At 40.4% G+C, this 72,089-nt stretch overlaps 2 protein-coding genes across 2 annotated transcripts; one reads left to right on the plus strand and one right to left on the minus strand.

The window, feature by feature from the left end:
* The first annotated feature begins 13,620 nt into the window (after positions 1–13,620).
* Positions 13,621–57,525, plus strand: GALNT5 (polypeptide N-acetylgalactosaminyltransferase 5). The gene is made up of 10 exons (XM_036254705.1): positions 13,621–15,576; positions 30,451–30,617; positions 32,889–33,008; positions 41,712–41,847; positions 42,431–42,550; positions 43,887–44,004; positions 44,923–45,246; positions 49,752–49,832; positions 53,179–53,340; positions 57,326–57,525. The coding sequence occupies exons 1-10, from the start codon at positions 14,117–14,119 to the stop codon at positions 57,464–57,466; spliced, it is 2,829 nt and encodes a 942-aa protein (XP_036110598.1). The 5' UTR covers positions 13,621–14,116; the 3' UTR covers positions 57,467–57,525.
* Positions 57,526–65,827: 8,302 nt separating this feature from the next.
* On the minus strand, positions 65,828–71,748 carry ERMN (ermin). Its single transcript, XM_036254437.1, has 3 exons — positions 71,242–71,748; positions 70,494–70,586; positions 65,828–67,430 (listed from the first exon to the last, which is right to left on the minus strand). The coding sequence occupies exons 1-3, from the start codon at positions 71,480–71,482 to the stop codon at positions 66,937–66,939; spliced, it is 828 nt and encodes a 275-aa protein (XP_036110330.1). The 5' UTR covers positions 71,483–71,748; the 3' UTR covers positions 65,828–66,936.
* Between the last annotated feature and the right edge of the window lie 341 nt (positions 71,749–72,089).

A 72,089-nucleotide genomic window follows, 5' to 3' on the forward strand; every position in this document is an offset into this window, starting at 1 on the left:
CTCTGGGAACAAATTGGGGGACTTGAAAGCTATATTTACATTTCTTAGCTCAACCAGGAGTGGACATTTGCATACTCCTGCCTTCTGTGCGCCCAGCCTTGAAAAGTTACTGCATGCTCAGCTCCCAAGAGCGAGGAACACCTTAGGCACTGCGCTATGTGATCATGTAAAGGAACCCAGATCCTGTGAAAACTGCCAGCCTGACATTCGTCCGAACCCATTTTTCTTTTCCTCTTTTAGTTTCATTTCCAATTACTTATTGCTTCCACCATTTCTCAGTTTGTCATTTGTCTGTTTCCTATCCTATTTTCAGAGAGCAGAAATAAAAATCATTCTTTGATATTAAGGAAAATGTCCAAAGGGCCCTGAGTTCAAATCTCTTTCATTTCTCACATTGTGATTTGAGTTTCACAGTTCAGTACTTCGGCAAGCCTCAAATGGAAGGGTGAGGTCCAGGTTATGATAACATAATTGGATCCGAAGTCATTGTCATCATTTCATCCCACAGGAAGCTGTTTTGATCTTTCTCCTGGGGGCAGACACGGAGTAGGTGGTGGTGGGAGAGCTGAGCAGCATCGCGCTCTTGTTGAAAGGCTTTCATTTCATCCCACTTCTTCACAGCCCGGGAGAGGTGCCCTCAAGTGCCCCCCAGAGCTCCTGCTGTCTGCCCCGCCCACAACACTTCTACTCCCTTTGCCGAAATGGAGATCACAGTCAGGCAGGTTTCCGGGTAGGACAGATGAGAAAATGAAGGGGATTCAGGACCGGTTCTGAGGGCATCATTGGTGTAGCACCCGGGGCAGCACCGAGGTGGCTCTCGTTGGGCAGGCGGAGCTCCTTGGGGCCAGGACAGAGGGCTGGGCACCAACCACGCATTTCACTTCACCTGATCATTTCGCTCTGGCCAACCCTAAAGACACTCATCTAGGCCTTTATTTTTTTTAAACCCAAGCTTTGCATATGAATTATTGAAACTTTTAAGTGAGTGATGCAGACTGCAGCTGAAGGTTAATTCAGTTTCTGCCCAAAGAGACAGATAAAGGATTTTTATATGATTAGTGATAGATTTTCAAAGGATAAAGCCCCTGGCATGCCTGTGGTCATTTAAGAATACCAGCCCCCCTCCTCCCCCTCACACACACACACACACACACACACACGAACAAAAGAAAATCCTAGTATCTACTTCCTACTCTAATCTGTAGAAGTTCCATGGATGCTTCAAGATCCAACCATACCACTTTCTTCAAGAAGTTTTCCATGGCATCTGACGCCCCACCAAGCTGGTCAGAAGTCATCACTCCATATCCGCTTCCCATCACCCTTTGATACTCTTCCTCCTGGAAGCTGTGGGCCGTCCAGACCCCACTCTCCTATCATGGCTCAAGTGTTTTCCCCAAGACGAAGATGTCGGTTTAAATGGCAGCAGGACCCTCAAAGCTCTCTGACCATCCTTACTCTTGTTCTGAGTTAAAAGCATTTCTTTCTCTTCATAACAACTGATTCCAACCTTCACCAAGTACATTGCTCCCCTTGCCACCCACCCCATCTCCTCACTGTGTGCCTTGTGCGTACTCAGACCGTCGGGAGCCATCAGGCACCAGCTCCCTGGCCCTCCCTCCCTTCCATCTCTGCTCATCCTTATCTGCCCCGGAACAGGTACAATTTCAAAATGAAACGAGCTCCTAGTCATTTCTAAATGAACGAAATAATCCACTTCTGTTCTTAAACCAGGTTCCTGTCTCTTCTGGGACCTCACTGTAATCTGATAAAGTCTTTTTCACTCTTCATCTTCAATCTTAGCACCTCTATGCCTTAGTCTCCAAAAACATGTAGGTTTTCACCATTCTCGAATAAATGGTAAACAACTTATCTCTTTTATGTGTCTGCTTTTAAGAAAAATATACAATAGGGTACTTATTTATAAGAGAATTTTACTTATTAAAAAGTATTCATTTATCAGAAAACTTTGCTATAAAACAGTGTTTGGGAGAGGCTCTCTGGGGTAGTGCATGCATCTTATCAAGGGGATGTTGTCTTCCAGGAGGCAAAACTTGCTTCTTGGAAGGAGGCAAACTCTAAAATAGTACAATGGTTTCTGGTCCTCCAAAGCTCAACTCTGCTTGACAAAATAGTAGTTCTTAGTATTTAATTTCTTTCTCCTTATACATGTACATATAATTTCTCCTTAGAGAGAGTTTTAATTTAATTTTTCTCCCAGGAAGTGGGATCTGATGATGAAAAGAGATTGTGAAACACGGGTGTAGTTGATCCCGACTACCTGGCGCACAGCCTGGACACAACACCATCTGATTCGTTGTGTGACCTTTGGCAAGTCACATAACTTCACTGTGCCTTTGTTTTCTTACCTATAAAATGGGAATATTCATACCCACTTCACAAAGGTGGTTTTAAGAAATGACTCCTTGGGGTAATATACATAATGCTACAAATGACAGCACACTCTTTCGACTAATACAGTCATATCTACAATAAAACAACTGTGGAACCTGGCCCCTGTCTACTCTCCAAATGCCCCTCCCAGCCCTCTCCTTCTCACTCACGTACTCCAGCTACATTCCCGTTCCTCCCAGTCCGTGCAGTGCTGGGCTTGTTTCCAGTCTCGGGGCTGGGCCCTGTGTGCGTATCCGTCTGGAATCTCTTGCAGATTTCCCCATGGCTCACTCCTTCCCTGATTTAGGTTTCTGCTCGTATGGTTCCTCGTTGAAGAGGCTTCCCTGATTGTATCCCCACCCCAACCCCATCCCTCGAATTCTCTTTTAGCATGCATCACTACCTAAAATGACGCTTTCTGCCTGTTTAGCAAGTTATGTGTCCTCCACCAAAGTGTGAACTGCAGGAGGATGGAAACGTCTCTGGTTTAATCACTATTGTATTCTCTACCTTGAATATTATGTAAGTAATATTGGCTGAGTGCTGGGCTCTAAGGCTAAAATGAGCAAAATAAATGTAGTCTTTGCCTTCATGGAAACTAAAATCTAGTGAAGAGTCTGACAGTAAATAAGGAAACACACAATTAGTGTACTTGGTAAACATAACCAAAATTCTTTTTATGTATTTATTTATTTTCCCTTTTTTTTTGACACTATTACAGATATCCCCGTTCCCCGCCCCGACTTTGCCAGCCTTCATCCAGCCCCTCAGCCCCCTTCCTTCTGGCCAAAATTCTTTAAAAAAATAATTATATCCCTACTATTCAGTTTCTCACTCTTTTTATCCTCACTACCCTTTTTAAATTACTCATTCAACACCAGATACGAAGATTAATGCAAAATGGATCTGTGACCTAATTTAAGTGCTAAAATCATAAAATTATTTTACAACTCAACAACAAAAAGACAACCTAATTTTTAAAATAGCCAAAGAATTGGAATGGACATTTCTTCAAAGAAGATATGCAAATGACCAATAACCACATGAAAAGGTGTTCAACATCATTAGTCATTACAGAAATTCGATTCAAACCACAACGAGATACCATTTTACACCCACAGGATGGCTATAATAAAAACTTTTTAAATGAAAAAAAAAAAGAAAATCAGACCAGCAGTTGGTTGTGTGGAGTCCAGGTAGAGGGAGGGTAGACTGAAAAGCCCATAAGGAAACCTTGGTGATTGAAGGGGTTGTTCTGCACCTTGATTGTCAGTGGTTTCCCAGATGTATACATGTGTCAAAATGTATCAAAATATGTCATTTGAAGGGATGTATTTTATTTTTCATCAATTATACTTCAATAAGGTTTTTGGAAAATAAAATAAAAAATAACAATTGTTGGCAAGTATGTGGGCATACTGGAACCATCCTATATCACTAGTAGGAATGGAAAATGCTTCAGTCTCTGTGGAAGAAAATTTAGCAGTTTCTGAAAAGTTAAACAGGATTACCACATGAGCCAGCAATTTCACTCCTAAATATATACCTAAAAGAATTAAAAACAGCTACTCATTCAAATATATGTATATGCATATTCATAGTATCCTTATTCCCAATAGCCAAACCGTGGAAACATCCCAAATGTCCATCAACAGATAAGTAAATAAGCAAATTGTGGTATAAATATACAATGGAGTATTATTCAGCCATAAAAAGGAATGAAGTACTAATACATGCTATAAAATTGATGAATCTTGAAAACATTATGCTCTGTGAAAGAAGTTTGACTCAAAATTTCACATATTGCACGATTTTTAAAAATGTAAATATACAAAAGAAGTAAATTCATAGCGACAGAAAGCAGATTGGGTTGCCAGGCTCTGGGAAAAGGGCAGGTTGAGGACTGACTGTAGAGCAAGTACGGGAGTTCTTTTGGAGTGAGAAAAAGCTTGGAAACTAGTTAGAGGTGGTGATTGTACAATATTGTGAATGTATTAAAGGGCACTGAATTGTTCACTTTAAAGTAGCTAATTTTACGTTCTATAAATTGTACCTTAGTAAAAAAAAAAATTATTTAAATGCCATCAGTAAACTCTTACCTGGAAAATCTAAAAAACTGCTTTTAGAATGTATTTCCCTTAACTTCTTAGAAATATATGATCCTGTTGAACATTCATTCTCTCCTCCCTGGGATTTTATGACATTATTCTTTACCAGTCTTTCTGCTTTCTCTAACTCTTCTTTCCAGTCTTTTTCTTATTATTCACTTCTTCTACCTTCTTTGTACCCATTTCCCAGCTTTTTTTTATTTATTTATTTTTATTTTTTGTCTCTATGCAGTGTCTGAGTAACCTTATGCATGCAGCATCAAGTATATGCTTACAATTCCACAAAGGCCTTGAATGCTGGGTTCTTTCCTAAAGTCCAAGCCAATTTTTTTAAAGGATATCTCTAATCAGATATCTCACTGGAAACTCAAACTCAAGATGACCACAATTAAAATCACCATCATCTTCCACAAATATTTCTCTTCCAGGTTCTTCATCCTCAGCAAAAGCCAGTGTTTCTCAAAATGTGATCCCAGACAGTCACCATTAGCCACATTTGGGAACATTATGAGTGCAAATTCTGGGATTCCACTTCAGACTTAATCAGAAACAATTGGGGTGAGGGGCATGGCAGTCCTCTGGGTTATTCCAGTGCATGCTACAGTTGGAAAACCAATGGATAAAATTATTCACCCAGTCACCCAAGCAGAAATCTTCAGTTCATTCTGGACTTCCTGAGTTTGTCCTATATTCCCTGTCTTACTCACTGAGAAATTCTGATTGTCACCAAACCCTTCTAAGCACTGAGCTCACCCCACAGAACCCCATCTGCTCTCACCCTCCCCATACTTCTAAAGCACTTCCCGTCATTCTTGGAAGTTGTCCCTGGCACAACCACCACCTTGGAGTCCCCTCCTTCAGGATGACCCACAAATACTATATTTTACAAAGATTTTGCTCAAAAAAGACTGTAATTGAAGTCTATAATCTTTTGTTATAGATGTTATACAACTTAATTTTAATCTAGGTGCAGTGTTACAGTTGAGCTCTAAGTTTGCAATTGGCTTCTACTAAATGTGTTACATTGAATCAATGGGTACTTTGTGCCCAGGATGAAGAGTCAGCAGTGCACTCAGCTGGATCCACATAAGGAAGGACACCAACACCTACTCTCCAGACAACCGGAAGCAACATGACATGACCTACACCAGAGATCCTGCACTGCCCTTGCTGAGACCCTCTGACAGCACTGCAGTTCCTTCTTAGGATCAGAGAGCCAGGGACCCTTTCTTGGGGACTTCAAGGATAATAAGGGCTCCATCCATCTTTTTCCTACTTGTGGTAAAAAAAAAAAAAAAACTATAACACTGAACTTGTCTTCTTATCCCAGAATTATCTTGATTCTTTCCTTAGCCGAAAGAAAGAAAAGAAAGAAAGAAAGAAAGAAAGAAAGAAAGAAAGAAAGAAAGAAAGAAAGAAAGAAAGAAAGAAAGAACTTTATTGAGGGATAATAGACAAAGAGTAAACTGCATGTTTTAAAGGCATACAATCTGATAAATTTTGACATTATGTTTAGATCTATGACACCATCACCAAGACCAAGATAATAGACATATTTATCATCCCTAAAAGTTTTTTGCCCCGCTAAATGATAAAAACAAGTACATTTAACAATAGGCAAAATGTCTGAGTAGACCCTTCCTAAAAAAACATATGAAGAGCCCTGGCCGGTTTGGCTCAGCGGTTGGAGCGTCGGCCTGCGGTCCTGAGAGACCCGGGTTCGGTTCCCGCTAAGGGCACGTACCTCGGTTGCAGTTTGTCCCCGGCCCTGGTCAGTTGTGCGGGTGGCAACCACTCGGTGTGTCCCTTCACATCGATGTTTCTCTCTCTCTGTTCCTCTCTCTCTCTCCCACTCTACCTGAACAAAAAATGGAAAAACGTCCTCAGGTGAGGATAAAAAAAAAAAACATATGAAGAGAGCCAATAAGCACATGAAAATTTGCTCAAAAGCACAGTCATTAGGGAAATACAAGTTTAAAACCACAAATACACACCACTATATACCCACAAGAATGACAAAAATTTAAAAAGCCAAGGGTTGGTGAAGATATGGAGCAACTGGAATGCTCATGCACCATTGGTGGGAAAATGAAAAGGTACAAATGCATAGGAAACCATGTGGCAGTTTCTTACAAGTTAAACATAGAGAGGGGTATATTGCATTTGTATTTTATCTATATTTTAATCATCTATGTCTTTAATAAGGCCCATTCTTTTAGTAGGAAATGATCTTGCTTTCAGTCTTCCCTCTGGATCTAGAACAATAACTCAGACTGAGATAACGCCTACAATTAAAATTTAGGTTTTATTCCATATCTATTAGAATGATTGAAAAAAGGGCAACAAATAGGTAGCATTCATCCTAATTGGTCTCCCAGCCTGAAACTTTCCTACTACCAATATAGACTCCACATGGCCATTGGCTGTCTATCCAAAAGCACGAGGGTATCACACTCCAACCGCAAAAATCTCCCATGGCTTCTATTCCTAGAAATATAAAAGTTCTAAATTCTAACTTGACCTATGGTCCTATTACAACCCAGGCCTAGCTAACAATTTATACCTCAGCCTAGGCCCAGCCAACAATCTGTACCTCCTTGCTTGACAATCCACTGTAAAATCGAGTGATATCAAACTAATTGCAATTTTTTATCCATGTCGTGCTCATGCTTCCTCCCTCAGTGCTTTGAACCTGCTCTTCCCTCCGTTAAACTGCTCTTCCAGAATTCCTCCTCCCCATCTATAAGGTAGATTCACACTCACTCATCCCAGCCTAATAAATTAGTTTCTTGATTCAATCCTCCCATTTTATGATTAATATATTTGCCTCTGCCACTGAACCAATAAGCAAGCCTAAAAGTATGGTTCTTGATCCACAGTCAGTATCAACTGACACTCAAGTTAAAAATCTAGATTCCCGGGCCCTATATCAAACCTCAGAATCTCTAAAGGTACAGTGTGTGAATCTATATTTTAATAATTTCTCCCCATGAGATTTTTTATGCACACCAAAAAAATTGAAAACAACTATACTAAACCATGAGCGTTAGCTTCTCTGCTCTCCTAGAGTCCCGTACATGATTGGTATGCAATAAATATTTGTTCACCATATACATGATTCATTTCAAATCCAACATGTTTAAATCTAAACTCTTTTCTCCCAAACTATTTTTCTGTCTAAGTCAGTGAAGCACTTATCAAAGTCTCGGTGAATTATTTTTTTTATCCCCAAATTTATTTATTTGTTTTTTTAAGTGTATGTGTGTGTGTGTGTGTGTGTGTGTGTGTACATACACACATATTTATTTATTTATTCTTAAAGATAGAAATATCCCCTAATTTATTATAAATAGTCTGTTAATTGAGTAATTGTGTTACAAGTTTTGGGCTCATAGACAGCTTGTCCTTTAGGGACCTTCTCATTTTCTTCCATTTGATAACTAGTACAGCTCTTTATCCAAAGAAGATACTCAAGTAATGTTTTACTTCTAACTTTATTATATTTCTTCCTAATCAAAATAAAATATTTTTAAAAATTAATACTGGCTAGGGATCTATAAAGCACAAATGTTGGATTGGTTCCACTTTTTACGTATCAGTAAAAACTGAAGTCTAAGCACAGTTTATTATCTTTCAAAGGTAGAAGCCTTGCTTTCTTTCTTTAAAATCAGGCTTAACTGATTGCAATTTACCACCCCTAATATAAGGAACCCTTTTTAAGGACAAATGTCTAAGGGAAGATCAGAACAGTCCTCATTCTCTGGGCCTTAGGGACTGAGGCTATTTCTTAACCAGCTTCCAAAACGTATAAAATAAAGAGACACACACCTATGTTTATATGGCTGTCAGGGTTATAGCCATGATTCTTCACTGGAAGAACTAGTTAAAATGGAATAAGATTCTCATTGGAATTTTAATGCCACCCATGGATTTTGCAATAACTCCAGCCTTTAAGTTATAATTTCAATGTTCTTGTTCACAGGACAGAGTAATCCTGTTGAGCACAATTTAACTTTTTCTCAAAAAAATATTTTTTAAGGGGAAAAAAATGACCACATTAAAATATGAAAGCAAAATGATAGGTAAATATTTACTGAGTTTTCCAATTCAAATTTTCTCATCCCATATTGTCTTTAACTGGAATCCCCAAATTTAAATCAAAATACAAATTCAGTGATGCATGTATAGATTATCATGATTCTCTTTAAAATAAATGTTTAATTATGTTTTTCCTTTACATCTTTTATAATTAGGGTTATCATAAAAGCCAGTGTGGCTCAGTGGTTGAGCATCGACCCATGCACCAAGTGGTTACCGGTTCAATTCCCGGTCAGGACACATACCCAAGTTGTGGGCCAAATCCCCAGTGAGGAGCATGCAAAAGGAGGCCAATCGATGTTCTCTTTCATCAATGTGTGTGTGTGTGTCTCTCTCTCTCACTTCCTCTCTCTCTAAAATCAATAGAGGAAAAAAAATATTTTTTAATAAAAAATAAAATAGCCCTGGCTGGTTTTGCTCAGCGGTTAGAGCGTCCGCCTGCGGACCAGAGAGTCCCGGGTTTGGTTCCCACTAAGGGCATGCATCTCGGTTGCAGTTTGTCCCCACCCTGGTTGAGGTTGTGTGGGTGGCAATCACTTAATGTGTTTCTCTCACATTGATGTTTTTCTCTCTCTCCTTCCCCCATCTCTCCCTCCCACTCTATCTGAAGATAGATGCAAAAATGTCCTCAGGTGAGGATAAAGAAAAAAATAAAAAATAAAATAAAAGACAATAGTCATTCGTTACTTAGACTATACTACATAGTCAAGAGACACTCAAATACCCTTCGAGAGTAACTTCTAAGGCAAAGTCAGAGAACTGGAAGTGATATTTCTAAGATTCTATATTTCCACTGGGGAAATTCGAAAATAGAAATACAAACATGTTGCCCTGGCCAGTTTGGCTCAGCGGTTGGAGCTTTGGCCTATGGACCAGAGAGTCTCGGGTTCGGTTCTCGTTAGGGGCATGTACCAAAAAAAAATACAAACATGTTTATTGAAATCATAGTGTTTAACAATGAGGATGATTCAGAGTTATGTGCCATGAAAGTAGAACAAGGTACAGATCCCACTCCAGTTATGCAGAGCTATCCTGCTAAACAGTTTGTGAGCTAGTCTGGAAGAATCTAATGGCAGGAACTCAGTCAATTCTCAATAAATGATCGCTATTAATATGATTATCCTTATAGCAACTAACTAGAACAATGATTTTCAACCTTTTTCATCTCATGGCATACATAAACTAATTACTAAAATTCTGCAGCACACCAAAAAACGTATAGTTGTTTGCTGATCTGACAAAAAAAAATAGGTATAATTTTGATTAATTCACACCAGATGGTTATTGTTGTGCTTGATGTTGTCATTTTTTATTTGACAGTCTAAGGGAAAAAAGGTCATTGCCTCTAACTAAAGAGTCAGATGTTGCATGTTTTAAAAATCCTTGTGGCACACTTGTTGAAAATTGCTGAAGTTAAGGGAATGTCCTCTCACTAATATACCCATTTTACAAAAGAAGAAACTCAAGATATATTTTCAATTTTTTACTATACAGATAGAGTCAAAATGAGAATGAGAATAATCCCTCCCAAGTGTCACTTCATAATTTGTTTTTAGGCTGATATCCATTCCCAGTAAGTATGTGCAGATTCTTGAGAAATTTGACCAGTTAAAGCTACAGTTCCTTAAATAGTCAATCCACCTATATATTTAATTTTTTGCTGGTAACATGGAAATAAATACAACTAAAATAAAATCAGCATGATTTACCCATATGAAAGGTCATCCGTTGGATAATGTGTGTGTTGACTTCTATTAAAAGTAAAATTCTTTTTTTTTTTAATTTTTCTTTATTGATTTTAGAGAGAGAGGAAGGAAAAAGGAGAGAGCTAGAAACATCAATGAGAGAGAACATCAATTGGCCCTCTCCTGCATGCCCCCTGCTGGGGATTTGGCCCACAATCGGGTCAGGTGCCCCAACTAGGAATCAAACTGGCAACCTCTTGGTGCATGGATCGATGTTCAACCACTGAGCCACACCAGACAAGCTAAAGGTAAAATTTCTTAAACTCTTTGTTTTCTATTTCTTTTCATCCATAATTTGTCAATGGTCTGAGCATTATATGTGTCCAGAGAAGAGAGGAAAAAGAGGAGAGATGTTTAGCTGCCGAGTGCCACCAGAAATTGTTACTGGGTCCATGAAAATACATAATGTGGCTTATAACCAACTTTTGCCATCCTCATAGATCCACCGGGGAAAGTTTTGGAAGAGACCTTTTGAGCTCTTTTATATGTAACAGATTTATTGTTATTTTTATTAAGGGCCAAATCAGTACTTTAGACCAGGTCTGACTATCAATCCACTCCTCCTTTGAGGGACCTGGTCAAAGTTTCTTTCCTCTCTTATGTACTCTTTATGTCTTGCTCTGAATTCTATATTGGGTAGAACTAAGGACTGAGCCAGAGTTAATAACTAACTTTACCCAAAGTAGATAAGCCAAGACTCTCCTTTTTTTTCCTTAACATTTCCCTCCACTGTTGCAAGTAACTTATGTTTTTGTTAGCAAGGACAGATGAGAAAAGAGAGAGAGAGATCGTTGCTCTTAGATAAAATGAACATAGAAGACTCAAAATGTTTTTCAAGAAGTATTTTAAGGCTGTAAAATATAGTAAGGATGTAACAAGTGTTGACTATTTTCACAGGAGTTTGAGTAATTTCAGCTGCCATTTGGGGTAGGGATGTGGTTGGACAAGATACATCTTATATAGTAAAATATTTACAAACCATTCTATTTTTGTATTTAAAAACAATACTATGATGCAAACCACTTATCACTGATACTAGAAAAAAAACAACAAAAAAAAAACATTTCTCACTTTATTTTAGGACATAGATCCTTAATAGTTGTTCTATGTTTTGTGTTACAGGTGTTCTAGTCAGTGGAATTTTAAGGTCATTAAGGGCAGAAACAATGTCAACTATTTCATTTGGGGGCATGTAATGACCTCTCAGAGAACAATTGTTCATTTATTAAACCCATAATAAAAGGAAATAGGAACAGCAAATACACACACACAGACACACACACACACATACACACACACACACACACACACACAATATACCTTTGGCCCCATTGCCTAAATCATGTTAGTTATCAGTGTTCTATTTGATTTTTGAGGCACACTGGTATATTGTACCCCACTTGTAGCCCACGTACCTATCACAGCAAAGTATCAGCAACAGTATTAATGGCAGTGACTATCATTTGAAGAGTGCATTCTATGTAATAAGACCTTTAAATCATATTCTCTAATTTTCACATTAACCTGCAGGGCAGAAATTATTTTCTTTTCATTGTTGAGCAAACACAAAATTAAGTAACTTGCAAAGCCATACAGCAGTACTTTGTGATATTTAAGCGCATGGACTGTAACATCATGCAGTCATTTATTCGAGATCCAACTCCTCCAATCTCTACTGTAAGTTGCTTCACCTCTCTAAGCTTTGGTACCCTTGATTACAAAGTATGGTTGTAATTGTATCTTCCTCATTATTGTGCAGACAGAGTAAGATACTCAATAAAAAGTGCTTAACAAAGTGTTTGGGCTGTCTCGGGCACGAGCGCGCGCACACACACACACACACACACACACACACACTCAAGCTAACACCAAAGCCTGCGTTTCCAATCATGCCAGGTCTGGAGAACTTGGTTTCCCATAAGGTACGGTTCTCTCTTCACTTCTATGCTTTTGCTAATTTATCTACCTTTCACCATCCAACTAATATTTATTTTCTTGGACCACAGTATGAGCAGAGATAATTATGTTCTTACTCATCCCTAAAGTCTAAGGGTGGCTTCTTCAAAAATCACCCATGCATGTTAATTAATCTACATCCTCAAAGTCTATGGAGGAAATGCAGAGCTACCAATGCTGCTGTCCACATGGGTATTCCAAACCAGGGAGCAGTCAGAATGAAAAGGAGAATCGGGGATTCAGGAAACATGTTACCATAACTGCATTTATTGGGGTTCCCTTTTTTGAGGCAAAGTATACACTTAAAGATCAAATGGTGCGGAAGGCAATGCATGACTATAAAGAATTCAGAATCGTTCCTGCCTCCTTTTCCAAGTTTTTTGGGAGCCTGAGATGATTTCCAAGCAGACATGCGATACCCCCGCCCTGACCACTGGTGTGAAAAGCGGCGTGGCTGTCTGCAGATCGCTCTGGTTCCGCGGAGAACGATACTCCTGCGCAGTGCGCCTCCTGTTTTATGGAGGATGCTTATTACAGGCGATGTTAAAATGCAGATTATGATTCAGTTGTTCTGGGAATATATTGTTTCATTAAGTTTTACTCTGTCTGTGAAGGAATTTCACAGTGCTCAAAAGCAAACAAACAAACAAAAATCATGAGGCACTTTATTGTAGACCAGTAATTCTTAACTTTGGCTTTACCTTAGAAAGTCCTGGAAAGCTTCTCAATTGTCATCTCCACCCTCTCCCCCCATCAATTAATCAGAAATTTGAGGGACTTCTTCAGAGTGATTCTAAGGCAAAGCCAGTGTGGGAACCACTGTTCTACAGAGTACCAGTGCCACTCAAAGTCTGGTCCCAGTGCCCTGCAGTAAGTAAACTGTTAAGGTCAGTAATGAGATAAGAGTCAAAACTGAGAGTATGTTTTTACAAACTTTTATAGCAATATATGACGTTACGTTTTTATCTATTATATTAAATAATATAAATGCACGGACTAGTTTCAAATAAACAGTTGACTTACAAAGGAACATTTTGATAACTCCTTAAGGTAGGCATAATTACACAACCACCCTGGTATTGAGCTTATGCTAGGCCCCTTCTTTAAGCTGCTACCTCTTAAAGCTGAAACATTGAGGTCAGTGATTAATTGCTCAGGCACATCATTGGGAGACCTGGGTACAACAGGGTTAATAAGCCAGCGGGAATAGGGTAGGTGGGGTTACAAACCAGGAACAGATGCCCTCCAAGTGAGATAGCTTTCTTTCCCTTTAATTGCCCTAAAAACATACACACTCTCACATAACACGGAAGGTGAGAGCTGAATGAAGTTTTCTGGGTAATGGCTTGAAATGTTTTCCTTATGAGAAGTGGTGTTGAGTTACAGCGTGCAGACTGAAAACTGGGAGGAGAGAAGCAGCAGCCCCAGCCCGGCCCCCACCTTTTCTTGGGTTTGTAGGAAGGTGGACATGGGCTCCCGGAGACAAGATGAGTGATATGTTGAACTGTCTGGCAGCTGGAATCGACTGCTCCCAGAGTGACCTAAGGACAGTGTTTAGCAGGGTTGAGCCAGGGGCCAGCCTCGCAGGCACAGATGCTCTGCTGTGAAATGCCACGCAGGCAGAAACTGACAAGCAGTAGGAGCTGAGCTTTCCCCGTGGACTGCTGTTTCCTGCTGTGTTCAGGGGAGGGGGTGCTTTCTGGCAATTCTGCTGCTGCTGCTGCTGCTGCTGCTGCTGCTGCTGCTTCAGCTCCCTCTCCACGCGAGGTAAGCAGGCTCGAAGGGAGGGCAGGCTGCAAGGGAAGCCTTTGTACCATGAACAAGATCCGAAAGTTTTTCCGAGGAAGTGGGCGAGTCCTGGCATTTATATTTGTAGCTTCTGTCATCTGGCTGCTCTTTGACATGGCAGCTCTCCGCCTCTCATTCAGTGAGATCAACACTAGGGTCCTCAAGGAAGACATCATCAGAAGGGAGAGGACAGGGTTCAGGGTTCAGCCAGACCAAATGAAGATTCTTTACAGCAGCAAAAAAGAGATGAAGCCCCCACTAAGGGGACATGGGAAGGGCATGTGGGGCAAAGAGAACTTTAGGAAGACTGAGGAGCCTGTGCTCAAGGTTGGAGATGATTTGGACCAAAGCCAGATGGAAAGGAAAGTGAACAAAGCTGCAGGAAGTGCCAAGATCGCACCTTTGTGGCATCCTGTACATCTGCAGACCCTCCCGGTGACTTTTACCAGGCTGAGGCCGGAAGATCGTGGCATCAGGTCTGAAGCCTCCTCTCACTCTGCAACCTCAAAGCTGACGACGGCTCAGGGGGCTTGGAAAACCACATTCACAGCAACAAGAGGAACTTCATTGCCCAAAATATCTGTACACACAGGACCTGTTGGTATAGACCGTGTAGACCAGGAGGCCCAGAAGAAGCACAGTCACAGCAGTGACACATCAAAACAAGCAGCTGAAAGAAACCTGAATGTGACCATTCAGCTTCACAGCAGCAGATCAAAGCAGCAAGCCCAGGCGGCGGCAAGTGAGAGCACACCCCCTGCCAGCCCCCCGGTGCCAAAATCTAGGGACGCCATAGCCTTAAATAAAACTGAGACTCAGAGCAAACAACTAAATGCATATCAACATAAAGCCAATAAGAACTTTCCCTTTTCCAAGTTTATTGCCAACTTGAATCCCTTAAAGAAGCAATCTATTAATGGGACACAGCTGGGAGGCTTGCCAAAGGATGATGGAGCCAAAGTGGCTGGTGGGAAGAAACTCAATTTCTCTGAAAGCCATGTTGCTGTTATAACCAAAGAGGGAGAACTAAAGGCAAACACCAAACAGGTCCCTAATCCTAAAGCCAAAACTAGATTTCCTTTAGGATTGGGTGAAAGTCAAGGGAAACACATTTCCATAAACGGAAGTGAAGCATCTTTCTCTTCACCTGCTCTACAAAGAGCAACAGTGTCTCAAACCAGTCACATCTTAGCTGGGGGGCTACAGCCAACAAGAATCAGCTTAACTGCCAAGTCCCATAAAGAAGTCAATCAAAGGCAGACAAAAGTCTTTGCATCTGAAGACGGCAGAATGCACCAGGTATTAAGCATCGATATGACACTGTCTCCAAGGGACCCCAAAGCTCCAGGTCAGTTTGGACGTCCTGTGGTTGTTCCCCAGGGGAAGGAGAAGGAGGCAGAAAGAAGATGGAAAGAAGGAAACTTCAATGTCTACCTCAGCGATTTGATCCCGGTGGACAGAGCCATTGAAGACACAAGACCTGCTGGGTAAGATCCATTTCTCTTCTCTTTCCTCCACACCAAGTGTTTGGCTCTGGTGTAGAGATTTATTTCTAAATAATTTTGTATGACTTTTGGTCACCTACAGAACTAAAGCAATATAAATCATTAGACACAGTCCAAATAGTCTACCACCCACGAGAAGGAAAGTTCCAATATCAGCATACCCAGTGTGTTCTCTTTCAACTCTTATTCCTCTGAGACTGGCCCCTATTAGCTTATCTTTTATTTCCTTTCCTCCATTAAAAAGATAAAAATGATTATATAAACCCGATTCCTAATAAGGTATAGATGAATGATAGAGCTTAAAATGTCATTCTATTCAAAGAGTAATAGTGAAGTGAATTCCCAGTTTTGAAACTTGACATTGTTAGCAGGTTTTTCAGGAATATATTTGGGAACCTTCTAGGCCTCCCTAAAGTCATATCTTAACCAGCAAAATTCTGCCAAATCATCAGTAGTGATCACCGTGATAGCAAGTGGAGAAGTGACTTTTCTCCCTAAAATTTGATATATTTTGTAAGCAAGGATAGTAGACATTTCAAGAGCTCAGTTATACTGGAAACAACAGTGCTGGAAAAAGTCAATCAGCCAATAACTAGCAAAAACCTGTACAAGAGTACAATAACTGCTTTTATTTCTAGAATTACAGCATTTACAAAGAGCCTGCATACACATCAAATGAACTTCTTAAGAGCCCTAGAAAGAGGCTGCAGATATTATGGGTTGAAATTAACAGATGAGGTGCTCCTAAATTATATCACTTCCCAGAGTAGCATCGCTCTAAAGCTGCCCACAGAGCCTTGGGGAACCAGTGCTTCAAGAAATTCAGTTCCGATGACTACATCCCCAGAGGGTGGATCAAGTCACAACTATACTCTCTGATTCAAATACAGTTGGGTCCCCACCTCTTTTTAACACATTGTTAAGTTGGGGTGCCTTGTAGCCATTGATTCACTACCATTAACATCAAAACTCCGTGTATGCCTTGATATTCAGGTCCCTGAGCCAAACAATGTTGGCCTGGAATTTGGAGTTAGGGAATGTCAGGATTCAAACTTAGCACGTGTGATATGTAAACAAGCGCTCTGATTGGCCTCTGTAGAAAACTTTTTTGTGATAGTCAGTGTCACCCGGAGGAAGGCAGATCTAAATGATTCCGTGTTCATATGAGAAAGAGGCGCCTCTTCCCTGTGATATCAACTACAAGGAGGCTTTTCCACTCTCTTAGCCTTTGGCTCGTGACTATCAGACGTGCACTAGCAGCATGCTTGGACCGACCGCTGTGCCATGCATGTGCCTCAATGTGGTGAAACTCACCAACTTTGAGGAAAACACAAATCTACTCAAACTAAAGATGAAGAAAGTGAGGGCCTGGGAAGTTAAGCTGTCAGTGGTAATAGAGCCAGTAATTATAGAGAGATGATTAAATTCATGTTCCAAATTGTGCTGTATGTTTATCTTCCATCTCTTGCTGATTAGAGATCTCCTTCCAAAAAGTATCTTAAAAATGATGTTGGAGCAGCTCGGACCTGAAATTCTGTGTGTTACATATCACGTGTATTTTACACGAGTTATATATGCGTGTGCCAGTTTGGAACACCAATGGCGAAGGAATGAAGTCGTAGTTAAAGCAGCTTCACTCCAGCAGCCCTTTAGTAGCCGGCAGATTGCTGCGGATCCCGGGGGAGAATCAGACGTGGACAGAAGCACAGGCTGCAGTTCCAAACCAGAGAAAGGGCAATTGTGTGCCGGCCAAAAGCAAGTCATAATGATGCTATTATGCATGTGATTTATCGAAGGCTTGCTGACTCCCAGCTCTCTTTAGTTTCTGAAATTTGGTCCATGGAAGTTCAAGATCTCAGCCCAGGAGAGTTACTTTTACAGCCATGGTCTGTCTTACGAAGGAGGCTGTCCAGACTGTGGGAGAAACTGACAAACTGACGCGTGTGCTTGAGAGGATGAGTCAGACAGCATGTGGCCAGGCCCCTCCCTGTGATCACACAACCCACCTTGGCTAAACATAGCCACTCTACAAGCTGTCCACCTGACGCCACTCCCCCAACAGGATGCAGGTGACAGTTTACTCAGCAGGGATCCTATGTATGGAACCCTGAAGTATTTACAGCCCTTTCACGCCATTCTTCCTTGAAAGAGGACAGATCTTTATTTTTCTTTTATGCAAGCATGCTGACTACAAGTAGAAGCAAAATGTGTATTCATATGGATAAAGGTTGGTAGCAAAAATAAATAAAAAATATTCGATTCATCAAGTTGGCAGGAATTGGAGTGAAGTTTTCTTACTTTGATTTTGTTTCTTTTCAGCCTTGTTTAAAAAGTGGATGAGATGGCTTATAAGAATGCACATTAAGTTTTTTTTAAGATAATAAAGTTTCAAATTAAGTATAAGAGAAAGATTGTTATAGAATATAATAAGAGAGTGTATGGTGTGTGTGTGTGAGAGAGAGAGAGAGAGAGAGAGGGGGGGGGGAGGGAAGGGGGGGAGAAGGAAGAGGGCTGGCCTTAAAATTAGCTGCAGTAGCAGCCCGCTGAAACCTTTACATCTTAAGAGCTCTGGGGACTCTCTCCCTTACTGCCCTTTACATTTCCCCCAAATCCACCATTACTGATTCATTAATGTAGTTACTGGCATATCATAACTACCAATTAAATACAGGTTTAACCAAAAGAAAAAAGAAAAAAAAAAGGATAAAAACCATAGATTGGCTAGTAGGTTTATTTAAATCCAATTCCCTGCAATAAAGATAATAATAACCAGTTAGTCATTAATGTCTTCTTAAGGGTGATTTCATGGGTGTGCCAGGAGGGGTTGGCAGTGAGGAGCGGAGCCATGCAGGACAGCCTCGCCTGCTCTGATTCTAAAGTCAGACTCTCTTTTCCAAGCCTGCTCTTTGCTCCTTTTCTGCTGAGTCCCAGAAACCCATCTCTAAGATGTTAGGATGCAGTCCTGGCCTTTCCCAGCAGCACAAGGGCTCCTTTCTGTCGTCAGCACTTTTCTCTCTGTCCTTCCGGTGCACCCGGTGTTTCTGCCCCTTACAGTGTTGCCATAGCTTTCTGGATGCGACACTCCCTCCAGTGTGGGCCCTGGGCATGAGAAAAGGGAGTCTCATCGCCCTTTGCTACATATTATGCTCATTGCGATCCATGGATGGTTTTATGAACTAGTCCCTTCCCACCGCCTCCCAGCATCGTCCCCTTGCGGGGTCGTCACGTCTTACTCTGACACTGCTGGAAATCCAACTCAGCCCAGCTGCACCTGGACCACGGGGGGACTGACCTCTGCATCCCAGCGCCCCTTGATGCTCTCGTCATTTCTGGAACAATCCTTGTATGCTCTCCACTCACTAGAGCCTTGAGAAGCTGTTTTGCCTTCTCAGTGACATTCTAAGCTTCTGAGGAAAACCCTGTCTTTCACTTTATTTTGTCCTTCCCAAGTCTACACAATATGGCTTTCAAAGATACATTTCTCTAAAATGATTTTTTAAAGTTGATACTTTTTTTAAAAACGCAAATGAGAGGTAACTTCGAATGAAGCTTGCAGCGGATCCTTTTATAAATTAATAATGACTTTATGATTTTTCATTTTGAATATATGGAATATGTCAGTATCAGGTTAAAAAGGTAAACACATTCTGTGCTAACCTGATGGTACAGTCATTAATTCACATTTATTCTTCAGTGCATATTTTTGTTATGCTTTGGTTTTTAGTTTTGGTGTTTTGGTTGTCAAGGGAGAAAGATCTTGTCTTACAAGAATGTTTTATGTCAGTGAGTAAAATACAATTTCACTTTTGCCTATAAAGTATGTTTAAAATAAAATGCTTCTCTGACAGTCCTTTTGAAGTTCCCTATTGAATCATTTCTTCATAAAAATCCAATCCTTATCGCCCTCGCGGTTAACTGCTTTGGTTGGTTTCGGTCCGCGATGACCGCACCCCAGGCCAGTGTGGTTAAAGGGGGTCCTGTGTGCTGAAAACGCAGGGCCGCTCTGCCAAGGAAGCCTGTCTCCGGGCCTGCAGCTGGTTAAGGTGAAACTCCAAAAATGAACTCTTTTTAGTAGTGCACTTCCTGAATCTGTATTTAGAGAAGAAGTTGGTCTCGCAGCCAGCATTTAGTTGTTCATGTGCAATGAGAATCTCGGCACGTTCCTCCACCACCGCTGTGTCCCCAGCACCGCTGTGTCCTGGGACGTCACTCAGCGCTCGCTCCCCTGCAGGGCGCCGGCAACGCCCTCCGTGCCAGGACTCCATCTCCCTTCATTCACCGAGCCCTCGGCGGGGCCTGTCAGCCCATAATGCGACTCCTTCCTGCACAGCCAAAGAGAGTTTTCTTTGGGCACATGTGAAAAGCAAAAGATAGCACCATGCACTTGCCACAAACCAGTCTAAATTACAGAGGGGGAAGGAAAACCCTTTGGGAGCCTTACTTGCCATCCTGCCCCTCCGTTTCTGACCCCAAAACCATAACTAATGAATTACTGGAGGAGGAGGAGCTGAAGGAGGAGGAGGAGCAGCTAGGAGAGAGAAAATAAACTGACCACACATCCTGCTAAATTCAGGCCCCTAACAGCTATCAGGTTTGGAGGAAAAAAAAGAAAAAGAAACTTTTAACGTTAAATGAAGTTAAATTGTTTTTATTTCTATATGGAATGAAGATTAATCAATGAGCTAAGACTGCTTTTGTGACTCATAGTGATTGGAACTCGTTATTGAAAATTAACTGAAATAGCTGTGAGACCTCCCTGCAAAACCAAACAGAGGCAGGGGGGATATCTCACAGGATGGATTTAAAGGGTGCTTTTAGCTTTCACTCTATGGGTCAACAAAACGCAATGGTGCTTCTGAGTGTGTGTGTGTGTGTGTGTGTGCGCGCGCGTGTGCATGTGCGCATACCTGTGCACATTTTGTGTGCTTGCCTGGGTTAAGCACAGTGCACTATTTCACTGGAAAGTCGTGTAGGAGAGCAGGAAATAAAAGGCAGAATTGTTTAAAAGTTGCAGGCTAAAACATAACATAACAAAGGTTAAATATGGTTAAAAGATGATTACAGAGTCTTTTGATACTTTTATCTACCACACTTTCCCCATAACTAGGGGAATAATAAGGAGAAAGATGACCAGAGAGAAGAGGCCTGTAAAACACATTTCTGCTGCTAACTCAAAGAGAAGAAAACAATTAAACAATGTCTAATTAATGTAAAACTGAGCAATGTTAAATCAAATCACTGACTTTTTCTCCTAAATACTGCCAAAAACAGAAATATTTCTGGGAGTGAGTGATTAGTAAATGTAGGAATTCAAACCTGTTTACACTTCTTTTTTACATACCTAATTCAGGGCTCAATTTAATCCCAGTTTAACCATCAGCCTAATTTTACTAACTTCTTGCCATAATACTGTCGTGGGTACCCAGAGAATAACTTCCCCTGTGCTGTTCTGGCTGACCCATGCGGCAGGAGGCCTCTCACGAAGGAAACGTTTTTTGCTCCAGGGTCAGAATATTCAGGGGAAATAGCAATGTTGAGAAGTTCTTGTTTGTTGTTTGCTTTCAAAATGAAAAGAGCTTCAGAGAGTCCCCTCTATGGAAAACAAAACAAAAACCTCATAGACACAGATAACAGTATGGAGATTACAAGAAGCAAAGGGAGGTAGGGTAGGGGGAGGGAGAAGAGGGTAAAGTGGGGTAAATGGTGATGAAAAGATATTTCACTTGGGGTGATAAGCACACAATGCAAGATACAGATGATGTATTATAGAATTGTACACCTGAAACCTATATAATTTTATTAACCAAAGTCACCCCAATAAATTTGATTAAAAAATAAATAAAAGTCTATAATTATTCCAAACTACATCATCTTCTAAATTGGCCCCCTTCTAAAATGTTGGTATGTGGACCTGTGTGAGAAGGAGCCATACGGAGAAACTTAGGACTTACAAAGGCCTTTACGACTTGCCTTCTCATTTGATCCTTAGAACTATCCCTGAAGGCAGGTGCAGTCATGATCCCAGCTTTATCTGTAGAGAAACTAGGACTTAAAGAAGAAACTGAGGTTTCAGATTGTGGCAGATAATTCGAAGGCTGGCAGTTCATTTTATTCCATAGCCTATTTGCTCACTGATGATCATGAGCTGGGCACACCATGCCAGGCAACTGGGATATTTCATTCTTCACATCATCTAGTTTGATCCTGACAACTGTCTGCCCGATGGATACAGTGTTACCTCTCCTCATGAACCCATGAGGAAAACACCCAGGGAGAGGCAACTTGCCCCAGGGCCCACAGCTCACGAATGGCGAATGGCGGGGCTGGGGCCCAACCCTTGGTCTTCTGATGCTCCCTCACTCAGTATTAATTCACTACACCAGCTAGTTCTCTCCCAGACCCAGCCACTCTTCCCCCGCGTGACCGTCATCCCCTCCTGCCACCTGGGGTTGCCAAGGCTCTCTTAAGAAGGGGAATCTCTCCTTTGTTGAGCCTCACCAAAACCAGAGCTTATTTATGTTCCAGATGGCAATGTGTGTGTGTGTGTGTGTGTGTGTGTGTGTGTGTGCTTGTGCATGCATGCACGCATGCAGATTTTTACGTGTATATGTTTTTATTCTAATCAACCCTCACAGCAGCACTATGAAAGACATATTACCTCTCATATGACTTGCAGAGGATGAAAGTGAGGTCCTAAAAGCCAAATGATATGCCTGCTATTCCAGAGAGCCGAGAGCAGATTTGGGATTCAACAGAAAATGTCCTGACTTTTAATTCTAGTGTGGTTTTTTTTGTTTTGTTTTTTGTATTTTTCCCCCATAGGATATAGATCCCCTTTCTCTGTTTACTTATAATCATATGGCTTTGGAAGAAATTAACATATCTCTTTCTTATACACAGGTCGGGGTTGTATAAGGGGAATTAGTTCTGCACATTAGGTACCTCATCAGAGAAAATGTATAGGAAATCATATTCCATATAGCACTAAGCAAAGGTGATTATTTAAAATGGCCCAACAACCACAGCCCAGCAGTGAGCAAATATTCTCAGCTTCTACTACACAATCTGACATCATGGTCCTGCTTTAAAGACACAGAGCACAGCGTGATGCAGAAGCAGGGGGTACTTACTCCAGAAGTAAGTGGAGGAACAGTCAAACGTGGCGGGAGAGAGGGCACGTTTGAGCTCTGACCTGAGAGGCAGGGAGTTAGAAAAGTGTGTGTGTGTGGGGGGGGGGCAGTGATCCATTGAGAAAGTGTGGGAACTCTAACATGGGATGAAACCATAGAAATAAATAGAGTCAACCTACTCAGGGCCTTGTTAAGGTTCTTTGAAGGGCCAGTGGAAAACATTGAAAAATTTAAAGCCATAGAGAGAACAGTTTATTTAACCTATTCTCAGAGGTCTCATAACCCAGAGGGAAGTGAAGCCCTGATGGGTGAATGAGGCTAAAGCTGAATAGAGAATCACAGAATATTAATACTAGATAAAGCTTCAAAAGCAATCTAGTCCAGTCCTTATGTTACAGAGAAGTCTGAGGAAGGAAGTGACTCGTCCAGGGAGAAACAGAACTGCCCCTAAGGTGCCCTAACTGCTACCCAGACTATTTCTGGCTCATCACCCCACCTCCTGCTCTCCCCCCTCCCTCCCTGTTTCACTCTGACAGCTGCCTGCTCAAAATAGACTATTGTTAAAGTGAGGAAGGTTAACGCTGGTGTTTACGTGTCTAAGCCTGGGTCTGGTAGCTTTGATATTCAGTTACCCAGGAGCCGTGGCTTCAGCTGGCCAAGGCCTTCAGAGTACAGGCGGTGAGTGTGACTGACAGCTTCCAAATTTGTAGTGAGGTGATTCCGACTATCAGGAGTCGTCTACCCCAGCAATAACAAAACATAAAAGTGAAATTGTTATATAATGATACTTTCTTATCACTGAGAGGAAACGAAGCCCAGTAGTTCTAAGGTCTTGGAGAAAATAATATAATTCCAGACAAAGCTCCTCAGCTGGATGCTCAGTTCTCCTTCTGATCATCCCGAAGATACTAGAGCTTGGGGAGTGAGCCCCCAAAGGCTCCCCGCGAGGCAGTCTTTGAATTGCAAATAGAAGCTGAGAAAATATTCTCCTCGACCTTCTGTTCAAACCGGAAAGGACTGAGACTTGAGCTACAATAGTAAACTTTGTCTTGAATAAAATGAAAAATTCATAGGCATGAAAGAATGTTATCATTCCCTCATTCTTCTGAAACCTTTATTTGATGGGCTTCATTCAAATCAAGTAAGTGGCTGAGGGTTCAGCACACACAAGCTGAGAAGGTGAAACAGATTACTTTCCGTGCCTCTTGGTAAGTGATGAGCCCTTGATAGGTTTGGATGAAAGGTCTGCCTGGGGACAGGGCCATGTGCCCAGTCACAGTGCGTGTATTTGCATCGTGGATAATTGTAGGTCCTTGCGTGGTGTTTTCACCATGGAGCTCAGAGACTATTCATAACCGGCCTGGCCGGTGTTGCTCAGTGGTTGAGCATCAACCATGCACCAGGAGGACACCAGTTCGACAGGATACATGCCCAGGTTGTGGGCCGGATCCCCAGTAGGGCATGCAGGAGGTGGCCAATCGCTGTTCTCTCTCATCGCTGTTTCTGTCTCTCTCACCCTCTCCCTTCCTCTCTCTACCTAAAATCAATAAAGAAAAAAAAAAAATTTGTTTTAAGTATTGCTATACATTATCTCATCAGATTTTCACAGACATCTGTAACAAAGGCATTGTAATCTTCATCCTAAAAGTGAAGACAGTGAGGCTGTAGAAAATCACAGGATTTGCCCATGGTCAATATGTGTCAGAAAGGACTCAAAATTCAGTTCTTCGTCATCTTTCCCAAGCCTTTCTGTCCCTCCATGGTAATGTGTTAACTTTGTGCAGTACAGTGAAATCCCCACACTGGAGTCCCCATTTGTTTTTAGTGGTTGGGTTGGCTACAATAACCTAAGTCTAGACTTCTCCCAAATAAAATAGATTGGATTAATTTTTAAGGATAGCATGGGGACTGCAGACTCTAAATAGCTGATTTTTGTACTGAATGGACCTACAGAATAAAAATATAATTTTATATTCTCCATAAAATATTACCAACCCAGAAATATCTTGCATTTTAAATTACTTTACTGAAACTGTGACTCCCCACCCAATATAGCAGAAAGCAAGCTTTCCAATAAGCAAATTGGAAGAAAGGAAATTTACGTCAATGGGGTCAGTGTAGGATAACTTGTATCATTGTACAGCCTGTGAGAACTAGCTGACCATCAGTACATAAAAATGCTGCAAGAGCCCGGCCGGTGTTGCTCAGTGGTTGAGCACCGACCCATGCACCAAGAGGTCGCCAATTCGATTCCCGGTCAGGGCACATGCCCAGGTTGTGGGCCCGATCCCCGGGGGGGCATGAAGGAAGTGGCCAATCAATGTTCTCACTCATCAATGTTTCTATCTCTCTCTCCCTCTCCCTTCCTTTTTCTCTAAAAATCAATAAAGAAAAAAAGTTTTTTTTTAACGGTACAATAGCTAATAATGCTGAAAACATTTCTGGTCTGACCACACAGCACCTTTGAACAAAACAGCATGCTGATTTTTGTAGACACTTGAAAACGTGTTTAACCTGTTGGGTAATGCAGGATACCAGGTACCTATAAATGTTAGCGTGGCTTAACTTTTCAGCCACCGGAAGCGAAGCATGCTCTGACACCGCTGACATCTCCTTCTGTGCCCCATCTCCCCATTCTTTAACGCTCCCCCTTTTTCTAGGCACCAACATGATCTGTACAATGCAGTCCTCCACAGGGTCTTCTTCACTGTGATCCCCTAAATACATCTAAAATATGTTTTTCAATAATTAACAGAGGTACTATTTACTTCTTGGGATATTAGTATCTAGCGGAATCTTTCCGAGGTGAAATTAAGGCACCATGACAGGCCGTGACGAATGGAGGGTCAGATACGTGGTAGGTGGAGGTGCCTTCACCAAATCTCTCAAATCTCTAAGAGCGTTTTCTGCCTCTAATTCCAGACCGGCTAGCATTATAACACTTCTTAAAACTTCCTTCTAAGAGACCAAAATCCACTGATTTATAATAAGAGAAGTTTCATCTGCATTAGCATTCTCAGTTAACGCTTCCGGATGTGACTAGATGTTCCTACAGTCAACCAAATTGTAGTCATAAAGCAACTCCGAGGACTTCACAGCTAGGCTTGTTTGTTCAGATGGCTCACGCAGACTTTGTGCAGCTGACCTTTCTTTTTAGAACTGATTTATTTTTTCAGCACCAAATGTTGTAAAGAATATTTAAGTGTGATCCCATTCATTTACATTAAAAAGTTAAAAAGTCATAGGAAGTCACTGATGTCTTTTCTCCCCTCCCTTTTATTTTCTACTCCTCTGAGCTTTATTTCTTCTTTCCTGAACTAAAGCCCGAAATAAAACATTTAACCATGCTACATCAGTACCCTCCAAACACTCTGTCAATTTACCTTCCACCTCATTTGTGCTGATTGCCCCTAAACTTGGATTAATCCAACAATCTGCTTTATCTCCACCTACATCTAGGCTGCCATATCTGGACTAAAATTTTGGATATCCAAATCCAGGAAAGTGCTCATACCCCTCAGAATTGCATGTGTGTGGTGTTTGTGTGTGTATAGTCAGCCAGTACTGTCTCTCATTGTTCATGTTGTCTCTCCCAAATTCTCTATTCTCCTTAAGTTTCTACTTGATTACATTAGCAAATCATCTTTGGTCCAGTATGAACTCCAAATTCCTTTCATTTGTCATCCCAGACGCATAAAACTATCAGTATACCTTATCACCTTTTTTCCTTTCTGTCTCAAAGGAAATATCTTTTCCCACCATTTCAACTTTTGATTTAGACTCTATTTTTAACTTCATTTATTCAATCATCCATTCAATCCATAATTATCAAAGAGTTGTTATGTGCAATGATGCTAGAAGCTTGTGGCACTGTAGAAAGCAAGGAAGCTCTAGATGGAGAAGATGAGGGAGGGAGTCAATAAACTGATGCTCTTGCAGAAATACCAGTGACTGTAAGAGAGAAAGGAGGGTAGCTAAATTTTGATTGAGTAGTCAGAGGAAGCTTCTCTGTGGGAGCAATATTCAAGCTAAGACCTACATGAACAGAAGAAGCCAGCCATGAAGGCATGAAGAGGGTATAAGCTGTGCTAGAAGTTAAGGAAACAACAAAGCTAAAGGAGTTGAACATCTATTAAGAAACTAAAAGGTCAATGTGGCTGGGTAGAGTATGTGATGTGACAGTGGAATAACCCACAAGCAGTTGGAGAGATGGCCAGAGGTCATACCATATTGGGTCCTTTAGGCTTCAGTAAGAATTTTGGATTTTTTTTCTTTAACTTTGCCCCATAGGAATCACTGAAGGATTTTAATCAGGAAAATAGTGTGGATGTGGTGAAGAGTGGAAATAGATAGTCAAGTTAGGAGATTTCAGCAATAATCCTGGAGAAAAATGAAGGAAGCTCAAGAACAAGGGTTGGCAGAAGAGGAGGTGTAAGTTGGAGATGAAACCTATTTTGGCAATGCAATGGGCAGAAGTCAATGAGAGATTGGTTTTATTAACAGTCAGGAAGAGACTGAATCTAGGATAGCATTCATATTTATGGAGCAAGATGGGTGATGATGTCGTTAATAAAGAGGGAAAATGCCGAAGAACTGGTTGATGGAGGTAGGGTGAAATAAAGGTTTCTATTCCACAAACGTACATGTAAGATGCCTGTGAGACATCCAGAGGTGAAGTTAAGTCATTGGTTGGATATATGAGTATGGAATTCAGAGGAAAAATCTGGCCAGAATCTAAATTTGCAAGATAATATTTAAAGCTGTGGAAATGGATGAGCTCATACAGTAGCATCAAACATAGAAGAAACAAGAACCAGGACCCACTACTGAGACTCTTCTATTTAAAGAATAAAAAGAGGGAAAGACTGAAAAGGAAACTGAAGCAGAAAAGCCAGTGAGTGGTGGGTAAAAACCAGGAGCATAGTGTGTTTCATGGGACAGAAGAAAAAAGAGAGTGACTCCAGGAGGCAAGACTTGCCACTTTAAGGCTGATTAATGCAAGGAGAGAGACCTTGCTCCACCAATAATTGTATCCATTGCTGATCCTTCAACTATGAACTCTATTTGTACCTTCCCTGAAGCCCATAACTACAATTCTGTCTTTTCCTACTCAAGAAAGAAATTGAAACAGGGATGATAAATTTACCCTGCATTCCACCCAGCTATCTTATCTCTTTTCTTTCTAGATTTCCTCCCAAATTACTCTATAAAATAGTCTCCAATCCCTTTTCAATTTTTCACTCTAAATTCATTATATTCTAGCCCCACCCATTCCCTCCTTGAGGAACTTTAGTCCTATTACCTCCGGTCTTTCATAGTCACCACTAGAGATTCTGAGAATTAGACTCTCACATTAGAGATATTTTGCTTTGTGAAAAAAAAATCCGAGTTTAAAGTTTGTCTAGTATCAAAGTTATCCTTCAATTGCTGGAATTGTTAGTAAATATGCAACCAAATATTATAATCTTTTACTTAATGTTTGGAAATCCATCAATTCATATTTTTTCTCCCTTTTTGTAATATTTTTTCTATAATTGAGTTATAAATAATAATATTAGAATTCTAAATTATATTAGAATTCATAATTTGATGTCACCTATTTAGCACTTCATGATCTTCAATATGTAACTTCAAGAAAGATTTCAATGCATTTTTGTAAAAGAAGAAGGTATTCCCTTACTTTAATAATTCTGGTAATTCAAAGTAAATCAACCTTTTATTGACAAGTAGGGAGGGCACTCACCCATTCAAGGACATAATAGATGTGTCATCTCTCCAAAAAAGCATACAGTTGGCCCCTAAACAAGACAGGACATGGAGTTTTTTGTTTTGTTTTGTTTTTTAGTAAATACACTCAGCCCTTCATATCCTTAAGTTTCACATCCTCAGATTCAGCCAACCCAGGATCTTTCTTATTCCCAACTGCCAATTCCCCACCACAGATAGAAAATAATGTTTTCGGATCATGGTTGGCTAAATCCGTGGATGCGAAGGGCAGATTGTAGAGTCAAAGTTATATGCGGATTTTCCACTGCACTGGGACAGGTGCCTTGAACCCCGTATTGTTCAAGGGTCAGCTGTATATCCTTTCTAGGTGAATAATGTTGGGGGAGTGATTTAACTTCTCAAGCTACAGCTTGCTTTCTTTGCAGACGAATAGGATAATATGTATTTCAAGTAGTTGTAAAGATTGACAATGGACCAACTGTAAAGTGCCATGCAAATGTGATTGTACTATGGTTTTTATTCATATCTGTTTCACATTTACCAACTATACGAAGTGTAACTATGTCATCTGGCAGGACGGCTTGCTCCCCACCAAACGCCACATCTGCTGCCAGCTGCTTCTCCTCTGGTGTTGTGAAGACTTCCTGAGTGTTTATTTCTGGAGCCAGACTTGGACCAGAGTTTGAGTCCCAACTCTGCCATTTACTAACAATATAATCATGGACTAGTCTGTCATGATTTCAATTTTTCACCTATAAAAGGAGAAAGATACGCTGTGGGTTTAAGGTTCAAATTGACATAATGCAGCATGCCTGTAGTATTTACTTATGATCATCATCATTTTTTTTTTAATTCTCACCGAGGATATTTTTCTATTTATCTTTAGAGTGGGAGGGAGGGAGGGAGAGAGAGGACTGATCGTGATGATTTAATTACTGCATTGCTAACAGTTGTTGTGTTAAAGATGGCAAATGCTCTTTGTGAGGTTCCACTGAGCACCCTCCTGTGAATAGTAACAGAGGCAGGAGTAGGAAGAATGCCAGCAGTGAGGGTATGCGGTGCAGGCATGCAAAAATCCAAGCCCAGTTACAGCCCACCTGAATACCAACTCCCACTTAGCCTTCTTCTCACTTCTATGCCAGCAAAATGATTTCAACTGTGGCTAATCTTTAGCAGAGAGAGTCTCAGCAAGAAACCCTCAGACAGAGAGCTGAAGAGTTTAATTATTATATATATCATTATCATATATACATATATAAAATTTGGTATTAGTGCATTTGCATGCAGAGTGGAAGAAAGATATTTCCTTTGGCGCTTGGCAGAAGGCCAAGGGGAAGGACTATCATAAACTACTTGGTAGAATTAAATAATTACAAATTTTCCCTTGTGGTACATCATCTAATTAGGATAACAAGAGTTGCCATTTGCTGAATTTCTGTGCTAAGAACTGTGTTAGATATTTTATGTACATTCTCACTAAGTTGTAAAACTCGATTCAATAAGAATCATTACCTTCTCTTACAGATGAGGAAACTGAAGCATGGAGAGATTAAGTAAGGTATCAATGAATAAAAATCTTAGAAATATTGGTGGTTGGATTCAAAATAGTGTGTAACCATCTGCAGAGCTCCTATCTTTTCCACTTCAGAGTGATGCCTTTGCAGGAAGTTCCCATGCTCACATTGCTGGTCCCTTTTTTAGCAGCTCCTGTTGTGGGCTAGTCTTCCTTTGCTTTTTTATTTTGTTTATACCCCTACCCAAGAAAAAGCACACAACAGAATCCTCTTTGATATATAAAGATGGATGGATGAATACATAGATTAAATAGATGATAATGATAGATAGATGATAGATAGATAGATAGATAGATAGATAGATAGATAGATAGATAGATAGATAGATAGATAGACAGACAGACACACAAGTGCACTCTATAACTTTTAAAACCATTTTGTGGATCTTAGCACATCACTTGTGCTCTGTTTGTGTTCTGGCCCAGGTGTGCAAAGCAGCTAGTTCACAACGACCTCCCAACCACCAGTGTCATCATGTGCTTTGTGGATGAGGTGTGGTCCACTCTCCTGAGGTCTGTTCATAGCGTCCTCAATCGCTCTCCGCCTCATCTCATCAAGGAGATTCTGCTGGTGGATGACTTTAGCACCAAAGGTAAGAAAACCTATCCTGAAAAACCAAAGTTTGATATAAAACAATTGCAGTTCAGATGTATGGTAAAATTATACGGCAATTTGATAAAACATGCATTTTTGCAAATGCCAGATTATTGTTTCGAACTACTAGCCAGGGCCCTGTTCAGTTAGCCTCCTCGAACTTCCTTTCAGCTGTGACTTCCTGGACATATAGGAGTGGTTTTCTAACTACAGCTCCTTGGAGATGGGCACTTTGAAGGCCCAGAAAAGATGTTTTCTACAATTGCACAAACACCTTTTTATGGGACCTAATAAGCAAATACCCCACAATTGATGGTATGCCTTTCCTATAACTAGAGATTGCTTTCCAGCGGTTCTCAACCTATGGGTCGTGACCCCTTTAGGGGTCAAATGACCCTTTCACAGGGGTCACCTAAGATCATCGGAAAACACATATTTCCGATGGTCTTAGGAACTGAGACACCGCTCCTCTGTCCGTCTCCAGGCGGGTCTGCCCACATGCAGATACACCCATATACAACATGAGGAACTGCACTAAAGGGTCGCGGCATTAGGAAGGTTGAGAACCACTGCAGACTCTATGGAAAATGAGAAAATGGAAGGCCTATGTATTCTTTCTCAAGAGTAAAACATATGATATTTTCAGTTAAGTGTTGAGAAGACAAGTTGCCAGTGGGACAAGAGAGATGAGGTTCTAACAGAATTCTGAAGCAGAACCCATCCTGGTTGGACTTCACATTTGTTTTGTTTATTACAGAGAAGAATCTCTCTGTCTTTGGATTGTCAAATAATTTGTGTATGTAAGTGGTCCCAAGATTACCAGAGGTCCCATGACTGCCACGTTATAAATTCCCAAAATGCAACCCACTTCCAAAAATTTTGGAAAATAACGAAGAGATGGCAAACCTTAATAGAACAGGTTACCTTGATCATGACCACAGTAACAGCCAGTTTTCTCCGCCTCTGAGTTCCGACGGGAATCACGCGGAAAAGCTCCAGAACAGTGAGATCCCTAAGGAAAACTAGCTGAACCCTTTAAGAAAGCATAAGCAGAAATAGTTTTTATTTACTTAAACAGATAGTAGTCTCTTTAGGAATGGCGTATCCAGATTTTGTGCGATCTGAACTTCTGCTGAGTCTCTTTAAGGAAAACAACACAAGTAGAAAAGTGAGTATCAGAAGTATTCCTAAAAGCCATCCCTCTCCGGGATACCTGTTAATCATTTAATTACACATAGAAGTGACTGCAAGGCATATCATAAAACCACACACACAAAAGTTTTCCTTTACCTGGAACCCTCTTTGACCATCCAACAATATAGGGTAGGTGGGATGGAGGGTGATATCGCAATAGAAAGTAACAATGTTCTTAAACCAATTACAGTTGCAATATCTGTCTTTTGCAAATTCCTCAGTTTGCATACAATGCTTAGCCTCATCCCTGGGCCTTAGAAGGGGCTTTTGTAAGATGGGGGAGGGTTGTACAACTTTACTTTCATTTATTTCTAGGTAAATTTGACCCTATACTTACAAATACTCAGAAAAAGTGAACCTTCCTCTGTGTAATTTTGCAACACTGAAAAGAAGGATTTGGGATTTAAGAACACAGACAGTTCAGAGTATTGAACCCAGATAAAAATTCATCTAAGAAAATGACATCAGAAGATAAAATCATGGCCAAAGGAATAAAATTTCATATGTGACAGCATAGGTGGACCTACAGGATATTATGCTAAGTGGAATAAGTCAGACAGAGAAAGACAAATACCATATGATTTCACCTATATATGGAATCTAAAAAAACAAACAAAATAAATAAATAAATAAATAAACAAACAAACAAATAAACAAACAAACAAACAAACTTATAGCTACAGAGAACAAATAGATGATTGCCAGATGGGAGGAGAGTTTGTGGGGATGAGTGAAAATATGAAGGGATTACAAAGTATAAATCGCCAGTTATAAAAGCAGTCACAGGGATGTAAAGTACAGTGCAGGGAAGGTAGTCAATAACATTGTAACAACTGTGTATGGTGTCAGATGCGTACTAGACTTATCGGGGTGATCCCTTTGTAATTTATGGAAATGTCCCATTACTATGTTTTATACTTGAAACTAATATAATATTGTATGTCAACTGTAATTGAAAAACATTTTTTTAATTCATAAATATCACAGTTTCTAGAGTTTGACAAAGAGGAGGCACAACTTCAGCATTATCCAGATCCAGTTAAGTGACGCCTTGTTTATCCTTACTCTCATATAGATTACCTGAAAGACAATTTGGATAAATACATGTCTCGGTTTCCAAAAGTTCGGATTCTTCACCTCAAAGAGAGACACGGCTTAATCAGAGCCAGACTGGCAGGGGCACAGAGGGCAACAGGTAAGAAGCTGCTACTTTTTCATTTTTGTTATATTTTTATTTTATTTCAATATTTATTTTCAAATATACATCAACTGTGAAATAACAGTATGGCGCATACCCACATATCTGTCATTTTTGGCAATATGTGCTTCATGACACATGCAGACACAGGACTGTCTGTATATGCACCTTTTCTTCTGAACCTTTGAAAAGGAATTTGCAGACATCATGACACTGTGCTCCGAACTCAGCAGGCATCACCGAAGAACAGAGACATTCTCCCACCCAGGCACAGCTTCCAACCTAAATCTCACCTAATACATTATCTTTTCAAGATTTCTCATTGCTCCCAAAATATTTTATATAGCTCTTGGGTTTTTTGTTTTCTTTTGAAATTGGAGATCTGATTAAGTTTCACGCACTGTATTTGGTTGTTTGGTCTCCTTAGTCTCTCAGCGTAGAATAGACAACGCCACAACCATTGTTTACTTACCATTGACTCCTAATTGTTTTTGTTTTGGGGGGCTTTTGGGGGGGGGGTTGTTGTTACTGTTTTTTGGTTCTTTTTGGAGAATAGAGACCATTTGTTTTGTATAATTGACCACATCCTGAAGTTTTCTCTTTCCTCATGTTACCTATGGGAGTAATGGTTTGGGCAGGAATACTGTATAGAACTCCAATGCGTAGGTGATGGCAATTGTGTGCTTACTGCTTCAGAGCAAGAGGCATATCAGGTTGTCCCACTGTCCGTGATACTAACTGTGAGACTTAGTTAAGGCATTGCCAGCTAGAGTTTTCCTTCGGTAACGAGAAGTAACTTGTGAGGTGATACTTTGATTCCAGCCAATGTCCTGTTGTCCTCTATCTACGGCTTTACCTAGTGGTTTACCATTCGCTGATGATCACTGCTTGAACCAATTATAACGCTGAGGGCTGCAAACTTATTTCTAATCTTATCATTTCTTCTTTTATTAGCTAGTAAAACAGGAATCTCTCTATCTCTCTCTCTCCCCCTCCCTCCCTCCTTCTCTCTCTCCTTTCTCTTCCCCTCTCACACCCCATCACTATGGATTTACAACTTCAAAAAATTTTATGTGTGTATTATTAGCATTATTTGGGGAGGAGGTGCCCACATTGTTTCAAATTTAACCACCAGGAGCCCCCTCAAGCCTGTGCCTTTTTTACCTGACCCCATCAGTATTTCAGGACTTCAGAATTCTTAAATTCTCTCTTCTCTGACATCGGTCTGCTCTTCCGACAGACCTTTCTGTCTTCCCAAAGAGCAATATGGCTTCTTTCCCTCACCTCCTTTTAGCATGTGGGTGTTGGTGGTGAATAAGAGGAAGCGAATCTTTTCTGTCCAAGAGTATTCTAAAAATAAAATCAAACATTCTGCTTCATTTCCACATCCTCTATGAAAGGACCTATACCTCATAAAAATATCTGGTCTTATATACCAGGCACCATTCTAAACACTTTCTATACTAACTGATTTAATCCTTAAATAATCCTATGAGGTAGGTACAACCATTTTCATGTTACAGATGAAGACATAGAAGCACAGGGAGGTTATGATTTGTCCATGTTCTCCTAGCTAATACGTGGTACAGCCAGGATTGGAACACAGAGACCTTCCCTCAGAATCTCCACTCTTACCTACCACACCTTGCTGCCTACAAGCACGTAGCCACCCCTCTGTCCCTGTAAACCATGGCATTGCAGACCTCCACCAGCTTGGGTTCACGCATATTTCGATGGTGAATTATGTGCTTACCTGAATTTCACTTACTGTAACTATACCCCAAATTTGGAACTCTCCTTATCCCATTGGTTTGCTAATAAGTTTCTCCTCTCTGTAATAGAAATGTTCAATTGGCAATAAATACATCATACCAAAATTGGTATTGCAGTCACAGCTAAGATTCTTAATAATGAACTGCATTTGAAAAAATTAAATAAAATTCTACATTTGATTTCCTATAGAAAGTAATTATTCACAAACGATGCAATAGGCGAGTTAAGAAATAGCCTGAGATCTGGGTGAAGAACATTCCCAGGCAAATGGAACAAGCAGTGCAAATGTCCTGATGCAGAAACAAACCCTGTATATTCAAGATTAAGAAAGACATTTATCATGGTTGATGAATGCTGACAATGGCGAGAGAGGGAGGAGATTCAGTCGGGGAGAGAGGCAAAGTTAGGCATTTATAAGGTTTAATGCATCATTTAAGGAGTGTTGGAATTATTCTTAGTATAATATGAAGCCAACAAGGACATTAATGAGGAGAGTGAAATTGTGTGATTTATATTTTAAAAGCTCACTGTGGTCACTCTGTAGAGAATGGATATTAGGGAGACCAATTAGGAGACTATTGTAGTAGCCAACGCAGCAGGGAGGTACCAAGACAGATGGAAGATGTGGTCAGACTTAGAATATGTTGTGGACAAGGAGCTTACAGGACTTGACATCAGATAAGATGGAAAGAAAGTAGTGATGAGAGAAGTCAGAAAGAAACCTAGGATTGGAAGGAATCCGAACAACTCGGTGGGTGGTGGAGTCATAACCAGAGGAATAGGTTTTGAGAAAATGAGTTCTGATTTTGTCCATGCAAGTTTAAGATGAAAACTAGACATGCATGTAGATGTCTAAGAAAGCTGATGAATGCAGGGCCATGAATGTGCTGCTTATAAAAAATGTTTTTCTTCCTGCATGGGGTACAAAGCATGCTGGTGAGGTCTCCGTAACATCTAAACTACTAGATGACAGGGGAGGCTGTCGTCAGATGGGGTGTGATGAACTTGATCAAAGCAGTTGCCTAACTGGCCTGTTCAGGCATGTGTAGTTACAACTGTAAACTAATTTCTTTAAATTTAGTAAACCCAAATATAAAAATGTAAATGGGTTTCTCAGTCATTCATGAGCACCCTTGAGTACATTAGCTCAGTTTTATTTTAATAACTTTGGAACTATTCTGACTAGAATCCATATTATGAAATAAATTTTACACCATAACACAGTGTGTGTGTGTGTGTGTGTGTGTGTGTGTGTGTGTGTGTATCATACATATAACTACGGTAGACATTTCATGAAATAACATGTGCAATGGATTCTAATATTTAATCTATTTCATCTATTTTTTTGGATTCTGGCCAATGCCACTAACTTGTTTTAATGACTCTCGAAGGAATCACAACTCAGTTTGAAAACCCCAACTATGTCCATCTTAATTGCTTGCAGTTATCTAGTGAAGAGTCGCTTCTCAAACTATCGTAGAAGGACATTTTTTTCTTGTTTCCAAATTTTTGTGGGCCTATACCTTGTAAATTACAATAAAAATAAGTTACCTTAAAAATGGGAAAAATAGATATATACATTATTATATACAAGGTGGAGCATAGGTAAGTTTGCAGTAGTTACTATGGAAAATAATACAATAATTAATAATACAACAATAAAATCTGTGTTTTGCATACTCACAACTGTAAACCTACTTTTGCTTCACCCTATATGCATTTATCTATATATGTATAGATATAATTTTGTTATGTATAATATATATGCATTTATATGTATATATAACATATATTATATATACATCTATATGAAATTGTGAGTAGACAATATATTAATAAATTACTCTGACACACTACTGTAAATTTTCAAAACACTTGTTCTCAATTTCTGTTTCTATCTTCCTATAGATGGCAGGGTCCCCGGCCCACACTTTGAGTAGCATGAGTGAAGGGTCAATGCCTGAGTTTGGGAGAAAACAAAAAGGTGTGTCCGAATAGAGTTAGTAACAGTCTAGTGTAAGGATATATCCAACTGCCTGACTGTCATGGAATACAAGGGGATTTAGGATCCTGTACCAGCTTTAGCTGAGGGTGTAATTCAGGGACCATTCAGGGACTGGTTTTGAGCAAAGATGGGCAGCCTGGTGAGTCCTCCCAACACCCCCTTCCTCAGGCATTCCCCAGCCCTCACAAGTAGAACATAGGCAGGAGACCTCTCTGGGTCTGAAAGGTCTCTGTAATCAGAGATCAGCAAAGATACTAGGGCAGACATTTTCTCTAGAATGCCTTAGCCAAAGAGATCAAAGATGAGAACCTGAATCCAGAATCCGACAGTCCTTGACAGCTACTGTTCCCTGTAGGTTTACCCTTTAGAACATAGAGAAAAGGGAAAAGAAACATAGGCAAGGATGAGATTGGACAGTCAAGGTCACGTAGAAACAGAAGCCAAGTGGCCCCATTCTGGTCCCAGGTAGTATTAGTCTCTGGAATTCTGAAAGAGCCTTCTCCAAAATAAGAAGGGCTGGCACTGGCTAGTGTTGCTCAGTGGTTAGAGCATCCACCCATGCATGGAAGTGTTGCCCACTCAGTTCCTGGTCAGGGGCACATACCTATGGTGCAGGTTTGATCCCCAGGCCTGGTTGGACCACATGCAGAAGGCAACCAACCGATGTGTCTCTCACATTGATGTCTCTCTCTCTCCCTCTCTCTCTCCACCCTGCTCATTCCCTCCCTTCCACTCTCTCTAAAAATATCCTCAGGTGAGGATGAACAAAAGAAATAACGATAATAAGGGTGAAGCAGCGACTCTGATCACTAGCCATGTCCACTGCACATTTAGGCTTCCGGGCTCTCCACAGGTTCTTCGTTTGAATGATTCGGGGGGAAAGATCAGCTCCAATCAGTTGTTTACTGGGAACGAAGAATTAGAGAGGCCCAGTAGGATTTCAAAATGTGAAGGGAAGGCCATGGCCAATGAGTCTCTAAGGGAAGTCTCCTCCATAAAAGCATCAGAGGAAAGAGAGATGGGCTAGTTGAGGTTCAAAGGAATAACCCGACCAGCTGGCCCAGGGACTCACTGCCCTGCCAGGAAGAGCCTGCAGTCAGGCAGGCTCAGTAGAGTCAGAGTAGGGATCAGATTTTCATTTCCCTCGTGGCCTTTAGCAGAATACTTGACGTTGCTGTTCGCATTCTGGAGAATCAGTTAGCTAACTTGAAGAAGGGACATCAAATTCCTGGCCACCTCGGAGCTCTCCTGAAGACCAACCGTCCTGTAAATGTCTACAACTTGTTTCTGCTGAAGTTAAAGCAGGTGGTTTTCTTAGCATTGATTATAAATCATTATATAAAATTAAGTGGTGAGCCAGGTCCACATTCCTCAAGGACCCTCCACACAACACTCCAGCAAAGCGTTGTGCTGGCAGCAACCTCCCAAGCTGGTCGGCTAAATATAAGCCGGAACCGTGCTCAAAAAGGAGCCAAAGCTGTTTGGCATGTTGAGCGGCTCTGGGTTGGCCAAAAAAATAAATAAATAAGTTACAATGAAACCCACATACAAACACTCCAGGATCACTGGGACTTGCTCTTAGGAAACAAACAAAAAACCCTGCCAGGTGGCTATCAAGATTGAGTTCATCATTCTGAGCTGTAGCTTAAACACTCATTGCAAAAATGTAAACAGTACTCACCATTTGTTAAGAATTTAGGTAGATCTTAGAAATGCCCCATCAGGTACATCTCAAAGAGCTTAAAATTAACTGACCCAATGTAGCTAAGAGCAGCAGAGCTGGGAGGAAGGCAGTTCTGTGTAACTTCGATGCTGTGATCATTTCACCATGCCTCTGAGCCTCTCCGGGTCAGGGACAGTGTGCAAAATGTCCATAGACAATAATATTCCGAACAGTTAGAAATCCCACCCAAAGTTAGCTACTCAGCTCCCTGCTCCAATTCCTAAGCTCCTGCTTAAAAATAAAATGTCTGATATGGAGCAATGGCATTCTTGCACAGGAGGATGCTCTTCTCTCCAAAAATACAAGATAGAATTTCATCCTATGTTTTGGGCAGATGCTGCTTCCCCTGGCAAGAAGTGAATGGAAAATTTTGTGGGGATCTGGGACAGGCAGGAATTGAATGCAGGTTTGGGGACCCATTCTGTTGCCGCTGGGGACTGAGGAAGTCGATCCAAGTCCCTTTGACCCTGTAAGCTTGCTGGGGGGGTGGGGGTGGGGGTACGGACAGGCTCTTTAAACTCTGGGTCTGAATAGATAGAGGCAAGAGTGGGACCTTCGCAGACCATGCTTACCTGCTTTATACACCCAGATGAGCCCTGCAAACCTTCCCGCAACAGGGAAAGGGCTTGTGCAAGAGGGCAACCTTAGGAGACAGTGACCTCCCATTATCAAACAAGCAATAATTCCCTGAAAATAGGACTCTCTCAGCATGGTCAGGACATGTAACTCTGTCTCTGAGAGTAAAGGACTTGGTGGGGATGCAGGGCTTCTGACCAGAGCAGCCTGGTTTGATCTAAAGAGTCTTCTCAAGAACATGCCCCACCAAGACCTTGGCCAAGATAGGTTCTTTACCTTCATGCCAAAATGCAGTTGTTGATCTGGTAATTAATAATATACTGCATTCCATTAATTTGAGAGGTAGCTGATAGACTTCAGTGGATCAAAATCCGTCATCCAGATATCTATTTTCATCTTGTTCTTTACCCGCCACTGTCTTCTGCGTTTACTTTAAGTTTCCCTGTACTCCAAGTCCTGCCTCATCCTGGCTTTTTTTTTTTTTTAAACTCGGGCTATGGAATGAACAATTTTCTAAAATCATGCTGCTACTTAGCTGTGCAACCTTGAAAACTTACCTAAGTTCTTTGTTCCTCAGTTTTCTTATCTTCCAAATGGGAGTAAAAATTAGACCTACGTTTCAGGTTTATTGTAAGGATTAAGTAAGACAACCATGTACAATGCTTCGTACAGTGTCTGGCATAGAATAAGCACTTGATAGATGATAAGTGTTGTTATTAGAGGTTCATCAAGAGCAGAGGAGAGCAGTCAGGTATCAGATCGATAAGTTAACATAATGAGCCAAAAGGAAAGTCCAGTCGAGGTTTTAATCACTTACTGCAATAGCAGAAGCAATGGAGCTGAGCCAGGAGAGAGTGCTGGCTCCACCCGTGTTCCATTTTTTTTCTGTGGAAAGGGACTGGGCTGGAAGATGAAAGCAGACATGAATCGCACTGTGACAGGAGTCCAGCGTGAACGATTTAGAAGGAAGGGGAAGGGCCTGCAGTGGAAAAGTACTGAATACTGAGTCAGAGTGCACAGAAATGTCTTCAAGATCCACCCACCTCCCAGAAGATGAGCCAGAGATATTGGCTTGAGAGAGAGGCCGCCAGATGGGAAAACCTGGGCTAGGGACACAGATATGGAGTGTCCAGCTGAGGGGGAGGGAAGGCCCGAGTCCTTGTCTGCAGCTCCCCTCAGAGGCTGCAGTGCACGGCTGTGCACCACGGCCACGTGGGGGGGTGGCCTCTGCCATGAGGCCTGCCCGGTAAAACCCTCGCCATTGGCTGTGGTGCAGCCTGAAACATTTCATGCAGGGTTTGGGCCAGGAGCCAGATTCCTCCGGTTATTATTAATTACACACATACACACACATTCCACTTGAACCTGTTTAAATGCTGCTGAGATTTTAATTTTTAAATAAAGAATCCTTAATAAATACTTCTGGCCTCCAAGTTCTTTTGTTGTTTTTTTTGTTTGTTTTTTCCTCTTACAACTCTCTTTTTTTATTGTGATAAAATATACATAACATAAAATTTACCATCTTAACCATTTTTAAAATCTTTTTCTTTTTTGATTTTAGAGAGAGATGAAGGGGGAGAGAGAGAGAGAAACATCAATGAGAGAGAACATTGATTGGCCGCCTCCTGCATGCCCCCCAGTGGGGATTGGGCCCACAACCTGGGCATATGCCCTGACCGAAAATCGAACCAGCAACCTCTTGGTGCATGGGTCCACGCCCAACCATTTTTAAGTACATAGTTCTGCAACTGTGAAGTATATTCACACTGTTGTGCAAGCAATCTCCATAACTATTTACATCTCGCAAAACTCAAACTCAAAAAGAAAAACACCCCTCAAATGCTATACCCATTAAACAACTCCTCGATCCTCCTCTCTTCCTCTGTGTCCTTTTTTTTTTTTTTTTTTTTTTCCTCACCCGAGGACATTTTTCCATTTTTTGTTCAGGTAGAGTGGGGGGGGGGAGGGAGAGGAACAGAGAGAGAGAGAGAAACATCGATGTGAAGGGACACATCGAGTGGCTGCCACCCGCACGACCAACCAGGGCCGGGGACAAACTGCAACCGAGGTACATGCCCTTAGCGGGAACCGAACCCGGGTCTCTCAGGACCGCAGGCCGACGCTCTAACCGCTGAGCCAAACCGGCCAGGGCTTCCTCTGTGTCCTTTTTAACACTACCTCCCAGTCTTCCTGCTTCCTCCACTTGAACTTCTTTTCATCCTTACTATATGGAGCAATTTTTCCTCTTCATCATTCCTCAGGGAAAACTTGGAATCTCAGATTTCTGGCCTTCTGCAGAGCGAAGTCCCACTTCATCCCCAGAGCTCACGGGATGCAGCCCTTAGAAGGGACATAAGCAACCACCTCTAATGCTAAGCATTCCCTTCTGAGTCTTGGCTACCCATCCTAAGTGGCTTATCAGTGTTTTCCAAACATAAATGATACTTGCCCCCACACAACTGCCAGAAACAAAATTTCTCTTATTTCATTATAAAACGAAATTATAGGGACAAGAAATTTAGTGAGAAGAAAAGACTATTTCCTGTACAACCACACTTCTCTAACAACCTCTACGGCCTGTATCACATTTTCACATGGATTTTCTTTTTTTGTGGCTTTTTAGGTGATGTGTTGACATTCCTAGATTCTCATGTGGAATGTAACATTGGTTGGTTGGAACCTCTTCTGGAAAGAGTTTATTTAAGTAGAAAGAAAGTAGCCTGTCCAGTAATTGAAGTCATCAATGATAAGGATATGAGGTAACATTGTTATATTCTGGGTCTGTAACTAGAACAACAGGAAGTAGTGGTCACACTCCTCATGTGTACATTTTGGCAAATCTAAGAAATATACAGTTTATCCATCTAAATAAATGGAAATATATGATAGATACCTTGGGATAAGAGCAGGCCAATCTGTTTATTTGAGCATCACAAATTCTTAACCCTTAACACCATTGTCCAGTTCTTTCCTCTTTCTATTCAACTGAACCAAAAAATATTTATTTTCCTTAAGATTAGTTCTTATTTTTGTAGCATATATATATATATATATATATATATATATATTAAGTTGGGTTTTGTTTATTTGAGGTTTTTTGCTCAAAAATGGCTAGAACATTATCTTCCTTTAAGTATAAATTAGAAATAAGCAATTCAACTAATTGGTCATTAATGCAAATTGTTCTTATAAATTTTCTTGAAATGTTATTTAAAAGTTTGTAATGATCTAAAATCTCCTGCATAAGCACTTGTTTTATTCATTTAATCAAGACATGGCATCAAGTCAGTTAAGTATATGTGCTCGATCTCAAGTAGCACTTTTGGTTTTTCCCTGGACTAGTTACATGACAGTGGACAACTTCCAGAGAGGCATCTTTGTGTGGCCCATGAACTTTGGTTGGAGAACAATCCCTCCAGATGTTGTTGCAAAAAACAGGATTAAAGAAACTGATGTAATAAGGTAAGTATGTGAAATACAACATTAGGAAGCGGTCATCTGTCTCTTTATAAAGGCATAGCAAGCAATTTCACAAAATAAGTATATCCTGTCATTCAACAGGACATCAAGAATTATAGCTGTAGCCAATAGACCAAAAGTAAACACCATTTTTCTGAGAAATTTGTTTCCCACTACCAAAGCTTCCTTTATAAATGATCTATTGCACTTTCGTCAGCCCTGAACGCAGAGAAATTCACTAACACGATTTCTGTTCTCTAAGAAACATAAGCTACTTGAATATGTTGCATACATTCCATATAAACATACATAATATTAAAGCCAACATGCATGAAAATTAAGAGAGTAAACATTATCACAACTACTGTTAGGATTTTCTTTTTGAGTCTAGTCTTACCCCTTTCATGGAAGGGGTGCCAACCTCTGTGAATGAATTAATAAATAGACACAGAAACTGGATATGAATTAAAACTGGGGCTTTATTGCTGGAGAAGCTGGATTGAAGAACATCATTTATACCGGAAGCCAAAGTGGAGTCTCCCCGGAGTGCAGCCCTGCAGGACAAGCAGGCAGCCAGCCTCAGGCGGTCAGTGGGAGCCCTGAGCTCCCATCAGGGAGAGAACTTCATAGACTCCCGCCAGCAAGTTCCCAGAGAAAGCCCAAGCGCAGACTGTGCGTTGCAGACTGTGCGTTGCAGCCTGCTTTCCCAGCCCAGTCCTCGGTCAAGCATCCCTCGCCAGATGAGATGCCTTCAGAATGGGTGCCCCTAGCCAGTGAGGGAAGAGGACCTTTATTTATCAAGCACTATGCATTTAACCCCCTCGATAACCCTAGGAGAGAAGTGGTAGCATTTCCATTACAGAGACGAGAAAATAGAGACAAAAGAGTTCAGTAATTTTCCCAGGGATATACCGACAGAAAGAGAAGAAATTGGGGTTCAAATCCAGACCTACCTACATTTAACACTCTCGCTCTGATCCTGTACCCAAAAAAACTCTTTGCCTCTTTTAGAATTCATTTTGAATGTCAATATAGTGGCTGAGCTCAGCTGGTACTCAACATAATGTTACGAAGAGGATGTATTCTGAACAATCTGAGAAGAATATTTGGGATACGGGTAATCCTAGCTCCTGGACCGACCCTTGCTGACACTAGTTAAGCTCTACCACCATGAGCCAGGGAACTTAGGCGCTGTCTGTCACTTCGTCCCAAGACCTCCCGATACGTGGCAGCTACTCTGAAATGCCTCCTATGTCCATCACAACTGCACAGGGCCCTGTGCTAAAAGTTGAGCTCCCATGACACGCAAGTGTAAATAAACAAACTTTTCTTTCTGTAGGTGCCCTGTCATGGCAGGTGGACTGTTTTCTATTGATAAAAATTACTTTTTCGAACTTGGAACATATGACCCTGGGCTTGATGTTTGGGGTGGAGAAAATATGGAGCTGTCATTCAAGGTATTACCAAGTGTTTCTCAAATTCTATTTACAATCAAGCGTTTATCCTTTTAAATGGTTTCATTTTACTAATGCAATCAGATATGTGACTGCCTCTGGGAGGAAATTACACAGAAATCTTGGGGCCTCTGGATTAATGTTTTCATATCCAAGATTGAATTTGGAAGAATCAATAGTACTCATGAAATTTATTAGAGTTCCCTAATATTTCACAGCACTGTCTCTGCATCTGCATATGAGGGAAATAATGGTCTGCCATTCGGTGTAAATGCTGTAGGATTCATACTTAATATAAAATAACTCTCCTGGGATATTTTTCTACTACATTGGAAGTAATGAAATCATTCTGTCATGGGTCATCTTGGAGAGCACGAGTGACGAAATACAAAAGTGACGCTGGGGCAGGCGACCAACAGGCCACAGTGCAGCAACTTGCGACGCACCCAACAACCCTGGTGTTTATACAATCACTGATTGATATCTAGAGCAGCCGTAGTGGAGAGCATTCAAAAAGCAACCGCTTACCTATGGAGTGGGTTGATATACAGTAAAAGGGGTATTGCTTCGTGCTCCCGATCAAAAAGAATGGTTTTTGAGTTGGTTTCGGGTGGGGGGGGCGGGGGTTGATATATACTCCTTTCCCTGATTCAGCTAATTTACATATTGAGATTTTGTTAGGATTTCTTTAGGAAAAAGAAACGTGTATTGCAGGGGAAGAATATATTTTACTAATCCTAAATAGTCCACAGACATATACAAAACTAAAACACCAGTTGAGTTTAATTTTCTATTGAAGACTTCAGAAGTGGAGTACCACTTCAAACGGGGTGGGGGAGGGGAGTAGTCAGGTGGTTTCTTGTCACTGTTACTTGCGGACAAGGATTTGATCATCAGTGTTTATCATTAAACCTGTTCCAGGTGTGGATGTGTGGTGGTGAAATTGAGATCATTCCCTGTTCCAGAGTGGGCCACATATTCAGAAACGACAACCCATATTCCTTCCCCAAAGACCGGATGAGGACGGTGGAGCGGAACTTGGTGCGGGTGGCTGAGGTCTGGCTGGATGAGTACAAGGAGCTGTTCTATGGCCACGGGGACCACCTCATAGACCAAGGGCTAGACGTCGGAAATCTCACCCAACAGCGAGAACTTCGAAAGAAACTGAAATGCCAAAGTTTCAAATGGTACTTGGAGAATGTATTTCCTGACTTGAAGGCTCCAATTGTGAGGGCTAGTGGCGTGGTAAGTTCAAGCAGCAATTTAAAATCTGACTCCATGGAAATAAAAGGCCAAAATATTTCTGAAAATGTATGGGAAAGAATGAGTTAACAATTACACTCTAAATAAATACCAAGTGTGAGTGCAGATGAGACAAAGCAGAGTGGAGGATTAGATAAACTTGAGGCAGGCTTTCAGACAGCCATGTTCATTGATTAATTCAGCAAATACTATTGAGTATCAATAAACCAGGCGTTATTTTAAAATTGGATTATAGGGTGATGAATAAAATAGATTTGATCCCTTCTTGGTGGAGCTTAAAGTTGAGAAATAAAAAAAAAAAAAAAAGATTACAAACAAATAAGCAAGTAAAGTGTAAATAAATACAAGAGTTCTCCCTCGGGGAACTGGCCACAGGTGAAGAATCCTTCGAAGTTAGAGAGGTCAACTCAGGAGATGTTGAAGGCTAAGCCTGAAAGGCCAAATGTCAGCCAAGCTCTGAAGAAGAGAGCCCCAGGCAGAGGAGGCCCCTCTGCAAAAGCTCCAAGACAGGTGACCTGAGGCATTCGAGCACCAGAAAAGAGATGGACGCTGTAGGATGGCACCAGGTGAAGTTGAAGAGGGAGGGAGGGAGGAGTCAGATCATGTACGTAGGTCCTTACAGGCAGAATAAGAATCCTGCCCACTTCTTTCCTTCCTTTCTTCCGAATGTAATGGGAAGTGATTGAGTAGGGTTAAGCAATGGGATGACAGGATTTAATTAGAGTTTTATAGATTTCAGAGATGTCTTGCAAATAACAAATCCTCAGACAATAGCAAAGAAAATTCGAAGATACAAGGCAATGTACCAAAAGGGAAGAAGCAGGTTAGACAGGTTAGAGGACAGAGATGAGGAAAAATCAAGGAAGAGGAGGAACTGGACAAAAGCCAGTTCACCCTGCTCTAGGCTTAACTTGGGGAGGTCGGCATGAGGGCTTTCCCCCAGGAAGGGCTAGAGATGCTTCGTCAGGCGCTGGCCTGGAGCTCTTCCCCAATTATGCATTTTTTCATTTCTTTTACTGTTTTATTTCTCATTTAAGTTTTACCTACACATATTGCCAGTGTTGTTTGATTTTCTTTCCGAGTTTCTTTTTCCTTCACTCCAGAGGTTCTCAGATTTGAACGTCAGTAAACCTGCTCTTTTAAGCCAACTTTTTTCAGTTCTCCCTAGAAAGTGGGTTGTGCAAACCAACCACTCTCTGCCTGAGCATCTCTCCTGAGGACGAGGACTTAGTAAAAGCCACTTTCCCGGGTGGTTTTGGGAGATCCTGGAAGACTGTGAAAGAGAGGAAACTAGTCTGAAAATTCGTTCTATTTTTATATAATTCAGCTGACAAATGGACACATGTGATCTGTTTGTATGTACCATGATGTATTATAAAACTGCCATCTTTATAGATCAAAGTAGAACAGTGCTACTTCTGATGGTTCAATCTAATGATTTATCTTAGGTAAAGCATCTCAGGCATTAGGAAGAATGCCTCGGATTTATACACTATTCAAAAGATATGTCTGTAAAATAAATTCATATTTTTACATTTTATCTCTTGAGCAGGAAAAGAAGTTCTCACCATAGTAATTTTTCCCTGTGCTAACACCACAAAATCTCAGCAAGAGCATTACTGAGCTCTAACCACCAGAGGGAACTAAAAACCTGTCTTTTGCATACTCTGTGAGGCTAACTTGTTTGAGTTCCCTTGAAACTTGAAGTGTTCTCCTAATGACGCAGCCCTCTGCTGATGCCAGAGTTATTACGTATAAAAATGTATATATATATTATTATTATTATTATATTTAAATTTAACAAATTATTTCCTTCGATTTTTCCTCACTATTTATTGCCTTCCATAGACATATTTTAGTAAAGATGTCATTTGCTTCCTTCTGAAGCAACCATTAGGGAGCATTATTGCCATTAAGAACACAATTAGGACCATTCTCCAGGCAATGCAGGGTAAGAGCAACTAGATCGTTCTTTTGGATAGACAATCTTGAAAAGTTCTAAGAAAATGAACTTCACAACCTGCACACTTTAGAATTTAAATTCAGTGAAGTTTGTTTTGTTTTGTTTTATTTGTTTAATAAGAACAAATCTTTCTTATTGAACCAAAAATATTTGGAATAAATAAAATAACCTCACCCATAACGTGTGTTTATATTGAATAAAACTCTTAGCAAATGGCCTATAGCCTAATGTTGAACAGTTCTGTGATAAACTGTGGGGATAACTCCCATTTCTTGAATTCAACAATAAAATAATTCAAAATGAAAAGTTCAAAACTGATATATACTACCTGATTTTTTTTTAAAAGATTTAAACGGTTTACACAGTAAAATCCTGGATACAATTCTTTAAAAATAAAATGAAGACTCAATTTGAAAAACACTCATAACGAGATAAAGAGTAACAGCTCCTAGTACTTGGTAGACCATGTAGTTACGAAGAAAAGCAGCCTCTCCAGTAATCTCTGACAAGAGGGAAACAGATCAGATGAGATGGGGGAGAGGGCGGGGGAGGCAAGGGTTGAAAGATGTTTCTTTCCTCCTAATGCCTTTCAGTTCTTGGAAGAAGGGATTGTACAAAATAAATACAAAGAAATGTGTTGAACCCGGGGTTCCCAAGCACTGTTCTAGGCAATGTTACTAGTTGTGCTGCCCAAACTCGGAACCCATGCTCAAACACATTTGGCAAATCCTCACACTACATTCCCTCTTAGGGCAGCAAGCCAAACACAAACGTACCGAAGGTTCTCAGAGGCTCCGGGGTAAGACCACCGGTTGCGCTGTTTTCCAAACCCCTTCAAAGGTAGAATATTTTCTGAATAATCCCCCAATACTGGCGCTTATATTGATCTCTGTTGAGATCCAGAGAGCAGCGGAGGCCTCCTTTCCTTTCTTTAATCTCCAGGATTATTCTACCTTCATGCACCTCTGTTCCCTCTTCTCTGACGTTCAGGATGGTCGATCCCTTCAGTGCGTCGTGACTGCTCCCATTTACTCAGGGTGGATGGTCTTCTCCCATAGTTGTCATTTTAAATCGTGAGCAGAGCTTCCTTTGAGGATTTCTGACAGAGCCCCTGTCCTCCTGGAATTGTTTTAGCGGTCCAGCCACCCCAACAGTAACCAACCTGGTGCTATTTTTATGTTGTCTCTGTGCCTTGAGGGTCTGTCAGGTTCAGGTACAGTGCAAGCAGTGTACATTTGCATCTCAAGCCCAAATGAAGGTCGCTACAGGGTGGCCTCCCTGTGGTGTCTCTCTGCTAATGGGCAAATTGTTCCTCCCAGGACCCCTTTCCACTGAGGGTCTCACTCTAGTCTTTCATCTCTGTGTGGAAGACCGCATTTCCACCTCTCTGGCTTACAGATGCCCACGCTTTTCTCCTGTCCTTAAAATGTTGGTCTCTTGCTGTTTCCCACTTGCTTTTGGTTTAGCTTTGGGGTTTGGGGGTGTGTGGGGGGGGGTTCTTCCCCTGCATTTCCTGGTCCTTGAAGGTGCCTCTGACTTTTGGCCGGCATGTGACAGTGAGGGCCCACCCGCTGAGCACCGTGTTATGAATGCTGCCGACTCCGTGAGCTGCACAGCCTGCGTCGTAAGCACCCCCGAGCTAGAGCTCTGTGCTAGGTGCATGGAGCAGGAAGGGGCATTGCCAGTCCCTGGCAACTCGGACCTCACTGACTCCCGGGTCAGCAGGCTTTCCAGAGTAGAGACTTGGTTCTACACAGCACTTCTAGAAATCTGAGAAGTCTACATCGCGCTATTAACCCACCCTTGTTAGCCCTGGCCAGGATGTCAAAGTGGGCAAGGGAATCAACATTTTTCTGCATTCAACGGTGCCTTATGGAAAGCTGCCTCCATATTTGACCCTGCAGATCCATTAAAACCTGGGGGCCTGCCAGAAAGCGCCTTTACGCTTGGCTCTGGATTCGTTTTCGTGACTTTCCTGTAATGAATTGTAGCTTGCCTGAGTCATTAGGAAGATTCTGACAGGGAATCAGTTGGAAATCTGCTCTTCTTGAAGGACTCGATTTATCTATCTGTGATTCAGCGCCTAAGCACTCAGATAGCTGGAGGGGTCAGCCAGGCAACAGAGCCCGTAACTGTCAGTTTGATTCAATTGTATCTGTGCGCATCGACTTTTAACATATGCATCAGACCAACTTGAGCCAAGAAAATAACCGCTTTCCACGCCACCTTTTGCTTAGTCCCTATTCAGTATTCCAGGCAAGGGTTAATTAAGAGCTTCTGTTTGTTGGCTCTGTGGCTAAATCACAGGCCTACACTGACAGATTGAAGCTGTACTTTAGCAAGATTACATTATGTCTCTGTTAGAGATAACATCCACTGAAATCTAACAGTGCTAAGTACTGCTAAACTATTAACTTAACTATCTTTTAACCTTATTGTAGTTTTATACTCTGTGTTTTCTGGATGTCTTGTTCTACTTTACAATATTTGTGTCTTCATGCATATTTTATGTTTTGCTTCCTAGCTCATTAACGTGGCCTTGGGTAAATGCATTTCCATGGAAAACACCACGGCCGTTCTGGAAGACTGTGACGGGAGCAGCCAGGTACGCCGGGCTGACGCTCTCTCATAGTAGGTGCAGTTGAGGGTACTGGTGTGGTTGGTAAGAGCAGGGTATGCCTCATTCATCACTCACTTGAGAAATTTATTTTTGCCTGTAGAAACAATAATTAATGTCTGTATAATCATAAGGTTGGTGAGGAGAGGGTCCACGGCTCAGTGGAAAGAGGTAGGTTCTGAAGTCAGCCCACCAGGAACCCAGATCTGGCTCCACCACTTGCAAAGTGTGTTAATTTCATAAGTGTCCTACCCCTGAGGTAAATGGCACTGATAAGAGTGCCTACCCTCAAGTTAGTGTGAGGATCGAATTAGGTAATATGAAAAATGTAGAGCAATATCTAACTCTTAATGCTCCACAAATGTCTACCGCTATAATAACAGGGACCCCCCAAAAAAGTGAAAAAATAACACATTACCTATAAAGATAAAAGGAATAAAGAAAAAGATAGGACATATTTTTAAATAATTAATCTCAGGGAGCAATTTTATTCTCTGATTCTATCCCCCGCCCCCATCCTTCATTATCTTAAGGAAATCATGCAAATTGCATAATCCCTGAGCCGGGGTGGAGAAGCCTGCAGCAAAACTCCCCCAGTGGCCGGGGAGGGAGTAGGCGGGGGAGTAGGGAGCTCGGGGGTTGGTACCTCCCTCTCCAGCACATGCTCTCTAACCCTTCTTCTGTGGGGACAGTTTCCGGTTTGGGTGCCAAAAAGGACTCACAGGAACATCAGTTCATGAGAGTACAACTCAGTCCCCTAAAGTTGTAGATCACTCTTTGGTAGAGAAATTATTTTTTATGATAATATAGGCTTGCCAAAACTCACCACTTTGATCCGACTAAGAGACAGAGCTTTTATTTCCAAGCACATCCCCTCTCTACCTGTTCATTCAAAGCTGCTACTCGAAAAAAGGGCATTTTTGTGGTCTCTGTGGCTATAAGTCAGCTGTGGGTTGCAAACTTGAGGCTAAGGGAACTCTTGCTTAATTAGGAAAGAGAGAAGACAGATGAAAAAGAAGTGGCAACAATCAATGGAAAGAAATATTGTGTGTATCAACAAATCAAAGAGGAAATAATTCACAAATTATAAAACAAAACTACCATTAGTCCAAATTATATGAAACTAAAATATTAAATAATGCCATCTTCAGGACTCATCATTTAGTGACTTTCTAGACCTGGTTAACCAGCATGTTATCTGAAAACTGAAATTTGGTCTCAGTAACCAGTGAGTCTCTGGAGAAGGGAAGGTTTGAATTTTGCAACCTCTGCCTCCCACAAATGCCCATCTCCCTTTGTGTCTTGTTAGTCCTTTTTAGCTTCTGCTTCTTGTGGTTTTCTTGAGTAATAAAAAAGTAAAGAAACTAGGTGGAAATTAACTTATTTTTGCCAGAATTATTCAGATAATATCAAGCCAGTGATTATAGCATTTATGAGGGCAGGGGCTCAAAAGGAATAAAACCCTAGGATTGAAACGTCAAGCACATTCACCATACCTAGAACATCTCTTTACTCAGCTTCTCAATCAGTTGAGATGTCCCTTGGAGAGTTATTATCTAACTTCTCTTAGCAGCTACATCGCTTCCTTGTATTATGACATATGCCCATGCTTCCTGTCAAACTGATGGCATATGCCAGGGAGTAAGATCTCAAATGCTCCGGAGAGTAACAGTTTTGCAGTTTCTTTTGTGCCTTTGAGACTGAGGAGGGCATGTAAGGAAGACGACCCGGAGGTGGGAGACAGCAAGGCGGGGTTTGGTTTTCAGGGTAGATAGTTCAGATTATGTGTTCTCACGCCTTAAAAGCAGGGCTGAAAGGGTGAACATGTTTTAGAAGGAGGGGTCTTTAAGGGGACCTGGCAAAGGTGTGTTAAACTAGATGCACAGAAACAATGAACAGAGCTTGTTCAAAGCAAAGAAAACCTTTTACTAAAGAACTTACATGCCTGGGGCGTGACTACCCACCATGATCTGCCCAGTTAGTAGGACTTTATGATCAGATCACCTGTGAGGTTACTTTCTGTAGAACCCCTTTTTCTTCCACATTCTCAAATATTAATATGCACACAAATCACCTAAGGAATTAAATGTGAATTTTGATTCAATAGTTCATGGCGGAGCTGAGATTGAGCATTTCCAACTAGATGTCAGATGACGATGATGGGAATATCGGTTCAGTGGAGCGGTCTACCCTAAGGCCATACTTCATAATCTGAGTTAAATCTCAATTACATTACAGATTAGTTAGTTAAGAAAAGCATTTAGATAAATTTTACCAGCAGCCTATTTTTTTCCAATATGTTTACATGGGTGCAAAACAACCAATTTCCCATTGACCCAGAACCTTATAGTATATTAACCAGATGGTACTAGGTTGTAAATAACTGGAGAAAATATATAAAAATTGAAAACATGTTTCCAATACCTGAATTGGTACTTTTGTTAGAACTTGGTGACTCCCCAAAACTGGACTTCTCCAAGAGCAGTTCTTATGAACTGGGGGACGCTCATGCTATCAGCAAAAAAAGATTTTTTTAACTGTTCATTCATAGTTTTTTTTTAATTTTTTTTTTTTTAGTATTTTTTTTATTGATTTTTAGAGGGAGAGGAAGTGAGAGGGAGAGAGAGAGAAACATTGATGAGAGAGAACATCGATTGGCCGCCTCCTGCATGCTCCCTACTGGGGATCGGGCCCACAACCTGGGCAGGCGCCTTGACCAGAAATCAAACAGGTGACCTCTTGGTGCATGGGCCGACTCTCAAAAACAGCCACACTGGCCGGGCAGCAAAGAAAGATTTTAAATATTTCCTCTAGGAGTCCAGTTGTCTAGATAGTCTTAACAAAGAAGCATAATAATTTCCACCAAGGTAATTTAGGATGTGACTTGGATCTCCCTGCAGCCCCAATGGCTCAAGGCCGTGATCCTGTGTGGCTTGAATGTTCCAATACCTCAAGCACCAGGCTGTCTGCTGGCATATTTCAGAACATCTGAAATGACATTTACTTACAGAAATGTACTAACTGTTCTAAATTGTATTGTTGCAACTAACATTTTTTGAGGGCTCACTCTATGCTCAACACTTGACAGTCATTACTCAAGCCTCTCAGACAGACACTTTTAACTTGCTATTCAACTAAAAACGGAGAAAAATCAAGTTAGACGGGATGAATATCATGCTCGTACCAGCAGAGTGGAAAGTGGCAGCATCAGGATTGGAATACAGAACATCTGACCAGAGTGCCTGTATTCTTAACCTTTGCTCACAAAAATGTTTGACAAAGTCCTTGAGTCTTTCCCCTAAAATGACCTTCCTTTCACTCGTTTCTTCCACAGCTTCAACAGTTTAATTACACCTGGTTAAGACTTATTAAACATGAAGATTGGTGCCTGGCTCCTGTCCCTGATAAGGGAGCCCTGAGGCTGAACCCCTGTGATAACAGAAACAAAGGGCTAAAGTGGTTACATAAATCAGCATCCGTCTTCCATTCAGAACTGGTAAGCAAAATATGGGTACCTCTTCTTTACCACAAACCCAGCTTGCAAGTCAATGTCAGCTAACTCGGTCGGAAGCTCTCTACGTGTTTGTGACAATAGAAGCAGTGAAAAGGTTCCTACCGAGACATAAACATATTTTTGTGAATTATCAAGTCCTTTTTTCTTTTACAAAATGTACCAGAAACCAGTTATTTTCAATAGAAGGCACCAGGTTTTGTTGGTTATCTTGCTATTATCCTCTGTTTCTAAAAGTCACTGGCTTGAGTCAGTTAACAATGCCATAAGTCAGACTTAGAGGCTGGAATTGGTTTGCATCAGTTACCAGAAAAGTGTATAAGCCCTGGCTGGTTTGGCTCAACGGTTAGAGCGTTGGCCTGCGGTCCAGAGAGACCCAGGTTTGGTTCCCGCTAAGGGCATGTACTTTGGTTGGGTTGTGCGGGTGGCAGCTACTTGATGTGTCCCTTTCACATCGATGTTTCTCTCTGTCTCTCTCTCTCTCTCTGTCTCTCTCTCTCTCTCTCTCTCTCTCTCTCTCTCTCTCCCTCCCTCCCTCCCTCCCACCCTATCTGAATAAGAAATGGAAAAATGTCCCCGGGTGAGGATAAAAAAAAGCGTATGAGAAGAATAGATGAGGAAAGCGAGAAGCAGTGTGCTCCCTACAAGCCCTGCATTTCAGTATGCATCTGGTTCTCCGTCCTGCCTCTTTCCAGCAAGGAGACATTTCCTCATGCCCTCTGGTTTCCAGAGACCTGGGCTTCCCGGGGGTGCTAGAGCCAACTCCCACCAGCTGGCAGGAGCTGGTTGTGGTCAGCTCTTGCCAACTGCGCATTCATTTATACTGCTTTGGTGACTTGAAATCAGCCATAATGGCACTATTTACATCCATGCTACAAATCAAGGGGTGTTTTTTCAGAGGTCCAGTGGTTAATATTTAGCAGCACACCTGAGATACCCTATTCACTCAAAGTTCTCTCAGTTTTTCCCACTTCTATTTTTTTAAATAGAAGTTTGTGTTGATTTTAGAGAGAGAGAGGACGGGAGAGGGAGAGAGGGCAATATCCTTTAGCTGCCTCCTTCACGCCCCCTAGTGGGGGTCAAGCCCCCAACCTGGGCATGTGCCCTGACCAGGAATCCAACTAGCAACCTTTCGGTATTCAAGGCGATGTTCAGGGGTTGCTGAGCCACACCGACCAGGGCCCAATTCTATTTTAACAGAGTACAGTCATAAGCACTGATGTAGGATCTTGGTGTGACAGAAATAACATCAGGGCTGCCTTCTCAAATTTTCTGCTGTATCACTAGAAGTTAGCCATCAAATCCACTAAATGGATTGAGTGTATGGAAACCTTCATTTTGCTCAGGGCTGGCCCCAAAGTAAGTGTATTTTATTACCTGGAGTGACTCCATTTTTTTTGATGTCACAGTCAGTGACTGTTCTCTTCAGGGTATTTTCTTCCTGGCCAAAGTCAAAATCAGGGCCTGAGCCACACTGTCTCTAGTCTTTCCCCTCCTTTAGATTTTCTTTGTTACATTTCACTTCCTTCTGGACCTGTTTTTTCTCTTTAGTGATAATTGTTACTATTGACTTATTTAGAAAAATTAGGAATTACTAGTGTATGAACTGCCTTTTTTTTTTTTTTTAGTATGTGCCCCTGGCGGGAACCGAATCCAGGACTCTCTGGTCCACAGGCCGACGCTCCAATCGCTGAGCCAAACCGGCCAGGGCTAAACTGCTATTTTTATGATTTATAGTGTCGGGAAGATTTATAAATATTGTATCAAATAAACTACATCTTACCTTCTGCTTCCCTAATCCTATGTCAAAGGAGGGAGAGAGAAGGAAAAGAAAGAGAGAGAGAAGACATGAAGAAAGAACAAAATCCTTATCCCCACAAGTGAATCTGAGAATGGAAATTATTTCAGGCTGGTGAGAAAATATTTAAATCACATAGGGCTATTTACCATCTGGGTTGGCCCCATTGAGAAGTTGAGGCTTCATTAACTGATTTTTATATAGGTCTAATTTTGGTCCCCTTAAGTGGTAAGCTGATTTGTAAAGAAAGTGATTTAATTAAGATGGAAAAATTCAACAGCTGTTCTCCAACCTTGTTTGTGCCTGTGACTTCAACACGTTATATAGCTGCCTTCTGTCTTGGATCCCCCTGTTTGTGTCATGGAGATGTCATGGAGATGAATATCTTGAAAATTGTCCTTTTTCTTTTTTTTTAGTATTTTGGTCATTTTCATACTAAACTTTCTAAGTTCCCCAATACATGAAAATCTTAAAAAGCAAGAGAAATAGCTCTGGCCGGTGTTTCAGAGGTTAGAGCATTGGCCCATCGACCAAAGAGTCATGGGTTCTATTCCAGTCAAGGGCATGTACCTCGGTTGTAGTTCGGTCCCCAGCCCTGGTCGGAGTTGTACGGGAGGCAGCCAATTGATGTGTCTCTTTCACATCGATGTTCAATGTTTCTCTCTCCCTCCCTCACATTCTATCTGAAGATAAATGGAAAAAAAGCGAGAGAAATGGAAAATAAGACTATGAATGGCAGGAGCATGTCTCTCCTTTCAGAAAGCTTTGGGAGCTGGGAGCTTCAAGGAACAGGGAGGGGTAATTGTAAGCCTGAGTCCAGATACCAATGAATTATTAATATCATACGTTTATAAATCAGCATTTAAAAGATGTTCTCTAGGTCAGCCTTCCCCAAATGCCCTGGATTGTAGCCACCTAAAAGTAAATCATTTCAGAGGTGGCTTCTAGGATTTGGGGACTGGAATACCTCTCTACCATTAGTTCTCGCATCAAGTGTTTTTACGTTAGGGGCCAGTTATTTAATTACCTCTTTACAATCCACCCAGAAAACATTATAGATAATCCAGAATAATGTTGCTCAAGTCTAACTTCTTTACAAAACCTTAAGCATATTTCCAGAGTTCTACAAGGGAGTTTGTGACAGTGCAGATTCTGATTCAATAGGTCCGTGGTGGGGATGAGAGTCGGCATTTCAACCATCTCCTAGGTGATGCTGATGACGGACCAGACCTTTCAGTAGAGAGGTCTGACCCAATGGTATACTTGATCATCTAAGTTAAATCTTAATTACATTATAAATGATTTAGTAGATAAAAATGTTTAGAATGATTTTAACAGAGGTCTGTTTTTTTTCTAACATAGTTTTGTAGGAGCATCTGTAAAATAAATTACTATTAAGTCACCCTTGTTTAAAATTTTTTAAAAGTTTTATAAAACTATATGTAGTGTATAGTTTGTGTGTGTGTGTGTGTGTGTGTGTGTGTGTGTGAGATTATCTTTGTCATGGCCCTGGATAATGGAGAAGTTTGATAGGTAAAAAAAAAATGATAAAGCCATGTGCAAGTTCTAAGTAGGCTATCGACTATTTCTAGGATATCAATAAATATTAAACAATAATAGAAGCCTGAATGCCTTTAACTTTTTTTTCCTAATTCCATCTGAATTTTCTGGGTGTCAGGCATTATATTGTCAGAGATTATGGTAGGGAGCTCATAAATAAAATGCATCATAAACCTAGCTCCTTGGATTCTAAATTTGCATTCTATGGCATGGACTTAATTAAGAAATTAACTCACTATCTGTGATGGTATGCGTTTGTTTTTCTTTCTTTTTTTTTTTTCTTTCCTACCATCAGTGAAGGAGGCATCATCCATCAAATATAGCAAATGCCATCTGGTATTATTTTTTTCAAATAATATAGTGATCAGCCATATGATCAGAAAATGTATCTTTGACGTTTGAGAGCTTAGTTTAAGAGAGAGACAAACTTAGTACTGTCCAAAGCCTGTGTTTATTTTATAAATTTAGTTCAGGATAATTTCTAAAGAATAAAAAAATGTAAGTACCTATCTTTTTTTTTTTTTTTTTTTTTTTTTAATTAGTTCCCATTTCTTTACATCTCAGTTATCAAATTCAGTCCCTAGCTCATTCCCAGATCCCCTTTCTCTGCAGGTGAATCACATTGTTTTTGGAAACTATCACCAGTTGTTATGCCTGGAAGGAAATTTTTCTCAGAAGACCCTGAAAGTTGCTGCTTGTGACCCTAAGAAGCCATATCAAAAGTGGAAATTTGAAAAGTATTTCGAAGATTGAAGAGGAACTGATGTTTGTATCTAATGAACCCCACTATACACTGTGAAAATGACAGTGAACTTGGTGACTATATTTCTCCATGGTAGTTTAAATTTTCAAAATGAATAGCACTTGAATGAAAGATTTTTAAAAATCATAGTATCTGAGATACCAAAAGTTAACTCAGGGAAACAGTCCAACATCAGATTGGAGTCTTTCTTCAGCACTAGGGTCCTGTTGACCTGCTTGCTTCCTGCCCTGTGCTGAAACCCAGCCTGTAAGTTTCCCCATGCAATCTACCAGGTACCCGGAATAAAGGCAGAAGTACTTGGGGAAGTACAATGATACTCATGATGACTCTGTTGCATAGTAACCAGTTCTTTGGCCCACAAGTAGGTTAAATCAGTGTGAATCTGGCCCTTTGTTTACTATTATTTCATCCAGAAAAATTTTACTCGCATTTTTGTGGCTAGAAGATCTCATAAACACACAGCTATCACCTCGGCGAAATCCCTTCAAACTACATGCATTCATAGCATGAAACCTTACAGTTTCATATAGTATTGATATAATACTTCCTGATGGCAGGATTTTGGTCTAGATTGCTATATAATGCTTTTTACCAGTCTGAGTCAGTGGAAATGTTTTTAATTGAGGAAATCAAATGCTTATTCAATTCTAGATGTGGACATTCAGGGCATTTTGTGCTTTTAAAACCACACTTAAAAAATGGTCATGTTGCCCAGGCCGGTTTGGCTCAGCAGTTAGAGTGTCAGCCTGCGAACCGGAGAGTCCCGGGTTCAGTTCCCGCTAAGGGCACGTACCTTGGTTGTAGTTTGTCCCTGGCCCCAGTTGGGGTCGGGTGGCAACCACTCAATGTGTCTCTCTCACATCAATGTTTCTCTCTCTCACTTCCTCCTTCTCTCCCTCCCACTCTATCTGAAGATAAATGCAAAAAAAAAAAAAAAGTGTCCTCGGGTGAGGATAAAAAAAAATAATTTAAAAATGGTCATGCTAGTAACTTCCTAGACCCATGTGAATATTAATAAAACAAAAAAGGCAAAGTAAAAGAGGCTTGATCACAACACACTCTAGTAACCCAAAATACATTTAATCTCTGAACACATAAGAGACGCTGAAATGAATACAGCAGAAATAGAGCATTGAAAAATACTAAGGTTCTTTTGTGTAAAATACTGCCTTAGACTTAGCAGCATTCACAGGGATGAAGTATGCTAAAAATGGGCTCTAAAGACTTTGAAGTAGAAATAAAATGGAAGGAAAAGGAAAAGGGAAGAGAATGAGCTAAGCAATCCTCAGGAAGAGAGAGAGAAGAAAACACTGCCCTAGATTTGGCAAAAGGACAAAGGGGACCTGGTGCCTCTTTGGGGAAGATAAGAAAGCCTTCGATGTGGACCTAACATGAACACTGAGGAAGAGTCCAATATTTCTTTGATTCAAATTGAGCCCCTAATCTTAGGTATGTCAATACTTAGGCATATCAGAGACGATCTTGGAAATCCACATTCATTTGGTAAGAAAATTGGTACTCAGAAGACACATTACCTATCTGAAAATCCCAGGCCAGTTAGTGAGAGAATCAGGATTCGAACTCGCATCTTCAGAGACAGGACTCATTCTACTGCCCCAAGCCACTGGCCTAAACAAATCTGTTCCACAGCATTTTTATAAAATAGATACAGAAACTATTTTGCTGGGGTTGGGTCTCTGGAGAATAACCATGCTATATGCTTGTTAATATTAAAAAAAAAAAAAAACTTTGTTTAGCTGAGCTGATGATAAGACCTTTAGTTCTGACTTCCTATTTAAAATGTATTTTTAACTTCCAAATATTTTCACCAGAGCAGACTTATAACCAAGAATCAGAAGGGGAAAGAGTATTGCCTATTTGCATAATATTTGGGTTTTGTTTTTTGTTTTTTTCAAATAACGGACATTACAGTCCAGCTGGTGTGGCTCAGTGGCTGAGCATCAACCCATGCACCAAGAGGTCACCAGTTCGATTCCCAGTCAGGACACATGCCCAGGTTGTGGCTCCAATCCCCAGTGGGAGGTATGCAGGAGGAGGCCAATCGATGTTCCTTCTCTCATTGATGTTTCTCTCTCTCTCTCTCCCTTTCACTTCCTCTCTCTCTAAAAAATTAATAAAGGAAAAAAATAATAATAATAATAACTGACATTACAGATGATATAAGGGAATGGCTCGAAAATGAAATAATTCTTTCAATACAGAGCCAAGAGGGGTATAAATCACCAGACGGCTGCCAACTGTCTAATTGGATTGCTGACCAGCAGAATATGCTGCATGCCTCCTGCAGTTCTTCACGCAACTGAGAAATGTCCAAAGTTTCTTCCCCTACCCCTGTCTGAAGACTCTATTTTATCCAAAAACAGATTCTACCAAAAATGTGATGAATTCAAAGATAAATTATGTTTTGTACACACTTCACTTTCCTCAGTGTAGAGGAAATTTGAATGTTTTTTTTTCTCAAAAAACCTTCTTATAGTCCTTTCAGTGTATGCTCTTCCTGACTTTACCTTGACATACTTATTATGTGAAGCTATGTTTGAATCTATATTATCAGTATAACAAAGGATTGTCTTCATACATCACACATTTGTTCTTGGGTAGAATTTTAAAAACAGCTTCTTACATGTATTTGTTCAATGACTCTAAGATGCAAAGAACTAATTACTAGTTAGAAATCTTCTAGGCCTGACCTTAACAGTGCTGACTAATTGTGAAATCTACTAACAACATTTGATGTTGTTAATTCTCATCTGAGGGTATTTTTTCCATTGATTTTTAGCAATAGTGGAAGGGAGGGAGAGAGGGTGGAGAGAGAAACATTGATGTGAGAGAGACACATGGATTGGTTGCCTCTCTAAGGCACCTTGACAGAGGCTGGGAATCAAACCTGCAACCCAGGTACCTGAGCTTGACCGGGAATCCCACCGGAGACTCTCTGGTGCAGGGGCCAATGCTCTAACCACTGAGCAACACCCAGCCAGGCTTCCAACATTTGTTTAAAGCATTGTTCATAAATTTTGGTTTAAGAAGACTGTAATAAAGGTATAAATGCTACCAGGTCTTTTGATACTTCCAAAAAGACACCCTTGGAAGGGACACATTAGGGTCCTTCTCAGCTCTGAATTTTTCTATAGGGCGTTGTGTTACTGGTGACTTCAGTTTTCCCTCCATTGGCTTGAGTTATCGTCCTCAGAACAATGTCTATTCATCCTATTACCTTAAATACAAGTATAGTTTTTATAATATTTTGCAGGACTTATTTGACCAAAAACTAACTTACCAAACTTTCTGAGTGTTTCTGAGCCTTTCTGTTTGCACAGCTTCTTTCTCTTTTTCAACAGCTACCCAAAGTTTCCACCCTACTCTCCCCAAAGGATGGCACAGCTGTTGTTGGTACAACCATGTTTTATCACCAGCATCAAATTTCCTCAATTCTGCTTGCTGACATTCAATCAGCTGTCATTCACTGGGCCAAAAACCATCATGTGTCATGATCACCATGCATTGTTAGCTTCTCCACACTAATTTGGAAATATTCTCTTAGATATTAAAACATCTTGCTTCTATAATGGCCCTAGGGATTGTAGAGGGCAAAAATATAGTTATGGTATGAAGGAATTCAGTTTCCCCCATCAACTTTGATTTCATGAATGGCTTAGAATGATTTCCAAGAAGCTCTCAAGCAAGAGAACAGGGTTGAAATGAACCAAATAGTACCATCTTTATTTGATATAACACCTTTAATTTAACTTCCACATTCAAACAGGGGAACTAAATTATGTCTCCAACGAAGGCCCCAATATCCTGGATAAAAACAAGGAAATGACAAGAAGTAAAGGGAGGAAAGATGAGAACGAACTGAGTACCTACTAAGTGCTGGGCATAGCGTGCACCCCATGCCCTGTGGGGCCGACTCAGTGAGGTGGGTCTCATTCTCCTCATGCAGACAAGAGGACGGCTGAGCAGGATTGTCTAGCGTCATCCCACTCGAAAGAGATAAAAATACAGTTTCTATTCTATGTGGCTCAAAAAAACAGAAAAGAGAAAGAAGAAAGGAGTCTCTTTCACTACAGCACGCTACTGTGACTTTTTATTTTTTTTAAGTAGGGCAGTCAGCTCAGCAGGGCTCAGTTAACAATCGTTGGTCGTGGAGTCAAATCTCTTTGTTTTCTCTCTTGGATGTCCTGCAGATGGGAAACAGCAGCTGCACCCCTTTCTGTTGTACAACTGAAGTGTAGGTTTCAATACAGGCATCGCCACATGCTTTGCTATGGTCTCTCTCCTCGACTTCATGCTGGACACGTTCTTTTCCATCTTCTGGGACAAATATGAGAGGGGGGAGTGGACAGAGAGAGATTGCTTCTCTGTGAATAATGTTACCACGTCTTTCTTCCCCTCACCATTAAGCAAAGCTGATAGATTTGGATGGAGGTGTAAGTGAAAAATTGAGAAGTCCTTTAATTGAAAACACAAGACTTGAAATGTTTGCTTCATTGTGTTGTCACCACAGTGCTTTGCAACTTTTGCATAGGTTATGCAACAATTGCTAAAAGCCAAAATATCTTTCAACAAGAAAAGGAACACTAATCAAAGCTAATGCAGAGAATATTTATTTTTGGAAAATAACCATCTCATGGACCTGTTTGAATAAGCCATGTAAAGTATTATATACTCCTGATGAGGTTTATTGGATGGTATTTGAGGTATTGGTGGTGACTGTGTCTAAGAGAAAAGGAGGCGGTGGGGGAGGGGGATGCCATCACACTAAGCAGATGTACTGCCTCTGTTTTTCAACCTAATGAGTTAACTAATAGCTACCACTCCAATTAGGGTCCCTTTGCAAGTTCATGTGAATCTTTGCTTTGCACAAACACACATGAAGTTCTCATTTTCCAGCAAATAGAGCAACTGCTAATATGCTGACTTCCTAATGATGGTTGCAATCAAATAAGTAACAATTTCTTTGAAAACAGAGGCTTTCTATTTTATTATTGATTGATCAATATTTGCCAGTTTATGGATGTTGATGATAAATATCTATATAAATAAAGCCTTCATGCTAGATATCGAAACTAACGTTTTGATAGCACAGATTGTCTTTACTTGACCATTCAAAAACATATCGATCTTTATAAATATATGTGCATATTTGTATATATATGTATGAAATATGCACATATATTTATATGTATATTAATATATATATAGCTATATATGTAGCTGTATTTTGTGCTTTGAATTGGGGGGAAATAAAACCAAGAGTGTCTACTTAAAAGTAAAGAAAATTAAGACATATTTTTGTATATTTTTAACTCTCTTTTTGAGTACATAGCTTTGTCTGCATCTGGCCTTCTGGACAAAAGTGCAGGTGGACTTGCACTCTGGGTTTTATACTCCATACTTGAGAGGGGTAATCAAACTCCAAGTTACCAAAATGCGTGCTATTTTGGTTAGTGTTACACACGCCTTCATCTCTCTCCTTCCAGCAGCTGCCCACACGGTGCTAGTTCTACACATATTAGCTGTAAGAGGTGGACATAAAACTAGAGAGGGCAAAGGTCAAATTAGTGAATTTTGTTTTTGATTACCTGAAAACATTTGTTAATGGGATAACTAGATTAAAAATATGGGGTAATAAAGAGATTTGGAGTTCATCTGAACAGTTTTTTGTACCCAATGTTTCTGCCTCTGACCAACTGATGTTATTATAAAGAAGGACTCAAACATGTAATGTTTGATTTTTAAGTTTCTAAGTAAAAATTTAAATTATTTTCCAAATTCATTTCCAAACATTTTCTTAGCTGACAGTTAATTACTAGATATTATCATTTTGTATTTTGTAGTCTTCCATGTATCGGAGTGGTTTCGCTGCTGATCTCTACCCACGTCATTGCGTTCATGTTGATTGTATGGTCTAGTCACCTTGTGTTCCTCACGAGCTGCATACATGTCTTGGTATTAATATTTATTATGTTACTGTCTGATATTTTAATATTGGTAAATGTTTGCTGTAACTTTTGACCTTACTTTTTATAGCACTTTTGTTTTTATAGAGCAATGAAAGTTCAGGCTTTAAAAGAAGTAGTTGCCACCTTCCCAGGTTGGCTCAGCGGTTAGAGCATCAGCCTGCGGGTTGCTGTTTGTCCCCGGCCCCGCTTGGGGTGGTGTGAGTGGCGACTGGTTGATGTGTCTCCCTCACATGCGTGTTTCTCTCTCCCCGCTCTCTCCGTCCTGCTCTATCTGAAGATAAATGCAAAAAAATGTCCTTGAGTGAGGATAAAAAAAAAAAGAAGAAGTAGTTGCCTTTCTCCAATGGTCAAACATGTTTCTTCTCTGTGCTACATGGGTGCTTTATGTTTTCCCATAGTTCTCTATTATTACTTATTTTAAAGGTTTTTATCTATCACTGAAAAACTTAAATGTCCATTTATGATTTGAAAGTGTATCAGAAATACTGCCCCATGTAAATATGCAGAAATAATTACTATACAAGTGTTGGTATAGTTTACATGTGTTACCTTGATGACTACAAAGATATCTATGTTCTTCAAGTTTTGGAGTTAAGGTGCATCTAAAACAATAGCTCAGTTCCTGTAAAAATCAGAAAATTTTTAAATATGACATGCTACCCATTAGAATTTTTTTTGTCATTTTATACACAATTATGTTAAGACCTTTTGAAATAAATAATGCAAATGGATTAAAATAACATGTTCTCTTGATTTCTGAAGCATCATTTATTGATCATCTTAATAGCTGCTAATATGTAAGGGTTTTTCTCAATTTTATAGGGCAGCTAAAGAAAAGAAATTGTAGACACCAAAAACAAGGACATAAACTTTTATTGAGAGCAAGTCAGACACAGAAGTTCTTTAATTAATTTGTTACTAGATAGATTGTGATATACTCTATGTCTTCAAAATTAGCCTTATATAAAAGGTAAATTTTAAATTGACAGAGAAATTGAGCTGTTATTAATTCCTGTTCACCCAGCAACTAAGGAAAACAAAAGTCATGTAAGAAATAGAAGCATTCTCACAATAAATAAATTCTCCCTCCTACCAGATCCCAGAGTCCTTCATCCCACCCTGAACCTTGAATCACAGAAGTGGTAAACTTGCCTGTGTAGTTACTAATTTGCATTATAATATGTCCCACATGAATTTCAAATAAGAAAACGCCCCTCATAGGATCTGAACCAGACCTTGCCTTCCCTAGGCTACAAAGAATCAAACAGCCACCCATCACCTCATGTTACTTATGATCACTGAACTCTGTGGACTCAGTGTAAGATGGCAGCATAGGGCAGTCCAGCTCTTGGCAACTGCATGCCTCATCCATGAGCATGAAGTATGTGCTCACTGAATATACCCTGAAAAGTCTTTGCTGATAAAAACCTTTCATGGTTGGTTTATCATCTGGTAAAAGAGAACAAAATTAAAAAGGCCAGGGTTACTCTGTGTGTGTGTGCATGTGTGTGTGTGTGTGTGTGCATGTATGTGTGTGTGTATGTAGCAACCCAGTACATATATTGGAACCCCAGAAGAGCTAGTTGCTTGGCCATATCACATGGCCATAGACCACCCGCTACATCATCACCTCCCCTGAAATAATTTACAATGTAAGCTCTGTTGATGGGAGATTAACAATACGGTGCTGTTCTGTGATAGCTAACACAACACTGAGCTTTGAAGTTAAGGAGAAAATTGTAGGGGTTATCAGTAACTCAGAAAAGAAAATAGGTTGCCTGGTGGGCAGGTCTAGAGCATCTAAAGAAACAGGAAATTGTCCTAGTTCATTCATTTTCTGCCTGAGTCTACAAATAAAGACCTGCTTTCCCTAGCTTTATTTTGGAAACTTGCCTTGTCAAGACTGAAATCTATAGGTTCTACAGATTAAGGGTGGCAGAACATTTATATGATATGATCAGGTTGCAAACTATCTGAACAAATAAGAGGAACACTGCAATCTTAATTCAAAATTGAGTCTTGTGAACACTAAATAATAGTGTATAATACTATGGAAATATATTATATGACCAGGAAGAATTAATGACATTGCCATTAGAATGTGTGGGATTTGTTACACATAAATCGCGATAATCTAAGAAGGGATAAACCAGGGTTTTTTACAAAATGACAAAGAAATAAACAACGGGTTGAATGGTACAATGAAGACTGTATTACGTTCAGACAATAAGGAATTGTCTTTTTATTTGTAGAGCCAAAAATATCTTTATCGGGGTGACAGTGAGTGTTAATATATATGGAAGCATAAAATAAAAAATTATGAAAATATCTAAGAAATCTATATAAATATAGACTCTCTCTTTTCATAAATATTCAATATATTATTTGACACATTGGTTTGATGAAATTCCATAAGCACAATTTTAAGTATCTTGATTTGGGCTGAGGTCCAGTAAATTATATATTCCCAACAACTATCAAAGCTTTCTCACTAAAAATGCATGCTCACACTCTACTTTAGAATATTCTATGATAATTATTTCCATTTTCATAGTAACTAGTACAGTTATGACTAGAGTTATCTTGGATTTCTAAGGAAGGAAAATTATTCTGAGATATTATTAATTACAGAAAGTGTGATAATAAAGGGGGGTATTTTCTTTCAATGTGCTAAAGCTCTTGTTTTCATTTTTAATGACTTCAATTTTGCTATATAAGATTTTGCCACAGAAATAAAACTATACAATATAGCTCTTCAGTCTATTGCCCATCAATCTTGTAACCCCTCCCTGTATCAACCTCACAATGGATTTAATTCATATCTTAAGAGCATAAAGGCAACATTCAGTCAACAGGATTCTTCTGGCTAACAATTGCTCAGCTCCTCTAGTGAGAAAATTCAGTGAACGGTAACACTGAAGAAGAAGGTCTATGCGGGATTTTCACTGGGCAGATGCCAAGGAAACCACTTAAAATCCTTTTGGAAGATAATAGGAAAGGAGAAGTAATTTGAACATTTATTGCCAGAGTCTATAAAACAGTGTTTAAAAGTTAAGAAAGGGTTAACAATGGACTTTCGATCAGCCTTAAGGTACAGGAAGACCCCAAAAGAAATATAGGAATCATTTCAAATAGGTACCTTTCATTTAATAACTACATTTTCCAGCACTGTTCCTTTGAAGCCAAATCATGCCAGCTTCCCCAGGGGTTCTGGCTGTTCAGGGCTTATCACATCATGCCATGTTAGTGAAATTTAACAAAGCAAATGTCCACAGATGAATGTGAAGGTTTTGATTTGAAGTTACCAGACTGAGTCTTATCTAGGGTTATTTCCACATTTTTCTACCATGAAACAGAAAGTAAGCTTTCACATCTTTAAAGTGGACAACTGAAATCAGGCACACGAAGATGCATCTCAGTAAATGACAATTAGATTTTGCTTTAGTGGGAACTTTTCAGATCCAGTTAGTTTATAAATGCATCATAGACTCGAATTCATCAATTCTTTGCTTGGTATTCCCCTTCCTGATTTTCCGATAGGATATTGTGTTGTATCTTGAAGAAGTATTTTTGGAAATATCACTCTTCTTCCCAAAAGCTGACTGCTCGGGTGACACAGGCTGGGACCCGGGGCTGCTCAGTGGAGAGTCCTCACCTGGATTACCTCCCTCTTTTAGGTGAGAACCCTCTTCACTTTTTTCCTTAAGTTCTATCACTTGAACTTCATCTTCATCATCATCTTCACTGTGAATTTCTTCATCCCAAACCTCTTGTTCCTCATCATGAAACACATCAACTTGGCTAGGCTTCCGAAATCCCAGCCACTCAATTTCAGTTGCCTGGTAAGCTTCGTTCTTCCTACCCCCATCTCCTCTTTCTTCTAGAGGTTGCTCAGCAATCCTTTCCTTTTGTCTACTTATTTCCAGGTGACTGCTGCTCAGAGGAATCTTCTTCCACGGATGCCCTGCAGCAAAATCAATCGGTCGTTGAGATGTGCAGAAGTTCCCCATATTCAGATGTTATTCTCCAAATTATCTTCCTGGACCATCATTTCCCCACAAACGTTTTACGAAACATTACTTTGTGGGTTACTAATATATGTCATACAATAAAATGGGCTGTTCCATTAAATTAGTTTGAAAAACACTGCATTAAACACAGTTAAGTAAGCTTCTTCAGAATTTATCCAAGCCTTTTAAATGCTAATGAATATTGTATATCTCTAAGAAAATTGGCAACTCAACCTCACTTGACTATGGATCTGCTGTTGTTGTTATTGACTACTGTATTGAGTGAGACTGGTGTCCCCTGAGACATACTTCTAAAGACCTTGTCTAGCCTGTCATGACTGGATGTGAATATGTAAAATAAATATGTGGCCCTGGCCAGTTTGGCTCAGCGGTTAGAGTGTCGGCCTGCAGTCCGGAGAGACCCGGGTTCGGTTCCCGCTAAGGGCACGTACTTCGGTTGCAGTTTGTCCCCGGCCCTGGTTGGTCGTGCGGGTGGCAGTCGCTCGATGTGTCCCTTCACGTCAATGTTTCTCTCTCTCTCCCTTCCTCTCTCTCCCTCCCACTCTATCTGTACAAAAAATGGAAAGATATCCTCGGGTGAGGATTAAAAAAAAAAATAAATAAATATGTGGACCTATATCTTACACACACACACACACACACACACACACACACCTCAAGGAATATTAGAAAAATATCTACAAGGAAAAAAAAGTCTTTCTTCCAGTGGTAAAAACAGTGCCAGCCCACGTCCGGTTGGCTCAGAGGAGCACATTCAGCTGCCACCTGGCTTCTCAGAGTTGTCCTAAAGTACCAGGGTAGAAGGAGGAGCCAAGGACCACAGAAGTCACGAGCTGAGGCTAAGTCAAGCCCACCACAGCACACACACTTTAGTAGTCTAATGCCTGCTGTTAACTCCTAGAGAGATAATATTTTAAAATAATGTCGAGATCCTATCTACAAAGTGCTAGGTTAGCCTATTATTAGACATGTCCTTAATGGCAACTGATTCATTCAAGTTGTTTGGTACCATGCCATAACTTTAAAAATGTTTAATTCATTGCAAATTTCACTTTACAAACAGATCGCGTCAGGATATTCTCAACAATATTTATTGAGAATGCAAAAAAGAATTCATTCTAAGAGAATAGAGGTAGTTCTCTGAGCTTTCAGCCCAGAGAACTTGTGTAGGAAGCTTCAGCCTATAACGCGTAAGAGTCAAAAATACGGCCTGAGTGGAGTCCCTTGTCAGCCCCGGGGAAACTATTCCCTTTCAACGCTGTCAAGTCTTTAGCTAAAGGGACAGGCAAGGTTTCCCTCTGCCCTTCCCTTCCACGATTTTCTATTTTCACTGAAAGATGTTCACAGTTTCATTTCCATCAAAGATTTTTCCTTCCCTTTTTATTTATTTATTTTTTTGTTTTCCCAATGATAGGAATCAAATTGTAAATTTACAAAAAGAGATAGAATTGAAGATGGATTATCACTTCTAACGAGTTGTGCACAGGTGCCCTGTCCATGTTCTTTGCACTATAAATAAATATGCATTAGAATGTTGAGCTTTGTTTTGTTTTCTTTCTTTTTCTTTTTTTTTTTTTCACAAGCACCAAATAAAATGATCTTGTTGCTCATATTCATGACTCAGGCATTGGGTTGTCATGCATGAAATTACTTCTTGAATTTAAATTATAGTTTTTCCTCAATATTTTTAGTACCTTTCTATTTTTTTTTAACTCGGGAGTATTCTCTTGGGAGACTTTATAGTTGCTTGCCATTGTGAAAAGAAAAGACAACAAAACATATACCTCTGGCTTTCAGGGAAAACATATGTTTCACCAAAACACAAAAGGATTTATTTATTCAGAGAAAAATTCATGCTGAGACCCACTCCTTTAAAAATCCAGACTGCTTTTGTTCTCGATTTGATAAAAATGAAAGATCCTAGAAAGTTGTAGTCTCCAAGGGACTTCCCGAGGCGGAATTTGAAAGGGGTTCTAGATGGAAGGCTGGCATCCCTGCCTCCAAGAGCTACCCTGGAAGCTCACCCCATTCTTCCTCCAGGGCCTACCGCAGGCCGCGAGCGGTCATCCGGGAGCCTGACAGGTGTCCAGGCACGGTGGACAACCCCAGGAGACTGCCAATCACCTCCTTATCTTCCTCGGCATCTACTATTTTATGTGTCGTTCTAATGATTCAACCAGTAACCTCATCAGTGTTTTTCCTGTTAAGGTCCTGACTAAACTGAATGACTTAGGTTTAACAAGCTGACTTCAATTTTGGGATAAGACATTTCTGGCTGCAAGAGAGAACATGAGTGATTGATAGATTTTTATCCTTCACTGTTATTTGGTAATTATTTGAATGTTGGTGCCTCCTTAGAAAGAAGTCTAAAAGAATGTGTGTCTCTTAGTCTCTTGAGTTTATTTGAAATATAATATAGTCAATAATCAATGGTTTTTTTAATTATTATTATTATTATTACTCAACTTTCTGAAAAACAGAATTAAAATTAACTTTATCACCTGGGAGATTTCTTTGACAAGAATTAGGTAACCATTTTGTGCTTAAATCCGAGGCCTGGAATTTTTCTTTAGGTCAAATATATTTATAAGATTATTTTAAACTGTATGTCAATGCTAAACTTTTAGGATAAACCCATTTTGGAAACATTTATATTTCACAAGCTGCCTCACGCAGATTTGAAAATACTAAATTTAAAAAAAAAAAAGTTAATTTTGTGGATTAATTTACTAAGACAGATGTGTTATCAGGTTAAAATGTGCCAATCAGTTATACCAATCCAAGCAGCCTCAGTCTTAAAGTTTCTAGAATACTTCCTAAGGTGGAACCCACAGGTAATCAAGACTCCCTTATCTGCCTACAGAGGCTTTGAGCTTTGGAAGGCATGGTCTGGGTTGCTTTCTCAACACCTCATCACCCAACATCCCATGCCAAAACAGTCACCCACATCCAGTCAAACAAATTCTGTGTACAAAGTGGAGGCAGGTCCCTCTTACCTTCTCTGAATGTCATTTCATCAACGCTTGTTTCTTGGAGAGAAAGATCTGTGATGGCCTTATGAACAATAAAGAGATCCTCTTCTGGCTTTTCTAGGTGAAAAAAAACAACAACAACACACAAGATTAATGTTTTAATACTTAAGTGGTTCAAGGTTAAATAAATAATTACTTTAGACTCTAACTAGGTAGATCCTTTGATTTTTAATTATAATCACTAAGAATAACTATTTTACTCTTCTACCTCATTTTTCATTGGTTCTTTTTATTTATAAACATAATAACAATCTTCCTTTAATATCTAAGGTATATAACCATGGTTCAGACACTTAATGGTATATTTACAAGGAAAACTTGAAATTCTCCATTCCTTTAGCTCAAATAATAATAGGGCTGTTCATAACAATAATAAATAACATTAACTAACATTTCTCCAGCTGAGTAATCCTCACAACAATCCTACAAATGTCGGCACCATTATCTTACCTTCTACTAAAAAAACTACATCTTCAGGAGGCTAGGAGAGTGTTCAGGGTTACAGAGCTATCACACAAATAAGTCTGCATTTGACCGGAGGCAGAGGTTCAGTCCTTATACTGTGGAGCCCCAGTAGGAAAGGGGCCACATTGAGGCAGGGGTGGGGGTGGGAGGACGAACAGCTCCTTCCTGTCATAACAGTTTATCAAAAGAACCCTGAGTGAGTTTATAGAACAAATCAGGCAAATCGAAGAGAAGGAAAATGTTTTACCTTTTAGGATCTTCTCATCCATGGAGCAGTTGAGCAGCATCTTCCCCGGTAACTTTTCACTTTTCTCCTGCTTTCCTTCTGTCGGTAAATCTTTAAGACTAGGTTCGACCCTGTAGTAGGGTGGGGTGCCATCCACATCACTGATTTCCTCGTTGGTTTTAGTGATCGGTGGGTTACGGTTTTCAGGTGGTGTATTCCCATTACACTCAACCTGGCTGAATGTCACTGGAACATCTGTCATGATGTACAGTTGAGTCCGACTTTGAGCTCTGGGGAAACTGAGTAAACCGACCCTTGATAAGACCAGTCCTCTTGCCTTCAAGTCCTATAGCTCCAAATCCTACTCTAAGAACACAAATTATTCACTTTAGTACATAATCACAAGCGTCTTTATCTTAAGGTGCCCAGATAGAGTTGAGAACGAAAGCAGTAGAATCTGTCGGATTTGCCCCCAGCCCAGGAGCAAGAATCAGGACAATGGCCACCTTCCCATTGCTCCGCAGCCCTAATTGCAGGATCAATGGCTCCTTTGATTTACATAAACAAACAATCGGAGGCAATCGGGCTTTTGTGTTGGCTGTCGAGGGGGACTTTCAGCCTGTCAGCCCCCCTCTGGGAACAGAGATTTTTGTCCCTTTCATAATGGCCCTTTGTCGTGTTCCTTGTAACAGGAGCCACAATTGTTCCACGGCTTTAATCCAGAGAGAATGACCACCTTGAGGCATATTAGTTCTGGGTAACCAGCTTAACATTTCCAAACAGATTTTGTTCAAGTAAAACCTCAGCTATTTTTTAGCGGACAATGGCATCATTTCATATTTATTCAAGAATGAAAACAGCTTATCAAA

The sequence above is a fragment of the Molossus molossus genome, unplaced genomic scaffold (genome assembly GCF_014108415.1).
Source record: "Molossus molossus isolate mMolMol1 unplaced genomic scaffold, mMolMol1.p scaffold_m16_p_11, whole genome shotgun sequence".
Classification (NCBI taxonomy): Eukaryota; Metazoa; Chordata; class Mammalia; order Chiroptera; family Molossidae; genus Molossus; species Molossus molossus.

What these genes read in the sequence shown, in the direction of transcription:
- GALNT5 (XM_036254705.1), top strand. Translation starts at nt 14,117, where the DNA reads ATGAACAAGATCCGAAAGTTTTTCCGAGGAAGTGGGCGAGTCCTGGCA. An exon ending in GGATGACTTTAGCACCAAAG is followed by an intron (nt 30,618 to 32,888) that starts GTAAGAAAACCT and finishes ACTCTCATATAG; the next exon opens with ATTACCTGAAAGACAATTTG. An exon ending in ATATGGAGCTGTCATTCAAG is followed by an intron (nt 44,005 to 44,922) that starts GTATTACCAAGT and finishes AACCTGTTCCAG; the next exon opens with GTGTGGATGTGTGGTGGTGA.
- ERMN (XM_036254437.1), bottom strand. Translation starts at nt 71,482, where the DNA reads ATGACAGATGTTCCAGTGACATTCAGCCAGGTTGAGTGTAATGGGAAT. An exon ending in GGATGAGAAGATCCTAAAAG is followed by an intron (nt 70,587 to 71,241) that starts GTAAAACATTTT and finishes TTTTTCACCTAG; the next exon opens with AAAAGCCAGAAGAGGATCTC. An exon ending in TGAAATGACATTCAGAGAAG is followed by an intron (nt 67,431 to 70,493) that starts GTAAGAGGGACC and finishes ATTTTGCTGCAG; the next exon opens with GGCATCCGTGGAAGAAGATT.